Here is a 72,089-nt window from a genome sequence, read left to right on the forward strand (position 1 = left end):
ATGTAGCAGGGAGGAAAAGCCGACGGTCAATTGAAAATTTTGACCTTTCATATTGAAGATATGGATTTTTTTCCCAAAAAGACCTAAATTTTTTGGTGTTTTGGGAAAAAAAATCCATATCTTCAATACGAAAAGTCAAATTTTTCAATTGATCGTCGGCTTTTCATCCCACCTACATACACTTTAAGTATAAATCATCAGATTTATAAAGTTTACTTCAAGTAATGTTAAATATCAAAAATATCAATTTTTAATGATTTGCCATAAAATGTGTATTAAATTGCGAATTTCAAAAATCAAAATTATTTGATATCAGAATGACATTCTTCGTATTCAGAATGCAATTCGATATGTCTGATGTGCTCTAATGTCCCAAAATAAATACTGTCCAAACGTTCATACCCCAGCCCTTAAGGTCTTTTAGGGAAAAAATGTATATCTTCAATTATGAAAGATCACAATTTTCAATTGATGGTCGGCTTTTCATCCCAGCTACATTCACTTAAAGTATGTATCATAATAAGTTTACTTCGAGGACGGTTTTAATGTTAATCAAAAATATCAAATTTTAATAATAACCTAATGCACATCATCATGCGGCACGAACTGGCGAATGAATGGAAAAAGTATGGAATATCGCAATTTCTCTTTCTGCCACTACACTCAATAGCCCACTTCAATTTCACTCCAAATTGAACTCTTTTCCAAAAAACGGAGGTTTCACGAACCTCCGAACTTTCGTTCTTTCTTTCGTTTATTTAGTTCAGTTTAGTTAGATTTATTTATTAATCACATCTTCACATGAAACCAATTTATGAACAAAATGATAAATTACAATAATTGCACATATGATAGAATTTATAGTAATATACCGTAAAGTATTTTAGCAATGGACAAAATATAGAACTGACAATAGTAACAATTAAAACACTATAACCACGCACTACTACCACTACCATTGGCGTCAATACAGGCCCGGGGGGCAAGGGGGACACGCCTCCTCCACATTTTGGGATGGGGGGGGGGGGGACACAATGCCCCCTCCCCTCACGTTTCGGCAAAGTCTTCCCTGGTCTAAGTAGACTTATACTGGCTTGATATTTTTCACTGATGTTTAAGCACCTTTATCATTATGTCATGCAAGAAACTAGTTCCTGTCTTTTTCCAAGCACTCTCCATCTCTAGTTAGTGGTATTTTGCCTTGAACTGAAAGAGCCCAATACGTAACAAAATCCCAGTACGTATCAATTTGATACGTATTGGGCTCAACCTCTTCTACCTAGAACAAAAAGTGGCAAAAAATAATTCATCCCGCCCAATACGTAACAAAACTAAAATTTGATTGAAATTACTTTATTCATACTCCCTCCCTCTGTAGTGGTTTTTGTTACGTATTGGGCTCTATACATTTTTTTGTTACGTATTGGGCTCCGGTTGTTTTTCAAGCAAATTATGGATATTATGTGCATGTGTTTTTATAGAAGTACTTTATATTGACCCAGTAACTCATTTTGAGTCTTTCTAGAACAAAATATTTGACAGTGTTTTATCTCTAGACTTGGAATTTATTTGTTACGTATTGGCCTCTGGTTATTTTAAAAGGACATTATCATGATTAAATGCATGTTTTTGTTATAGAATTACTTTATATTGACTCAGTAAATCCTTTTGAGTCATTTTGAGTCTTTCTAGAAAAAAAAAAAAATTGACAGTGTTTTTTTCTCTAGACTTAGAATTTTTTTTTTTTTTTTTTGGGCTCTGGTTATTTTTAAAGCAAATTATAGGTTTTAGGTGCATGTTTTTGTTATAGAATTACTTTATATTGACTCAGTAAATCCTTTTGAGTCATTTTGATTCTTTCTAGAAAAAAAATTTTGACAGTGTTTTTCTCTAGACTTAGAATTTTTTTTGTTACGTATTGGGCTCTGGTTATTTTTAAAGCAAAGTATGGGTTTTAGGTGCATGTTTTTGTTATAGAATTACTTTATATTGACTCAGTAAATCCTTTTGAGTCATTTTGAGTCTTTCTAGAAAATTATTTTTACAGTGTTTTTCTCTAGACTTAGAATTGTTTTGTTACGTATTGGTCTCTGGTTATTGTGGTGATTAGTTGCATTTTTTGTTTGCTATAAACTTACTTTATATTGACCCGGTAACTCATTTTGAGTCATTTTGAATAATTCTAGAACAAAGCTGATTATGGTTATTAGGTGCATGTTTTTGTTATAGAATTACTTTATATTGACTCAGTAACTCATTTTGAGTCATTTTGAGTCTTCTAGAAAAAATTTTGACAGTGTTTTTTCTTTAGACATTGGGCTCTATACATTTTTTATGCGTTTTGAAGGTTACACTGTCGGAAAAGTTCTTTTATCCGGATTTTTTCGCATATATGGACATGACTTGACCTCCGGTTAATATTTATCGAAGAAAGAAAACAATTCGAGTGGGTCTAGATTTTTGTTACGTATTGGGCTCTATACATTTTTTATGTGTTTTGGAGGTTACACTGTCAGTAAAGCTCTTTAATCCGGATTTTTTCGCATATATGGACATGAGCTGACCTCCAGTTAATATTTATCGAAGAAAGAAAAAAATTCGAATGGGTCTAATTTTTTGTTACGTATTGGGCTCTATACATTCTTTATGGGTTACACTGTCGGTAAAGCTCCTTTATCCGGATTTTTTCGCATATATGGACATGACCTGACCTCCAGTTAATATTTATCGAAGAAAGAAAAAAAAATCGAGTGGGTCTAATTTTTTGTTACGTATTGGGCTCTTTACATTTTTTATGCGTTTTGGAGGTTACACTGTCGGAAAAGCTCTTTAATCCGGATTTTACGCCTATATGGACATGACTTGACCTCCGGTTAATATTTATCGAAGAAAGAAAAAAATTCGAGTGGGTCTAATTTTTTGTTACGTATTGGGCTCTATACATTTTTTATGTGTTTTGGAGGTTACACTGTAGGTAAAGCTCTTTTATCCGGTTTTTTTTGGCATATATGGACATGAGCTGACCTCCAGTTAATATTTATCGAAGAAAGAAACAAATTCGAGTGGGTCTAATTTTTTGTTACGTATTGGGCTCTTTGCATTTTTTTATGCGTTTTGGAGGTTACACTGTCGGAAAACCTCTTTTAGGCCAAAAAAAAAAGTTGTTTGTTTGTCCTCCACCGCCCGCTCCTCAGATGAAGGCCTGACCAATATTTTTTTTTTCAATATTTTTTTTTTTATAAAAATAAGTAAAATTCAATTTTTTTTCCAGATTTGGAGTATCTCTGGACCTCTTTCATGGTTGAAAATAAAAAAAGTCCACCAAATCATTAAAAGACTATGACATGAACACAAATTATAACTTTATTGCATATTTTTTTAAGTCACCATGAATGATTGTAGCATTTAGCTCTAGCAAGGTCCAGAAATACGACAAATCCGAAAAAAAAATTTAAAAAAAAAAAAAAAATCCGCCCGCCCGCACGTCCTCTTTCAAAGCTGTGGAGGACAAACAAACAATTATTTTTTTTTGGCCTTATCCGGATTTTTATGCACATATGGACATGACTTGACCTCCGGTTAATATTTATCGAAGAAAGAAAACAAATTCGAGTGGGTCTAATTTTTTGTTACGTATTGGGCTCTATACATTCTTCATGCGTTACACGGTCGGTAAAGCTCTTTTATCCGGATTTTTCGCATATATGGACATGACCTGACCTCCAGTTAATATTTATCGAACAAAAGAAAAAAATTCGAGTGGGTCTAATTTTGGAGGTTACACTGTCGGAAAAGCTCTTTTGTCCGCATTTTTTCGCATATATGGAAATGACTTGACCTCCGGTTAATATTTATCGAAGAAAGAAAACAATTCGAGTGGGTCTAATTTTTTGTTACGTATTGGGCTCTATACATTTTTTATGCGTTTTGGAGGTTACACTGTCAGTAAAGCTCTTTTATCCGGATTTTTTCGCATATATGGACATGAGCTGACCTCCAGTTAATATTTATCGAAGAAAGAAAAAAAATTCGAGTGGGTCTAATTTTTTGTTACGTATTGGGCTCTATACATTTTTTATGTGTTTTGGAGGTTACACTGTCGGCAAAGCTCTGTTATCCGGATTTTTTCGCATATATGGACATGAGGTGACCTCCAGTTAATATTTATCGAAGAAAGAAAAAAATTCGAGTGGGTCTAATTTTTTGTTACGTATTGGGCTATATACATTTTTTATGTGTTTTGGAGGTTACACTGTCGGTAAAGCTCTTTTATCCGGATTTTTTCGCATATATGGACATGAGCTGACCTCCAGTTAATATTTATCGAAGAAAGAAAAAAATTCGAGTGGGTCTAATTTTTTGTTACGTATTGGGCTCTTTACATTTTTTATGCGTTTTGGAGGTCACACTGTCGGAAAAGCTCTTTTATCCGGATTTTTTCGCATATATGGACATGACCTGACCTGCATTTAATATTTATCGAAGAAAGAAAAAAATTCGAGTGGGTCTAATTTTTTGTTACGTATTGGTCTCTTTACATTTTTTATGTGTTTTGGAGGTTACACTGTCGGAAAAGCTCTTTTATCCGGATTTTTTCGCATATATGGAAATGACTTGACCTCCGGTTAATATTTATCGAAGAAAGAAAACAATTCGAGTGGGTCTAATTTTTTGTTACGTATTGGGCTCTATACTTTTTTATGTGTTTTGGAGATTACACTGTCGGAAAAGCTCTTTTATCCGGATTTTTTCGCATATATGGACATGACCTGACCTCCATTTAATATTTATCGAAGAAAGAAAACAATTCGAGTGTGTCTAACTTTTTGTTACGTATTGGGCTCTATACATTCTTTATGCGTTACACGGTCGGTAAAGCTCTTTTATCCGGATTTTCGCATATATGGACATGACCTGACCTCCAGTTAATATTTATCGAACAAAGAGAAAAAAATTCGACTGGGTCTAATTTTTTGTTACGTATTGGTCTCTTTACATTTTTTATGTGTTTTGGAGGTTACACTGTCGGAAAAGCTCTTTTATCCGGATTTTTTCGCATATATGGAAATGACTTGACCTCCGGTTAATATTTATCGAAGAAAGAAAACAATTCGAGTGGGTCTAATTTTTTGTTACGTATTGGGCTCTATACTTTTTTATGTGTTTTGGAGATTACACTGTCGGAAAAGCTCTTTTATCCGGATTTTTTCGCATATATGGACATGACCTGACCTCCAGTTAATATTTATCGAACAAAAGAAAAAAATTCGAGTGGGTCTAATTTTTTGTTACGTATTGGGCTCTTTACATTTTTTATGTGTTTTGGAGGTTACACTGTCGGAAAAGCTCTTTTATCCGGATTTTTTCGCATATATGGAAATGACTTGACCTACGGTTAATATTTATCGAAGAAAGAAAACAATTCGAGTGGGTCTAATTTTTTGTTACGTATTGCGCTCTATAAATTTTTTATGTGTTTTGGAGGTTACACTGTCGGAAAAGCTCTTTTGTCCGCATTTTTTCGCATATATGGAAATGACTTGACCTCCGGTTAATATTTATCGAAGAAAGAAAACAATTCGAGTGGGTCTAATTTTTTGTTACGTATTGGGCTCTATACATTTTTTATGTGTTTTGGAGGTTACACTGTCGGCAAAGCTCTGTTATCCGGATTTTTTCGCATACATGGACATGAGCTGACCTCCAGTTAATATTTATCGAAGAAAGAAAAAAATTCGAGTGGGTCTAATTTTTTGTTACGTATTGGGCTATATACATTTTTTATGTGTTTTGGAGGTTACACTGTCGGTAAAGCTCTTTTATCCGGATTTTTTCGCATATATGGACATGACCTGACCTCCATTTAATATTTATCGAAGAAAGAACAAAATTCGAGTGGGTCTAATTTTTTTGTTACGTATTGGGCTCTATACATTTTTATGCGTTACACGGTCGGTAAAGCTCTTTTATCCGGATTTTTCGCATATATGGACATGACCTGACCTCCAGTTAATATTTATCGAACAAAGAAAAAAATTCGAGTGGGTCTAATTTTTTGTTACGTATTGGGCTCTTTACATTTTTTATGTGTTTTGGAGGTTACACTGTCGGAAAAGCTCTTTTATCCGGATTTTTTCGCATATATGGAAATGACTTGACCTCCGGTTACTATTTATAGCAGAAAAAAACAATTCGAGTGGGTCTAATTTTTGTTACGTATTGGGCTCTATACATTTTTTATGTGTTTTGGAGGTTACACTGTCAGTAAAGCTCTTTTATCCGGATTTTTTCGCATATATGGACATGAGCTGACCTCCAGTTAATATTTATCGAAGAAAGAAAAAAATTCGAATGGGTCTAATTTTTTGTTACGTATTGGGCTCTATGCATTCTTTATGGGTTACACTGTCGGTAAAGCTCCTTTATCCGGATTTTTTCGCATATATGGACATGACCTGACCTCCAGTTAATATTTATCGAAGAAAGAAAGAAAAAAAAAATTCGAGTGGGTCTAATTTTTTGTTACGTATTGGGCTCTTTGCATTTTTTATGCGTTTTGGAGGTTACACTGACGGAAAACCTCTTTTATCCGGATTTTTATGCATATATGGACATGACTTGACCTCCGGTTAATATTTATCGAAGAAAGAAAACAATTCGAGTGGGTCTAATTTTTTGTTACGTATTGGGCTCTATACATTTTTTATGTGTTTTGGAGGTTACACTGTCGGCAAAGCTCTGTTATCCGGATTTTTTCGCATATATGGACATGAGCTGACCTCCAGTTAATATTTATCGAAGAAAGAAAAAAATTCGAGTGGGTCTAATTTTTTGTTACGTATTGGGCTATATACATTTTTTATGTGTTTTGGAGGTTACACTGTCGGTAAAGCTCTTTTATCCGGATTTTTTCGCATATATGGACATGACCTGACCTCCATTTAATATTTATCGAAGAAAGAACAAAATTCGAGTGGGTCTAATTTTTTGTTACGTATTGGGCTCTATACATTCTTTATGCGTTACACGGTCGGTAAAGCTCTTTTATCCGGATTTTTCGCATATATGGACATGACCTGACCTCCAGTTAATATTTATCGAACAAAGAAAAAAAATTCGAGTGGGTCTAATTTTTTGTTACGTATTGGGCTCTTTACATTTTTTTATGTGTTTTGGAGGTTACACTGTCGGAAAAGCTCTTTTATCCGGATTTTTTCGCATATATGGAAATGACTTGACCTACGGTTAATATTTATCGAAGAAAGAAAACAATTCGAGTGGGTCTAATTTTTTGTTACGTATTGCGCTCTATAAATTTTTTATGTGTTTTGGAGGTTACACTGTCGGAAAAGCTCTTTTATCCGCATTTTTTCGCATATATGGAAATGACTTGACCTCCGGTTAATATTTATCGAAGAAAGAAAACAATTCGAGTGGGTCTAATTTTTTGTTACGTATTGGGCTCTATACATTTTTTATGTGTTTTGGAGGTTACACTGTCGGCAAAGCTCTGTTATCCGGATTTTTTCGCATACATGGACATGAGCTGACCTCCAGTTAATATTTATCGAAGAAAGAAAAAAAAAATTCGAGTGGGTCTAATTTTTTGTTACGTATTGGGCTATACATATTTTTTATGTGTTTTGGAGGTTACACTGTCGGAAAAGCTCTTTTATCCGGATTTTTTCGCATATATGGACATGACCTGACCTCCATTTAATATTTATCGAAGAAAGAACAAAATTCGAGTGGGTCTAATTTTTTGTTACGTATTGGGCTCTATACATTCTTTATGCGTTACACGGTCGGTAAAGCTCTTTTATCCGGATTTTTCGCATATATGGACATGACCTGACCTCCAGTTAATATTTATCGAACAAAGAAAAAAAAAATTCGAGTGGGTCTAATTTTTTGTTACGTATTGGGCTCTTTACATTTTTTATGTGTTTTGGAGGTTACACTGTCGGAAAAGCTCTTTTATCCGGATTTTTTCGCATATATGGAAATGACTTGACCTCCGGTTACTATTTATAGCAGAAAGAAAACAATTCGAGTGGGTCTAATTTTTTGTTACGTATTGGGCTCTATACATTTTTTATGTGTTTTGGAGGTTACACTGTCAGTAAAGCTCTTTTATCCGGGTTTTTTCGCATATATGGACAAAAGCTAACCTCCAGTTAATATTTATCGAAGAAAAAAAAAAATTCGAATGGGTCTAATTTTTTTGTTACGTATTGGGCTCTATGCATTCTTTGTGGGTTACACTGTCGGTAAAGCTCCTTTATCCGGATTTTTTCGCATATATGGACATGACCTGACCTCCAGTTAATATTTATCGAAGAAAGAAAAAAAATTCGAGTGGGTCTAATTTTTTGTTACGTATTGGGCTCTTTGCATTTTTTATGCGTTTTGGAGGTTACACTGACGGAAAACCTCTTTTATCCGGATTTTTATGCATATATGGACATGACTTGACCTCCGGTTAATATTTATCGAAGAAAGAAAACAATTCGAGTGGGTCTAATTTTTTGTTACGTATTGGGCTCTATACATTTTTATGTGTTTTGGAGGTTACACTGTCGGCAAAGCTCTGTTATCCGGATTTTTTCGCATATATGGACATGAGCTGACCTCCAGTTAATATTTATCGAAGAAAGAAAAAAAATTCGAGTGGGTCTAATTTTTTGTTACGTATTGGGCTATATACATTTTTTATGTGTTTTGGAGGTTACACTGTCGGTAAAGCTCTTTTATCCGGCTTTGTTCGCATATATGGACGTGTGCTGATCTCGATTTAATATTTATCGAAGAAAGAAAAAAATTCGAGTGGGTCTAATTTTTTGTTACGTATTGGGCTCTATACATTCTTTATGCGTTACACGGTCGGTAAAGCTCTTTTATCCGGATTTTTCGCATATATGGACATGACCTGACCTCCAGTTAATATTTATCGAACAAAGAAAAAAATTCGAGTGGGTCTAATTTTTTGTTACGTATTGGGCTCTTTACATTTTTTATGTGTTTTGGAGGTTACACTGTCGGAAAAGCTCTTTTATCCGGATTTTTTCGCATATATGGAAATGACTTGACCTCCGGTTACTATTTATAGCAGAAAGAAAACAATTCGAGTGGGTCTAATTTTTTGTTACGTATTGGGCTCTATACATTTTTTATGTGTTTTGGAGGTTACACTGTCAGTAAAGCTCTTTTATCCGGATTTTTTCGCATATATGGACATGAGCTGACCTCCAGTTAATATTTATCGAAGAAAGAAAAAAAAATTCGAATGGGTCTAATTTTTGTTACGTATTGGGCTCTATGCATTCTTTATGGGTTACACTGTCGGTAAAGCTCCTTTATCCGGATTTTTTCGCATATATGGACATGACCTGACCTCCAGTTAATATTTATCGAAGAAAGAAAAAAAAAAATTCGAGTGGGTCTAATTTTTTGTTACGTATTGGGCTCTTTGCATTTTTTATGCGTTTTGGAGGTTACACTGACGGAAAACCTCTTTTATCCGGATTTTTATGCATATATGGACATGACTTGACCTCCGGTTAATATTTATCGAAGAAAGAAAACAATTCGAGTGGGTCTAATTTTTTGTTACGTATTGGGCTCTATACATTTTTAATGTGTTTTGGAGGTTACACTGTCGGAAAAGCTCTTTTATCCGGATTTTTTCGCATATATGGACATGACCTGACCTCCATTTAATATTTATCGAAGAAAGAAACAAATTCGAGTGGGTCTAATTTTTTGTTACGTATTGGGCTCTATACATTCTTTATGCGTTACACGGTCGGTAAAGCTCTTTTATCCGGATTTTTTCGCATATATGGACATGACCTGACCTCCAGTTAATATTTATCGAACAAAGAAAAAAAGAATTCGTGGGTGTTCTAATTTTTTGTTACGTATTGGGCTCTTTACATTTTTTTATGTATTTTGGAGGTTACACTGGCGAAAAAGCTCTTTTATCCGGATTTTTTCGCATATATGGAAATGACTTGACCTCCGGTTAATATTTATCGAAGAAAGAAAACAATTCGAGTGGGTCTAATTTTTTGTTACGTATTGGGCTCTATACATTTTTATGTGTTTTGGAGATTACACTGTCGGAAAAGCTCTTTTATCCGGATTTTTTCGCATATATGGACATGACCTGACCTCCATTTAATATTTATCGAAGAAAGAAAAAAAAAATTCGAGTGGGTCTAATTGTTTGTTACGTATTGGGCTCTATACATTCTTTATGCGTTACACGGTCGGTAAGCTCTTTTATCCGGATTTTTTCGCATATATGGACATGACCTGACCTCCAGTTAATATTTATCGAAGAAAGAAAAACAATTCGAGTGGGTCTAATTTTTTTGTTACGTATTGGGCTCTATACATTTTTTATGTGTTTTGTGGGTGTCACTGTCGGAAAAGCTCTTTTATTATGATTTTTTCGCATATATGGAAATGACTTGACCTCCGGTTAATATTTATCGAAGAAAGTAAACAATTCGAGTGGGTCTAATTTTTTGTTACGTATTGGGCTCTATACATTTTTTATGTGATTTGGAGATTACACTCTCGGAAAAGCTCTTTTATCCGACTTTTTTCGCATATATGGACAGGACCTGACCTCCAGTTAATATTTATCGAAGAAAGAAAAAAAAATCGAGAGGGTCTAATTTTTTGTTTCGTTATGCGTTTTGAGGTTACACTGTCGGAAAAGCTCTTTTATCCGGATTTGTTCGCATATTATGGACATGACTTGACCCACGGTTATTTTTTATCGAAGAAAACAAAATCGAGTGGGTCTAAATTTATTGGGCTCTTTACATTTTTTTATGCGTTTTGGAGGTTACACTGTCGGAAAAGCTCTTTTATCCGAATTTTTTCGCCTATATGGACATGACGTGACCTTCAGTTAATTTTTATCGAAGAAGTAAAAATATTCGTGTGGTTTAATTTTTTGTTACGTATTGGGCGCTATACATTTTTTATGCGTTTTGGAGGTTTACACTGTCGGAAAAGCTCTTTAATCCGGATTTTTTCGCATATATGGAAATGACTTGACCTCCGGTTAATATTTATCGAAGAAAGAAAACAATTCGAGTGGGTCTAATTTTTTGTTACGTATTGGGCTCTATACATTTTTTATGTGTTTTGGAGATTACACTGTCGGAAAAGCTCTTTTATCCGGATTTTTTCGCATATATGGACATGACCTGACCTCCATTTAATATTTATCGAAGAAAGAAAAAAAATCGAGTGGGTCTAATTGTTTGTTACGTATTGGGCTCTATACATTCTTTATGCGTTACACGGTCGGTAAGCTCTTTTATCCGGATTTTTCGCATATATGGACATGACCTGACCTCCAGTTAATATTTATCGAACAAAGAAAAAAAATTCGAGTGGGTCTAATTTTTTGTTACGTATTGGGCTCTATACATTTTTTATGTGTTTTGGAGGTTACACTGTCGGAAAAGCTCTTTTATTATGATTTTTTCGCATATATGGAAATGACTTGACCTCCGGTTAATATTTATCGAAGAAAGTAAACAATTCGAGTGGGTCTAATTTTTTGTTACGTATTGGGCTCTATACATTTTTTATGTGATTTGGAGATTACACTCTCGGAAAAGCTCTTTTATCCGACTTTTTTCGCATATATGGACAGGACCTGACCTCCAGTTAATATTTATCGAAGAAAGAAAAAAATCGAGAGGGTCTAATTTTTTGTTTCGTTATGCGTTTTGAGGTTACACTGTCGGAAAAGCTCTTTTATCCGGATTTGTTCGCATATTATGGACATGACTTGACCCACGGTTATTTTTTATCGAAGAAAACAAAATCGAGTGGGTCTAAATTTATTGGGCTCTTTACATTTTTTATGCGTTTTGGAGGTTACACTGTCGGAAAAGCTCTTTTATCCGAATTTTTTCGCCTATATGGACATGACGTGACCTTCAGTTAATTTTTATCGAAGAAGTAAAAATATTCGTGTTGTTTAATTTTTTGTTACGTATTGGGCGCTATACATTTTTTATGCGTTTTGGAGGTTTACACTGCCGGAAAAGCTCTTTAATCCGGATTTTTTCGCATATATGGACATGACTCGACCCACGGTTATTATTTATCGAAGAAAACAAAATCGAGTGGGTCTAAATTTTGTTATGTATTGGGCTCTTTACATTTTTTATGCGTTTTGGAGGTTACACTGTCGGAAAAGCTCTTTTATCCGGATTTTTTCGCCTATATGGACATGACGTGACCTTCAGTTAATTTTTATCGAAGAAATAAAAAAATTCGAGTGGTTTTAATTTTTTGTTACGTATTGGGCGCTTTTTGGCTCCGACACTGTCCGAAAAGTTCTTTTATCCGGATTTTTTCGCATTTTGTTTTGACCTCCAACATTTATCGAACAAAGAAAAAAAATCGAGTGAGGATTTTTTTAAATTTGTACAGATATAGAAACTAAATGTTTTTTTTTTTTAATTTAATTATTTAATTGATTATCTAACAAGTATCCAGTAGTAAAAATTGACAATGTCCCTAATGGATGAACCAGTATTTAATACTTGAATGTTAGGAATTTTTTAAAAGCTGAAGGTTTAAAAAAAAATAGACTGGACCGACCGGCCCATTTTTCCCATTTTGAACATAGAATAGCTTGTTATTTAGAGGGCGAATTCGTACGGGATGAGAGTGTGCTGGGATGAAAGTGTGCGGGCCGCGTGGAAATATACGTGGTGGGGGTGTGCCTGGTGAAGTGTCCAGTATATCACATACTCACAATTTATTATGAATCGGATATTCATATTGGTATCGGTACCTTGCGAAAAAGTTATATTCGATCATCGATTTTTATTACTCAAGATAATAATTATCTAGCTCTGTTCAGTAAGCCAATGGGCGAATATCGTGAGTAATTATACGAAAAATATGTCCAATATACGATATTTGTTAATGTCACTGATATAATTTGATATCAAGCTATTTACAGGTGTGTGCAAATCCTATTGGGTGACGCACGTTATAAAAATGGAGACATTATGAAAAAAATATAATTTATTATCCTGGTGGGCCAGAAAAGGTGTTATTTTAATGCTTACATTCTTAAGAGGGTTGACCGTGTGTTGTATTCTTTCTTTTTAGTTTTTTAAAATTGTTTTATTATTATTATTTTCCTCTCAAACCTTGCCCCTTCTCTAGATCGTGGCCACATTTACTCCCATTTTTATTTTACCGATTTGCTCAATTTTACTGGGAGAATTTGCTTTAAAATGAGTATATATGGCCGTTGCCATGGAAACTGCCTTCACTTTGAATGCTCCTAATAGCTTAAAATTAAAGCTTGTATATCAATACAAACTTTTGTAATGCAAGAAACTGCTCAAGATTATAAAAGAGGCTCCATCACTGAAAACACGCATTAGTGCCTACTTTTAATTTCAAGAGTTCATAGGTCAAAAATCAGAGGTCTCAGAAAAATGTTTGTATTGACTTTTGATCCAAATATCCATCGCAACTTGATATACTTTCCATTTTGCAAACATTTACCATGTAAAAATTACATTTTTGGGACAAAGCTGCAAAAAAAAAAAAACAAATGTCTTGAATGAACACAAAAAATTTGAAGTTACTACCCCATGCATATCCGATGACCCCTTTCTTATTGCTTTAACCTAAAATTTCAAAAATAATTAGTCAATTTTTTTGAAGTTGCTAATATCGCCAAAAATGACTAAATTGGTCTATATTTTTGTTAGCTCATTCCAAAAAAGACAATAGGCTACTTTGGTGAAACCGGCACCAAATGATAAACATTTTCACTCCCCACAAACACTTTTGTGGGTCAACCAGGAATCAAATTTAAAAGAAGATAATCCATCTTTCTGGAATCCGTCACCCCCCCCCCTTCTAGCCTCCTGTTATGCACCAGAATGCATCTAATTAGTTCAAAATAGTCGAATGTCAATTTTCCGGGGGGGGGGCTTTCCCACTCAGGCTCTGGACCCCGATAGAGGCCTAGCATTGAGCCTCCTGACCCCCTGTCCATGTCTTTGGGCACGCCCATGATATTCTTGCAGCAATTTCATGTTCAAAGGGAAGCAAGAAACGTCATTCCCTCCATAATAATTTCCAACTTGTTTTTATACTTTTGTAGGCCTACATCGCGGCATCACATGATCAGTTGTACAGTGACTTGTTAACTCTAAAAAGTAAATCTATGATTTTAGTGCTGTAACATTCTGACTGGATAATGTGAGAACCAGTACCCCGGACCAGTACAAGTGTCAACCGAAAGCATTCGATAAAAACAAATCAAAAAAAAAAAGACCAAGGACTTGTTTTTAGTTAGGAGAGGAGAACATCAATTTTTTTACCTGATTGGTGGGGAACATGAAAGGGGGAACGTAAAAAATCGAGAAAAAATATGGAAATCATCCACCCCCCTTGCTGGCGTTAATAATGACCGCGCCCTAAATACTGCAAAAATCTGAAATGTGTGAAAATCATAGATTTTCTATTATGTTGTCCTGCAATCGCACCAAATTTGTCTGAAACCAATTAACACGAGTTTAGTGTAAATTTGGCACATGTGTAAACATGTATACAACAAATTTGCAAAAAAGGTTTTTTTAAAATCTGTAACAAAATCGTGCATTAATTGTGGCTTTAAGGGGGTACTACACGGGGGTACTACACCCATTGCATTTTTTTTTTGCATTTTTTTTGTGCATTTTGTGAAGAAATGAGAAAAACAATTGGACAAAGTGGTATGCAAAATGAAGGGGCAAATCTTCTGTTTCTATTCGTGGCATCGGTATCAATGTAACTTACATGCTTTTAAAGGTAGAAGCCAAAAGGTGGTACATCACTGGTTTTTAAATTCACTTCATTTGGAAAGCTTACTATCAACGGATTTCGTTAAAATTTTGGATATGTGTTGCTAACACATTAGGGAAATAATATTGATATGTAAAATGGGAATAGCCGGTTCCTGATTTCTTTTATGACTTCATGAACTTGGTGCTCCACACCTATCAAAAAACAAACTGGTTAAAATGCTTCTATTTTCAATTTTGAGCTATATTTTTAACTTGCGACATTATTTCAATGAAACTTAATTAAGCCATAGGTAACAGGTTACCACAACCACACTACAGCAATGTTGAAAAAATTGTATTTCTTGTCACCTATACCACCATTAGGTAGTTTTTCGTAAGCTTCACTTTTGTGATTTTGGTAACTATATTATATTTATGTGTCCAATCCATCTCAACTAGGCAATCTAAATTGTACTCACCATTTACATCGCAAGGTATTTTAGTATATCCACCTCACACCTTTTCAATATTATATTCAGTAAAAGACAAAATATCAAAATTGATGCCTCATTATGATATCACAGACTATCACAAGTTTTCAAAATGGATGCCTAAATTTGACCTGAACCAAGTGACCTATAACCTGACCTATGATGACATATAGCCCTTTTAAATCTCTTTTCCTAACAACACATTAAGGTATATAGTATTAAATTGACTATGCATCCATTGTGGAAAAGTTTATTTAATTTATTCAGTGTTATTTAGCATGCTTTGCTGAATAAGTTTTCTATAGATAGTATAACAAAGGATTTAATGTATTCTATTGATGTACTCTATTTAAAGAGAATACATTATGGTTTGTTATGAAACATGTACTTCATAAATTTGCAACAACAAAAAGAAGAGAGATACTGATCAAAATCATGGTATTATACCCCCTTAAGCAGAATCCATATTACCTTCCCTGAGTCCTCGACCATACCCGTCCTGAGGGCCAGGTCGATTCGCACCCAAAACAATTCGGTCCCACGCCATATCGGCCACAAACCATTTTGAGCACATGCGATTTCTATTCCAAACAAAATCGGTCATTTATGAAAGAGGACGCCTTAAAAGGACAAAAACATGAAACTATATAGACTATGCCATAGTCGAATTTTATTAAAATATGTTATTATTGTTAAAAATATGCTCTTCTCCTCTTCTGCCGAGAGGCAGAAGAGGAGAAGAGACTGGCTACAGCAGTAGGTCAAGCTAAGCAAGGCGCTTGGACACGGTGGGAGAATGTTGAACAACGCAACATGTCTTGGAGCGTGCTCTGGCAGATGGAACCTCTTCGCATCTCATTTCTGTGCAGGTCAACATATGACCTATTACCAACACCAGCCAACCTGAGCGTCTGGTATGAGGACAAGACGGATTGTTGCATTGCGTGTGGAAAGAAGGGAACTTTGCAGCATATTCTGAGTGCATGTACACCTGCTCTTGCGAGTGGTATGTACACCTGGAGGCACAATAACGTCCTCGGAGTGTTAGTAGAGGCAGTCAAGCTGCAAGTTGAACAAAATAATGTTTCACAAGCTCCAACCAATACCAAGCGTTACATATCATTTGTGAAGGAGGGCTCTCAGTCCAGGTCATATAGTTCCAGTTCAAGATCGAGCATCCTTTCTTCAGCAGATGACTGGTGTATTAGAGCTGATCTGGATGGCAAAGGAGGATTTCAAGAGAGATATTGATCACCACACTCCGTCCAGATATTGTCATATGGTCAGAGGCTGGAAAAGAAGTGATCATTGGAGAGCTGACTGTTCCATGGGAAGACAACATTGATGAAGCTCATGAGAGAAAATTGACCAAGTATTCAGAATTGAGAGCAGAATGCAAGGATAGAGGTTGGAAGGCTTCTTGCTACCCCTTCGAAGTCGGCTGCCGTGGTTTTGTTGCACACTCTTTGCAGAAGTGGCTGCGAGATTTGGGCTTCAACAGGAGAGAGCTAAAGTCAGTTAGCAGGGCAGCGTCAGAGGCTGCAGAATCAGGATCGTCGTGGGTGTGGTCCAAGTACATTCAGAGGAGTAGATAATCTGGAAGTGAAGTACATCATCAGTATCCTCAGCCAGAGCAGGCAGACCAGCTAGCCATATCTTTTACTTGTTCTCATTCCTTCATATCAACTCCAGTTAGCTAGGGTTAAGTGATTCCAGCTGCATGGTAGGGTTAGAGGCGCCTTATCCCGTCTGCTTACTACAGACTAGTTTGGTCCTCTGGGGGTACATATACACAGATCCCCCTTTTGACGGTGATGGCGTATCCCCATATGGGCAAAGCGTCTTGCTTTGTCATGCTGACATAGTATGGGTGCTAACTGGTGCTTGATCTTCTATTTTGGTTAGCTGGCCTGTGCCGGTTTCATTTTCTGAGAAGCAGATTGTTTATTTAGCAACAGATGCTAGAAGCAGAGTTTTAGTTTTATTTAGTAGCTCACCAGCGGGAGGTGGTGTTTCTTTCACTGCCGGCCCCCACCTCGAGGGAGTCTTGATTATAAGAGGGCCGAAACTCCCCAAGACAGGTGGCAATCAACTGATGATCTCGCTGGTGAAAGCACAAGACATTTTCCATCTGGTCTTTGTGTATATTTAACTTGTTTTTTCTGGACACCAGTGACTGTCAGGAATAGTCTGGCTGGCAAACCAGGAATAGACTGGTGACAGCTTGGAAAGACAGCGGACAACTAGGAAAGACTAGCAACAGGGGGTGCCGGGATTGGCGGTTCGGGCACCAGCTCTGATAATCAGAGCACCCATTTCATATTGCTTGTAGTAACTATAAGGAACCATACCCCAGGGTCTTCCGAGAGGAGGGGAGGATGATAGACCCGAAGGGACGGACAACAAGGATAACTACCGGAAACGGCTTCGACCACGAACTAGCGTTTCTGAGTGTCCCATCTGTTGGTGTGGCAGAATATTTAGCAGCGTCAGAGGCATACGAATTCACCAAGCAAGAATGAAGTGTTATGCTGTTTCTGAAGCAGCAGAGGAGAGTTCTTCACCTTCATCAAGCACAGATAATTTGCTATCCGAAGCGGATCGCTCTGGAGGAAGTCAACAGTCTCCAGGTCAGACGAGAGATAACCAAGGTCAGGTTTCAGACCACAGTACCCAGGTAGATCCCCCGCAAGGAAGTAGCGAGGAAGTGGTTGAGAGGAAGAAGAAGGTCAAGTGGCCAACAATGGCAGATGAGAAAGCTTGGCGTGAATTTGATGAAGATATCAGCATGATGCTGGAAAATACTCTGAAAGGAACATCAAAGAGGAAGTTAGAAGTGATGGGCGATCTGATTTATGACTTTGGAAAGGTGAGATTTGGAACAGTGGAATCGCGGCAGCAGCGTCCTGAACCAACACCGAACAGGCGCCAAAAGGAGATCAGTAGGCTGAGGAAGGAGTTACGAGCACTTAAGCATCAATGGAATAAAGCTGGGCCAGAAGAAAAACCAGGACTGGCACAACTCCGTGAGCAAGCAAGAACCAAACTCATGTCACTCCGGCGTGCAGAATCACAAAGGAAGAAGAGGAAGAAAAGAGAACAGTCCAGGAGATCTTTCTTCATGAATCCTCACCATTTTACGAAGAAGCTCTTCGAGCAAAGCAAGAGTGGAGAGCTTAGTGTCCCACAGGAAGAGCTAGAGGACCATTTGAAGGAAACCTATTCGGACCAGCAACGTCAGGTACCAATGCCTAACATCGCAGGTTTAGTGAAGCCAACTCAACCAGGCGTGCAGTTTGAACTTGCGCAACCAAAACTTGCTGAAGTTGAGAAGTTCGTCAACAAAGCTAGATCGGCTTCTGCACCTGGCCCAAATGGAGTTCCATACAAAGTCTATAAGAAGTGTGGTGAGCTAAGGAAATTCCTGTGGCGGTTGCTGAGAGTTGTATGGAGGCAGGATGTGGTCCCTCTGCCATGGAGTACAGCGGAAGGCGTATACATCCCAAAGGAGGAATGCTCTAATACATTGAGCCAGTTCCGTCCTATTTCGCTGCTGAATGTCGAAGGAAAGATCATGTTTGGAATCCTAGCAGAGAGAATTTCATCATTTGTGCTTGAGAACGGTTTCGTCAATACATCTGTGCAAAAGGCTGGAATACCAGGGTTCCCAGGGTGCCTAGAACACACCAGTATGATATGGCATACCATACAGGAATCGAAGAAGATGAGAAAGGATCTGAGTGTTGTATGGCTCGATCTGGCAAATGCTTATGGTTCTGTTCCACATGCACTGATTGAGTTTGCCATGGAATTCATGTGGATTCCTGAGAAGGTGAGAAGCTTCATCATGCAGTATTACAGTGATTTCCGTATGCGGTTTTCAACAACACAGTACACAACCACGTGGCAGAGGCTGGAAGTTGGAATACCAATGGGCTGTGCAATTTCTCCAATCCTGTTTGTACTAGCAATGGAAGTCGTCATTAGAGCTGCGGAAAAAGCAGGACCAGGTGTAGAATTCGTCGGCTGTATTCCATAGTGGCGTATAGTGATTTTTGGTCATTTTCTTGAAAATTGGCACATATGTTTTTAATGATGTTCTCTTTCATTTTTTCTAAGTCTCATCAGTCATAATTAGCTAATTAATTAGTAATTAATTAATTAAATGTGGCGTATAGCTACAAAGTGACATTTTTTGTATTCCATAGTGGCGTATCGACCATACGCCACTTTTTATACACATTTTATAATTATGAAATATTGGCAAAAATGAAAAACATCGTATGTCATAGTGGCGTACGCGTATCGGACCTATACGCCACTATGGAATACGAACGACGAAAAGTAACGCCATAGGGATTACACGACGACCGAGGTGGCGTACGGTTAACGTTAGGTTAGGGTATTGCGTTTTGTTCGTTTTCCATAGTGACGTATAGTTTTATTTTCAGTTTGCCAGCAATAGTATGTATTTATTTCTTTTGAAAAATATATAACAATAAAATCTATTTAGTTTACTACAGAAATTTCACATCATTTACAAAATATAATGAATGTCTGATTTTACACAACTCGATTTTAAATTGGCATTTCTTCAAACCCGATTTTCTCGAAAAGTTGTTTATTCGCGGCGCCCCACTATACGCCACTATGGAATACGGACGACGAATTGGGAGGTGCAGAGGAATTACCACCAATACGAGCTTTCATGGATGACCTTACCCTCCTTAATCCAAGTACAGAGGCAGTTGAAGGAATTCTATGTAAGCTTGAACAGTTGATGGAGTGGGGTAGGATGAAGTTTAAGACCAAGAAGTCAAGGAGTCTTGTACTCAGACGAGGAAAGTTGACAGACTTTCACTTCACCCTTTGTGGAGAGGAAATCCCAACTATTCAGGAACAACCAGTGAAGAGTCTCGGGCGCTGGTACACAGAGGATCTGAAGGATACAAGAAGAGTCAAGGAGACAGCACGGCAAGTCAACGAAGGTCTTGAAGCCATTGATCAGTGCGGCTTGCCTGGGAAGTTGAAGCTGTGGTGCTTGCAATATGGTCTCATGCCACGGATTATGTGGCCACTCACAGTCTATGAGGTAGCAATAACCCATGTAGAGGCAATGGAGCGGAAGATCAACAACTTTGTCAAAAAGTGGCTTGGAGCTCCACGCAGCTTAACAAACATCGCAATCCATAGCAGCCGGACTAAGTTGACTTTTCCAGTGCGTTCCCTTGTTGAAGAGTTCAAGGTGGCCAAGGCAAGATCATTTATGACCCTGAGAGACTCAAAGGACCCGGTAATCAAGAACACCCAGCCGGATGTTAGGTCAGGGAGAAAGTGGACAGCGAACTTGGCAGTGGAGGAGGCAGAATCAAGACTGAAGCACAAGGAGATGGTTGGCGCTACCCAGCTAGGCCGTCAGGGGCTTGGTTGGACTACGCACAAATGGTGGTCATCTTCTTCTGACAAGGAACGTCGCAAGCTGGTTTCGCAGGAGATCCGAGAGGCAGAAGAGGAGAAGAGACTGGCTACAGCAGTAGGTCAAGCTAAGCAAGGCGCTTGGACACGGTGGGAGAATGTTGAACAACGCAACATGTCTTGGAGCGTGCTCTGGCAGATGGAACCTCTTCGCATCTCATTTCTGTGCAGGTCAACATATGACCTATTACCAAGACGGATTGTTGCATTGCGTGTGGAAAGAAGGGAACTTTGCAGCATATTCTGAGTGCATGTACACCTGCTCTTGCGAGTGGTATGTACACCTGGAGGCACAATAACGTCCTCGGAGTGTTAGTAGAGGCAGTCAAGCTGCAAGTTGAACAAAATAATGTTTCACAAGCTCCAACCAATACCAAGCGTTACATATCATTTGTGAAGGAGGGCTCTCAGTCCAGGTCATATAGTTCCAGTTCAAGATCGAGCATCCTTTCTTCAGCAGATGACTGGTGTATTAGAGCTGATCTGGATGGCAAAGGAGGATTTCCAAGAGAGATATTGATCACCACACTCCGTCCAGATATTGTCATATGGTCAGAGGCTGGAAAAGAAGTGATCATTGGAGAGCTGACTGTTCCATGGGAAGACAACATTGATGAAGCTCATGAGAGAAAATTGACCAAGTATTCAGAATTGAGAGCAGAATGCAAGGATAGAGGTTGGAAGGCTTCTTGCTACCCCTTCGAAGTCGGCTGCCGTGGTTTTGTTGCACACTCTTTGCAGAAGTGGCTGCGAGATTTGGGCTTCAACAGGAGAGAGCTAAAGTCAGTTAGCAGGGCAGCGTCAGAGGCTGCAGAATCAGGATCGTCGTGGGTGTGGTCCAAGTACATTCAGAGGAGTAGATAATCTGGAAGTGAAGTACATCATCAGTATCCTCAGCCAGAGCAGGCAGACCAGCTAGCCATATCTTTTACTTGTTCTCATTCCTTCATATCAACTCCAGTTAGCTAGGGTTAAGTGATTCCAGCTGCATGGTAGGGTTAGAGGCGCCTTATCCCGTCTGCTTACTACAGACTAGTTTGGTCATCTGGGGGTACATATACACAGATCCCCCTTTTGACGGTGATGGCGTATCCCCATATGGGCAAATCGTCTTGCTTTGTCATGCTGACATAGTATGGGTGCTAACTGGTGCTTGATCTTCTATTTTGGTTAGCTGGCCTGTGCCGGTTTCATTTTCTGAGAAGCAGATTGTTTATTTAGCAACAGATGCTAGAAGCAGAGTTTTAGTTTTATTTAGTAGCTCACCAGCGGGAGGTGGTGTTTCTTTCACTGCCGGCCCCCCACCTCGAGGGAGTCTTGATTATAAGAGGGCCGAAACTCCCCAAGACAGGTGGCAATCAACTGATGATCTCGCTGGTGAAAGCACAAGACATTTTCCATCTGGTCTTTGTGTATATTTAACTTATTAGTCATGATGAACCCATTTCGTTGAACTCAAAATTATACTGATGTTTATTAAAATTAAAATATTCAATAGTAAAATGGTCATAAAGAGTTAAAAATATCAGACGATTAGTGACAATAAAAGTAATTGAATGCAACATTATCTTGCATAATTATAACGTCTCACTTTAATACTGAACAATTCTGATTTTGGAATCTCCGAAATTTCGACTATGAACTTTGAATTGTAAGCAGAACATTACCCCCTGGACTTTGCTCTCTAAAAACACACTGTCAAGCATACTTGTTTATCAGTTCATTAACCACAAGTACTAAGCATGGACGCGCTAGATGTTTGATGAGAGATTAACTTTCGCGTCAGCACAAAAGCGCCGCAAATACCACAGACAGTTGTTTGCGGTGTAGTTAATGGTAATGGCGCGGGTCCAGACGATTTAAACCATAGCGAGGTATGGGCGACCAATCACAAGGCCGATCCATTTAAAGATGCATTACATCATGGACAATTTTAGTTAGGCCAGAAATTGGCCTAACTCTCCATAGAGTCCCGTGTTAAAAATCTTAACCGCAAGGCAATGTCAGTAGTCCACTTGGGAAGCTAACAAACAGAGGGAGTAGGGTGACTGATCAGATGTGAAAATCTATCAATTGTGCACACATTAAAGGTCCGTAACCCGATCGACAGCATCATCCCCCCGATTTTTTTCATTGTTGATGAGGTTTTGGTATCACATAATAGATACTATTTTTCTCATTATTATCCTGAAATTTGACGCTCCAAGTCGATGTATTTCCGGAGAAATCATGAAACACAGCGGTTTTTACAGGTTACCAGTTGTTCGCATTTTACACGACACGGGAGTTTTGGGTAGTCATAGAATGAAATCGGAATAGATTTGGAAGACTTCACCCCAGTACCAATTCGTCCGCAAAAATACATCAAATAGGCCCCCTAATGTCAAACTATAGATGGCGCTATAATGATATAAAACAAAAAACAAAAATAAAGAAATACATAAGAGGCGAAATAAATAAGGAAACATGACCTATATTGTCAAGCATGATACGAGGAATATGAAAAAAATTATGAGAGCACCTCCCCCCCCATTAAAAAATTAGTCAAAAAATAAAACAAAGAAAAATCATAAATATGTGAAAATGTGTATCATATAGCTAAAAATCAAGAAATAATTAAGCGAAGTAAATACAGCATGGGCTATCTTGTCAAGAATGATAATGAGCGCAGTGATATGTAATGTTTTTTAAGATTAATCAGTATGAATAGAGGGTATAAAAGTGAACAGGGGCGAGCCGGTTTTCAGTGCCAAGGCGAACACTTCCTGTTTCCACCGGGACATGCGCTCGGCCGTTGGTTTCGGGCTGCCTGACCAGAATGCAATTCACGCGTAACAGTGTATTGGCTTGCTAATATGCTAATTATTCACATTTATGCTGAAATTGTTCCTGTTTTCTCACATAGATGGATAAAGGGGACAATATTTGACATTGTATGTAAGTTTGAAGAGAATCCATATCCTAAACCGATAGGGTTACCCCCCTTTAATTAAATCAGAGTTTTAAGCTTAAATACAATATCCAGAGTATGCACAATGGGCAAGTGGACTACGGGGTAGTCTAGAAACTATAGGAAGGAAGGAATATATGTGACGTGTCATATCAAAAGGAGACACTTTTGGGCAGATTATCAATTTTAAGGTTTTTACATATCTTTTATAGAGATATTTTGCTCCACGACGCCGTTTTTCTCAATGAAATCGGACATTCCTAAGCGAAGATATTGAGTTCGTAAGTTATTATAAAATTGGAAATTGAGATACCGGTCTCAAAAAATACAAATTACCAGTTATATTCCGGTCTGAAACTATCAGACAATATTTTTAACATTAATAACATCACAAATTCGGAACAAACCCAAATTGTGAAAATATCACCCCAGGCAGATTTTTGGCTATTTCTCCATTTACGATCCTGCCCAAAAGTGTCTCCTTTTGACATGACACGTCACATATGCTAGTATGGTGCCCAGTCATTCCTTTTTGATTGCGGTGACGTAACTTTGCGGGCTGCCGCTAGAACGGGGTGGTGGTGGTATGGGGTGAGACACCACTCCTCCAATTCTTAATGTTGTCGGTAAAAGTGACGGTTGTCGGCAAAACATATAGGATTGTTGGCAGATTACAAAAGCCAATGTGCGGAAGTTGTTGTTATACAATATTGTTATTGTAAAAAGTAGTTAATAATGAAAAAAAAATATTGAGGAAAATTTTGATAATCACCCCCCCCCCCCTCCACCCAGGCTCTCTATTCCGAAAACAAAAGGTTCTCTATTCCGAATATGAAAAAAGTTCTCTATTCCGAATATGAAAAAATGGGTTCTCTATTCCGAAATCGAATGAAGGTTCTTTATTTCGAAACAAGTCACCGTGTTCTCTAATCCGAATATGAAAAAAAGTTCTCTATTCGGAATATGAAAAAAAATCTTCATTCCGAAATCTAAATTGGGTTCTTTATTCCGAAATGAGTCACCGTGATCTCTATTCCGAATTATAAAAAGGGTTCATTTTTCCGAATCTGTCGATGTTGAATCATGTTTGCGCCCTCTAGAAAAGTCCTTTGAAGTTGACCAAAGCACCACTAAACTAATGTGTCATGTGTGGAAGAACCGTAATAAATGTTTGTTTTTTTATAATTCGATAGAGGTATCTGGAGTTCCTCTGATTTCTTGTGAAGGTAGAGAATAGTTTGAAGTTTGTAACTGTGGAGTCTGCAATGTTTTGCACGTGAAGAACAATTATAGAAAATTAGCTAATTTGCATACAATTTGCATGGTCACCTCACCGTCATCATGCATGGTCACCGAGTATATTGCTAATCAGACAATCTGAAAATTCAACAAACTCTAACCATTATGTAGGCCTACATCACATAATCACATACTTGGAATGAAGCAAATTTTAAACATTGCTGTTCCTTATCTACATAAATTTGCATACATTTTAACAAATTTGGGCAATTTTACAATCTTGTAAATTTGCGTTGTTAGGTAAAATATAATTAATATTTCTTTTATTGAGTATAGCTATAATCAAGGAAAAAATTATTTTCAAAAGAAGGTTGGGGTCCGGGTGTGAGCGTATTCGTGGGGACTCTACTGAAGATTGCTGATGGCGATGTGATGTCCTTGCTAGTTACTGCTATCTATTCAAGATAGCTGCTGGCTCTATGAAGTCATTGTTATCTACTGAAGTTAAGTAATGTATATGTGATGTCATTATTATATCTACTGAAGATAGCTGATGGCTATGATAAGTCATTAATATCTACTGAATGTAGCTGATGACTATATTAAGTCATTGCTATCTACTGAAGATAGCTGATGACTATGTGAAGTCGATGCTATCTACTGATGTTAGCTGATGGCTCTCTGAAATCATTGCTATCTACTGATTATAGCTGATGACTAAGTTAAGTCTTTGATATCTACTGATGTTAGCTGATGGCTCTGTGGAGTCATTGCTATCTACTGAGGATAGCTGGCTGCTCTGTGAAGTCATTGATATCTACTTAAGACACTGATGGCTATGGGAAGTCGGTGCTATTAAATGAAGATAGTTGACTGCTTTCTGAAGTCATTACTATCTACCATGTCTACTGAAGATAACAGATATGGCAATGTGAAGTCAGTGCTATAAAATAAATATCTGCGAAATAGTATTATCTAACTTAGTGAAGATAGCTGTTGGCTATAATGTCAGTGCTATCTGCTGAAGATAGCCAGTGCTATCTACTGAAGATAGCCGATTGCCCTTGTAGCTGCTTGTTCTGTGAAGTCTTTGTTATCTACAGAGGTTACCTGATGGCTATGTCAATTCATTTCATTACCGAAGATAGCTGATAGGTCTGTGAAGTCATTGCTATATCTGGTGAAGATAGCTGATTACTGTGTGAAGCTATCTACTAAAGATAACTGATGGCTATGTGATGTCATTGCTATCTACTGAAGATAGCTGATGTCTAATATGGAGTAATTGCCAGCTACTAAAGAAAACCGATGGCTATTATGAAGTCATTGCTATCTTTTTAAGATAGCTGGTTGCTCTGTGAGGTCATTGTTATCTACTGAGGTTAGCTGATTGCTATGTGAAGTAATTTCTATCTTCTGAAGAAAGCTGATGGCTATATGTGATGTCAGTGCTACCTATTAGCGGATGGCTATGTGAAGTCTTTGCTATCTGCTGAAGATAGCTAATGGCTATGTAAGGTTAATGCTATATACCGGGGTTAGCTGATGGCTCTGTGAAGTTATTCTCACCTACTAAAGGGAAACAGGACATTTCGCATCCCTACCATTTCACCCCCTACAAGCTGAACTGCTGAATATAGTGCCTACACACCACGTATCTACTAAAGGGAAACAGGACACTTCGCCTACCTGACATTTCGCCCCCTATATGCTGAACTGCTAAATACAGTGCCAACCCACTGAATTAGTTATGGTTAGGGTTTCGGGCTTGGACTTAGGGTAATGGTTTAGGGTTTAGGATATTCGGGTTAAGGTTTTCAGAGCGTAAGGGTAAGGGCGCTGCTTGTGGTTAGGGTTTTGGTTTGGGACTGGGTTAAGATTTATAGTTATAGGGCTTAGGGTTAGGATTAAAGGTTAGGGTGAGGGTTACGGCCCTATATCAATTGTCAAATTGATACAGTATTTGCCAATTTAGAAATGGTCATATAAAGTCATTGTTATCTATTGATATAAGCTGATGGCTATGTAAAGTCATATTTATTTACTGAGGTTGCTGATGGCTATGTGAAGTAATTGCTATCTACTGAAGATAGCTGATGGTTATGTAAAGACAGTGCTATCAAATGATAGCAGATTGTTCTGTGAAGTCATTGCTATCTACTGAAGATTATATTTCATATTTTATTTCATTGTGGCATTTTTCCCAGGGTGTGTTGCACCTCCTTGATATACGAGGGTCATTCAAAAAGTTCTACCTCCACTCTTATAACTTCTGTCCTGTATAAAATGACAGCTTCTTCAAGCTTAGCATAATTGTACATTTAAATGTTACCTACACTGCATTTTGATACGTTTTACATATTTTTGTAGGTGAACTCATAACTCATAAGTAAGATTTTATATGCCGGAAACGATAAAAAGTCGTAAACATTTAAATGAAAATATGTGTGTATTCCTCTTAGGAGATTAGATCGATATACAAGTGTTATGATTAGGTAAAAAAGAAGTTGTTGTGTTGCTCTAATCGGCCGGGTCAAAATCGCGAAAATAATTATGGGCCCAGTTTTTTGGGTTAAAAAAAATTTAAAAAATTTAAAAAAATTTAATCAGTAAACTAAGAGTTAATTGTGAAGGGCCTTGATATTATTTACTTCAATAAAATATTCAACATCGGGTACAAAATACAGGCGATATTATGCATTTGCCTCTCTTCACTCATGTTACTGTGAAATAGTAGGTAGCAAATGGTCGAGTTGGTAAAAAAATCCGGCCGGCTGTACCACCAGATTTTAGGCTTGGGAGGGCAAGACAACAAATGTGCGTGTCCGATTTACCCCTCCGCACCACACCCTAAATCAGCACCAATGGAGTATCGCCCTGGGGCAGAGTGGCAAGTTCCCTTTTCACAGAAATGTGAAAAAAAAAACAGTTTGCAATTTCCTTTTGGTTTATTTTAGACTTAAAATTAACCCCATTTTAGGCCATGTCAATGTCTTTTTTTTCAAAAAGGACTGTACGCTAAACATTAAATTGGCCTCATGTGCTTTTCATATTTGTCAACAATATAGGCCTAAATAACTATACCCAAATTTTCTCAAAATACAGTCCGAAATTGAATCAAGCGCCGATAAAATTTCGGAAGCGGTGGTCTCACGGGGCTCTCATTTTCTTCTTCCATTTTCTTTACGGCCGCCCTGTCTCTCTCCGTTTTCTCTTTTTCTCCTTCCCCCTCTTCTTTATACGTTAACCATCACGTTCTTTCTTTGTTTAGGCCTATACATGTATCTCTACGTTTTCACTCCTTTTACTCGTGCAATTTATGCAATTTATTCCCGCGTTTCATCACAGTCCACCGGCTTTCGTTTAGACCCTCCTACCCTCGGATCCGTGGATAATGACTGGTAATGAAGACTATGTAACATTATTAATCAGTTCAATGTTTGGTTACTGGTTACTGGGTTTTCGATTACAATTTTTTTTCATTAAAAGAAATAATAGTGTATGTTAATCATTACACTACAGCTCAACTGATCATACTTTTCCTACATTCGACCTTGCATGATTTTTGAGTTGACACAGTCATGAAAATAACTATAGATACTTGACAGACCATTAGTAGCCCAGTTCTGAACTTTTCATTGATCATTCATAACAATAGGTATCTGATGGATCAGTGAAGATAAGAAGGATTATAATATATCCGTAACCTTGATATTATAGTACATCTCGAGGAAAAGTGCAATGGACATGTTTTCATTTTATGTTTCAAATATCCCGCGCATGAAAATTGAGTATTAACAGATTTTTTTGACATCTTTTTCTGCACTGTATTATACCTAATTTAAGAAATTTGATAAATATTCAAAGAAAATATAGGTCATCCAAAAAATTTTGATTTTTACACATTTTGGGGCAAAAAGGAAAAATAAGGAAAAATATCAAAATCTGTTTCAACAGCTTCATTCATCAAGTCATAACAAACGGCCTACATGCTTAATTTCTAATAAAATATTGAAATTGTGAAAAATATAGGTATTTATTGATTTTAATGTTTTTTCTTGCAAATATGCTAATAATATGCAAATTAGCATACATCTTTCAAGTGTGATGTTCAAAATGACAGACATCAAAAGAGATTCGATGAAATGTAAAGGTGTAGTAACAATTTTGGCATGGACTGTCTGGTTAGGAAAAGTACGGTAAGTTGAGCTGTACAATTTTTATTTATAGGGCTCTTTGATTTCTTCAAATAAAGTAAATCCCCTGGCCCTCTATAATTACGCACAAAAGATCGCCGCATGATCCTACAGTGTGTGTAATCATTGACATTGATTTGTGGAGAAAGAAGAATGGATTTTTGGCACGGAGTAGGCCTATTTTAGAAGCGGAATTTGAAACTGGGGCGGGTTAATGGGGTTACAGAACTTTTTGTTCATAGGTCGTATGTAATTATGTATCATTCCATTATCCAAAAACGGAACCGAACCAAGATTGTGGGACAGTCCAGGACAGTCTGTGTGGGACTGCACACATCTCAAACAACACTCATCTCAAAGTTTGCTCGGTGCATCATGCAGTTATTGTTGCCTACATGTATGCACACAACACAGGGGCACTCACAATAGGCAATTGACCCCTACTGGTAGCGCTGTGTTGTAGCTATAGGAGATGAACTAGTTAGCGTCATATATCAAAAAGTATAAAAGCTATGATACGGTACTTGCTCTATATTTCAATTACTTATTCTTTTCAAAATTTCTGAATTTTCAACCCGGTACATGCTTCAATAACGAGGGACCATACATTTGTATGAGAAAGAAATCCTACCATCTATATATATCCAAACTCCCGTGTTATTCCAATGCACATTTTGCTTCACCGGACCGCCCTGGCTTGGTCGTATTTGAAAGAGGGGTGTCACGAAACCGTAATAGGTACAAACTTAGTACTTTCTGTCAATCAAGTATGGTTTATTCTCTACATGACAATATTTAAATCATTAGCATAGTCCTTATAATAACGGGGGACCACCTTGATGAGTAAATGACAGCAAACCATTGCAAAATACCCCAAAACTCGGTCAGTGGAGCTCCGCTCGTACATGTCAATAGCGTCATTATCGATTGGATTAGTCGACCGTAGAGGACAATTCGATCGCTCATTAGATTTATATTATCACGTGGTAATAAATTTGCATTGGACAATCGATTATAATAATAGTTTAGTACTGCATATCTCGGTTTAATCTTTACTAAGCGGGTTTATGGTTGGAAAGGTCACGGTGGACATAACTGCACTATGGTTTTAAAGAGCGATTTGTTACACGGGTATTGCTTCAGCTGGCTTCGCCGCTAAAAATATCAGAATAAAACCATTTTTTTACATTAACACCTACAAATGGAATAACCTATCAAAAATAACACTTTTTTGTCTATGATTAGTATTAATGGGATATCAAATGAAGTCGAACCATGAAACCAAAAAATTCTATAAACCCCATTTTTTGACATGCAAACCTACAAACGCATAACATAACAAAATCTGTGAACTTGTAGTCCTACTGTATATGGCATATTGGATGGCCCATATTTACAAGACTATCCTTGCCTTCAAGGTAAAACAAACATACTCATGTTACCCTCGGGCCATGAGCTAGCCTGGTGTCAGATCTTACCCAGGGAAATATGCGCCTTTAAAAGAAAAGAAAGAAATAGTCGGTACTTCCTGTTTCTTCAATAAATAAATATTAATTGGAGATCAAATCAAGTAAATCCTTGCGAAAAAATCCGGATAAAAGAACTTTTCCGACAGTGTAACCTCCAAAACGCATAACGTAACAAAACATTAGACCCCCACTCGCCTTTTTTTCTTTATTCGATAAATATTAACTGGAGGTCAAGTCATGTCCATATATACGAAAAAAAATCCGGATAAATGAGCTTTTCGACAGTGTAATCTCCAAAACGCATAAAAAATGTATAAAGCCCAATACGTAACAAAAAATTAGACCCACTCGAGTTTTTTTTTCTTTCTTCGATAAATATTACCTGCAGGTCAGGTCATGTCCATATATGCGAAAAAATCCGGATAAAAGAGCTTTTCCGACAGTGTAACCTCCAAAACGCATAAAAATGTATAGAGCCCAATATGTAACAAAATATTAGACCCACTCGAATTTTTTTCTTTCTTCGATAAATATTAACCAGAGGTCAAGTCATGTCCATATATGAGAAAACATCCGGAAAAAAGAGCTTTTCCGACAGTGTTACCTCAAAAACGCATTAAAAAAGATACAGAGCCCAATACGTAACAAAAAATTAGACCCACTCGAATTTTTTTTCTTTCTTCGATAAATATTAACTGGAGGTCAAGTCATGTCCATATATGCGAAAACATCCGGAAAAAAGAGCTTTTCCGACAGTGTTACCTCAAAAACGCATTAAAAAAGATACAGAGCCCAATACGTAACAAAAATTAGACCCACTCGAATTTTTTCTTTCTTCAATAAATATTAACTGGAGGTCAAGTCATGTCCATATATGAGAAAAAATCCGGATAAAAGAGCTTTTCCGACAGTGTAACCTCAAAAACGCATAAAAAAATATACAGAGCCCAATACGTAACAAAAAATTAGACCCACTCGAATGTTTTTCTTTCTTCGATAAATATTAACTGGAGGTCAAGTCATGTCCATATATGAGAAAAATCCGGATAAAAGAGCTTTTCCGACAGTGTAACCTCAAAAACGCATAAAAAAATATACAGAGCCCAATACGTAACAAAAAATTAGACCCACTCGAATGTTTTTCTTTCTTCGATAAATATTAACTGGAGGTCAAGTCATGTCCATATATGAGAAAAAATCCGGATAAAAGAGCTTTTCCGACAGTGTAACCTCAAAAACGCATAAACAAATGTATAGAGCCCAATACGTAACAAAAAATTAGACCCACTCGAATTTTTTTCTTTCTTCGATAAATATTAACTGGAGGTCAGGTCATGTCCATATATGCGAAAAAAATCCGGATAAGAGCTTTTCCGACAATGTAACCTCCAAAACGCATTACAATGTAGAGAGCCCAATACGTAACAAAAAATTAGACCCACTCGAATTTTTTTCTTTCTTCGATAAATATTAACCGGAGGTCAAGTCATGTCCATATATGCGAAAAAATAAGGATAAAAGAGCTTTTCCGACAGTGTAACCTCCAAAACACATAAAAAATGTATAGAGCCCAATACGTAACAAAAAATTAGACCCACTCGAATTTTTTTCTTTCTTCGATAAATATTAACTGGAGGTCAGGTCCTGTCCATATATGCGAAAAAATCCGGATAAAAGAGCTTTTCCGACAGTGTTACCTCAAAAACGCATTAAAAAGATACAGAGCCCAATACGTAACAAAAAATTAGACCCACTCGAATTTTTTTCTTTCTTCGATAAATATTAACTGGAGGTCAGGTTCTGTCCATATATGCGAAAAAATCCGGATAAAAGAGCTTTTCCGACAGTGTTACCTCAAAAACGCATAAAAAATATACAGAGCCCAATACGTAACAAAAAAATAGACCCACTCGATTTTTTTTCTTTCTTCGATAAAAATTAACTGGAGGTCATGTGCGAAAAAATCCGGATAAAAGAGCTTTTTCCGACAGTGTTACCTCAAAAACGCATAAAAAAATATACAGAGCCCAATACGTAACAAAAAATTAGACCCACTCGAATTTGTTTTTCTTCGATAATATATTAACTGGAGGTCAAGTCATGTCCATATATGAGAAAAAATCCGGATAAAAGAGCTTTTCCGACAGTGTAACCTCTAAAACGCATAAAAAATGTATAGAGCCAAAAACATAACAAAAAATTAGACAGACTCGAATTATTTTCTTTCTTCGATAAATATTAACTGGAGGTCAGCTCATGTCCATATATGCGAAAAAATCCGGATAAAAGAGCTTTACCGACAGTGTAACCTCCAAAACACATAAAAAATGTATAGAGCCCAATACGTAACAAAGAATTAGACCCACTCGAATTTTTTTCTTTCTTCGATAAATATTAACTGGAGGTCAGGTTCTGTCCATATATGCGAAAAAATCCGGATAAAAGAGCTTTTCCGACAGTGTTACCTCAAAAACGCATAAAAATATATAGAGCCCAATACGTAACAAAAAATTAGACCCACTCGAATTTTTTTTTCTTTCTTCGATAAATATTAACTGGAGGTCAAGTCATGTCCATATATGAGAAAAAATCCGGATAAAAGAGCTTTTCCGACAGTGTAACCTCTAAAACGCATAAAAAAATGTATAGAGCCAAAAACATAACAAAAAATTAGACAGACTCGAATTATTTTCTTTCTTCGATAAATATTAACTGGAGGTCAGGTCCTGTCCATATATGCGAAAAAATCCTGATAAAAGAGCTTTTCCGACAGTGTTACCTCAAAAACGCATAAAAAAATATACAGAGCCCAATACGTAACAAAAATTAGACCCACTCGAATTTTTTCTTTCTTCGATAAATATTAACTGGAGGTCAAGTCATGTCCATATATGAGAAAAAATCCGGATAAAAGAGCTTTTCCGACAGTATAACCTCCAAAACACATAAAAAATGTATAGAGCCCAATACGTAACAAAAAATTAGACCCACTCGAATTTTTTTCTTTCTTCGATAAATATTTACTGGAGGTCAGGTCATGTCCATATATGCGAAAAAAATCCGGATAAGAGCTTTTCCGACAATGTAACCTCCAAAACGCATTACAATGTAGAGAGCCCAATACGTAACAAAAAATTAGACCCACTCGATTTTTTTTTTCTTTCTTCGATAAATATTAACCGGAGGTCAAGTCATTTCCATATATGCGAAAAAATCCGGATGAAAGAGCTTTTCCGACAGTGTAACCTCCAAAACACATAAAAAATGTAAAGAGCCCAATACGTAACAAAATATTAGACCCACTCGAATTTTTTTCTTTGTTCGATAAATATTAACTGGAGGTCAGGTCATGTCCATATATGCGAAAAAATCCGGATAAAAGAGCTTTACCGACAGTGTAACGTCCAAAACACATAAAAATGTATAGAGCCCAATACGTAACAAAAAATTAGACCCACTCGAATTTTTTTCTTTCTTCGATAAATATTAACCGGAGGTCAAGTCATTTCCATATATGCGAAAAAATCCGGATAAAAGAGCTTTTCCGACAGTGTAACCTCAAAAACGCATAAAAAATATACAGAGCCCAATACGTAACAAAAACTAGACCCACTCGAATGTTTTTTTTTCTTCGATAAATATTAACTGGAGGTCAAGTCATGTCCATATATGAGAAAAAATCCGGATAAAAGAGCTTTTCCGACAGTGTAACCTCAAAAACGCATAAAAAAATGTATAGAGCCCAATACGTAACAAAAAATTAGACCCACTCGAATTTTTTTCTTTCTTCGATAAATATTTACTGGAGGTCAGGTCATGTCCATATATGCGAAAAAATCCGGATAAGAGCTTTTCCGACAATGTAACCTCCAAAACGCATTACAATGTAGAGAGCCCAATACGTAACAAAAAATTAGACCCACTCGATTTTTTTTTCTTTCTTCGATAAATATTAACCGGAGGTCAAGTCATTTCCATATATGCGAAAAAATCCGGATGAAAGAGCTTTTCCGACAGTGTAACCTCCAAAACACATAAAAATGTAAAGAGCCCAATACGTAACAAAATATTAGACCCACTCGAATTTTTTTTCTTTGTTCGATAAATATTAACTGGAGGTCAGGTCATGTCCATATATGCGAAAAAATCCGGATAAAAGAGCTTTACCGACAGTGTAACGTCCAAAACACATAAAAAATGTATAGAGCCCAATACGTAACAAAAAATTAGACCCACTCGAATTTTTTTCTTTCTTCGATAAATATTAACCGGAGGTCAAGTCATTTCCATATATGCGAAAAAATCCGGATAAAAGAGCTTTTCCGACAGTGTAACCTCCAAAACACATAAAAATGTAAAAAGCCCAATACGTAACAAAAAATTAGACCCACTCGAATTTTTTTTTTTGTTCGATAAATATTAACCGGAGGTCAAGTCATTTCCATATATGCGAAAAAATCCGGATAAAAGAGCTTTTCCGACAGTGTAACCTCCAAAACGCATAAAAATGTAAAGAGCCCAATACGTAACAAAAAATTAGACCCACTCGAATTTTTTTCTTTGTTCGATAAATATTAACTGGAGGTCAGGTCATGTCCATATATGCGAAAAATCCGGATAAAAGAGCTTTTCCGACAGTGTAACCTCCAAAACACATAAAAAATGTAAAAAGCCCAATACGTAACAAAAAATTAGACCCACTCGAATTTTTTTTCTTTGTTCGATAAATATTAACTGGAGGTCAGGTCATGTCCATATATGCGAAAAAATCCGGATAAAAGAGCTTTACCGACCGTGTAACGCATAAAGAATGCATAGAGCCCAATACGTAACAAAAAATTAGACCCACTCGAATTTTTTTTTTCTTTCTTCGATAAATATTAAATGGAGGTCAGGTCATGTCCATATATGCGAAAAAATCCGGATAAAAGAGCTTTTCCGACAGTGTAACCTCCAAAACGCATAAAAATGTAAAGAGCCCAATAAGTAACAAAAAATTAGACCCACTCGAATTTTTTTCTTTCTTCGATAAATATTAACCGGAGGTCAAGTCATTTCCATATATGCGAAAAAATCCGGATAAAAGAGCTTTTCCGACAGTGTAACCTCCAAAACGCATAAAAATGTAAAGAGCCCAATACGTAACAAAAAATTAGACCCACTCGATTTTTTTTCTTTCTTCGATAAATATTAACCGGAGGTCAAGTCATGTCCATATATGCGAAAAAATCCGGATAAAAGAGCTTTACCGACCGTGTTACGCATAAAGAATGTATAGAGCCCAATACGTAACAAAAAATTAGACCCACTCGAATTTTTTTTCTTTCTTCGATAAATATTAAATGGAGGTCATGTCATGTGCATATATGCGAAAAAATCCGGATAAAAGAGCTTTTCCGACAGTGTAATCTCCAAAACACATAACAAATGTATAGAGCCCAATACGTAACAAAAGTTACACCCACTCGAATTGTTTTCTTTCTTCGATAAATATTAACCGGAGGTCAAGTCATTTCCATGTATGCGAAAAAATCCGGATGAAAGAGCTTTTCCGACAGTGTAACCTCCAAAACACATAAAAAATGAAAAGAGCCCAATACGTAACAAAATATTAGACCCACTCGATTTTTTTTCTTTGTTCGATAAATATTAACTGGAGGTCAGGTCATGTCCATATATGCGAAGAATCCGGATAAAAGAGCTTTACCGACCGTGTAACGCATAAAGAATGCATAGAGCCCAATACGTAACAAAAAATTAGACCCACTCGAATTTTTTTCTTTCTTCGATAAATATTAAATGGAGGTCAGGTCATGGTCATATATGCGAAAAAAAATCCGGATAAAAGAGCTTTTCCAACAGGGTAACCTCCAAAACGCATAAAAATGTAAAGAGCCCAATACGTAACAAAAAATTAGACCCACTCGAATTTTTTTTTTCTTTCTTCGATAAATATTAACTGGAGGTCAGCTCATGTCCATATAGAAAAATCCGGATAAAAGAGCTTTACCGACAGTGTAACCTCCAAAACACATAAAAAATGCATATAGCCCAATACGTAACAAAACATTAGACCCACTCGAATTTTTTTTTCTTTCTTCGATAAATATTAACTGGAGGTCAGCTCATGTCCATATATGCGAAAAAATCCAGATAAAAGAGCTTTACCGACAGTGTAACGTCCAAAACACATAAAAATGTATAGAGCCCAATACGTAAAAAAAAAAAAAATTAGACCCACTCGAATTGTTTTCTTTCTTCGATAAATATTAACCGGAGGTCAAGTCATTTCCATATATGCGAACAAATCCGGTTTAAAGAGCTTTTCCGACAGTGTAACCTCCAAAACACATAAAAAATGTAAAGAGCCCACCAAATACGTAACAAAAAATTTGACCCACTCGAATTTTTTTCTTTCTTCGATAAATATTAAATGGAGGTCAGGTCATGTCCATATATGCGAAAAAATCCGGATAAAAGAGCTTTTCCGACAGTGTAACCTCCAAAACGCATAAAAAATGTAAAGAGCCCAATACGTAACAAAAAATTAGACCCACTCGAATTTTTTTCTTTCTTCGATAAATATTAACTGGAGGTCAGCTCATGTCCATATATGAGAAAAAATCCGGATAAAAGAGCTTTACCGACGGTGTAACCTCAAAAACACATAAAAAATGTATAGAGCCCAATACGTAACAAAACATTAGACCCACTCGAATTTTTTCCTTTCTTCGATAAATATTAACTGGAGGTCAGCTCATGTCCATATATGCGAAAAAATCCGGATAAAAGAGCTTTACCGACAGTGTAACCGCCAAAACACATAAAAAATGTATAGAGCCCAATACGTAACAAAAAATTAGACCCACTCGAATTGTTTTCTTTCTTCGATAAATATTAACCGGAGGTCAAGTCATTTCCATATATGCGAAAAAATCCGGATAAAAGAGCTTTTCCGACCGTGTTACGCATAAAGAATGTATAGAGCCCAATACGTAACAAAAAATTAGACCCACTCGAATTTTTTTCTTTCTTCGATAAATATTAAATGGAGGTCATGTCATGTGCATATATGCGAAAAAATCCGGATAAAAGAGCTTTTCCGACAGTGTAATCTCCAAAACACATAACAAATGTATAGAGCCCAATACGTAACAAAAAGTTACACCCACTCGAATTGTTTTCTTTCTTCGATAAATATTAACCGGAGGTCAAGTCATTTCCATGTATGCGAAAAAATCCGGATGAAAGAGCTTTTCCGACAGTGTAACCTCCAAAACACATAAAAAATGTAAAGAGCCCAATACGTAACAAAATATTAGACCCACTCGATTTTTTTTTTCTTTGTTCGATAAATATTAACTGGAGGTCAGGTCATGTCCATATATGCGAAGGATCCGGATAAAAGAGCTTTACCGACCGTGTAACGCATAAAGAATGCATAGAGCCCAATACGTAACAAAAAATTAGACCCACTCGAATTTTTTTCTTTCTTCGATAAATATTAAATGGAGGTCAGGTCATGGTCATATATGCGAAAAAAATCCGGATAAAAGAGCTTTTCCGACAGTGTAACCTCCAAAACGCATAAAAAATGTAAAGAGCCCAATACGTAACAAAAAATTAGACCCACTCGAATTTTTTTCTTTCTTCGATAAATATTAACTGGAGGTCAGCTCATGTCCATATAGAAAAAATCCGGATAAAAGAGCTTTACCGACAGTGTAACCTCCAAAACACATAAAAAATGTATAGAGCCCAATACGTAACAAAACATTAGACCCACTCGAATTTTTTTTTCTTTTTTCGATAAATATTAACTGGAGGTCAGCTCATGTCCATATATGCGAAAAAATCCAGATAAAAGAGCTTTACCGACAGTGTAACGTCCAAAACACATAAAAAATGTATAGAGCCCAATACGTAAAAAAAAATTAGACCCACTCGAATTGTTTTCTTTCTTCGATAAATATTAACCGGAGGTCAAGTCATTTCCATATATGCGAACAAATCCGGTTTAAAGAGCTTTTCCGACAGTGTAACCTCCAAAACACATAAAAAATGTAAAGAGCCCACCAAATACGTAACAAAAAATTTGACCCACTCGAATTTTTTTCTTTCTTCGATAAATATTAAATGGAGGTCAGGTCATGTCCATATATGCGAAAAAATCCGGATAAAAGAGCTTTTCCGACAGTGTAACCTCCAAAACGCATAAAAAATGTAAAGAGCCCAATACGTAACAAAAAATTAGACCCACTCGAATTTTTTTCTTTCTTCGATAAATATTAACTGGAGGTCAGCTCATGTCCATATATGCGAAAAAATCCGGATAAAAGAGCTTTACCGACAGTGTAACGTCCAAAACACATAAAAATGTATAGAGCCCAATACGTAAAAAAAAATTAGACCCACTCGAATTGTTTTCTTTCTTCGATAAATATTAACCGGAGGTCAAGTCATTTCCATATGCGAAAAAATCCGGATAAAAGAGCTTTTCCGACAGTGTAACCTCCAAAACACATAAAAAAAGTATAGAGCCCAATACGTAACTAAAAATTAGACCCACTCGAATTGTTTTCTTTCTTCGATAAATATTAACCGGAGGTCAAGTCATTTCCATATATGAGAACAAATCCGGTTTAAAGAGCTTTTCCGACAGTGTAACCTCCAAAACACATAAAAAATGTAAAGAGCCCACCAATACGTAACAAAAAATTTGACCCACTCGAATTTTTTTTTTTCTTTCTTCGATAAATATTAAATGGAGGTCAGGTCATGTCCATATATGCGAAAAAATCCGGATAAAAGAGCTTTTCCGACAGTGTAACCTCCAAAACGCATAAAAAATGTAAAGAGCCCAATACGTAACAAAAAATTAGACCCACTCGAATTTTTTTCTTTCTTCGATAAATATTAACTGGAGGTCAGCTCATGTCCATATATGCGAAAAAATCCGGATAAAAGAGCTTTACCGACAGTGTAACGTCCAAAACACATAAAAAATGTATAGAGCCCAATACGTAAAAAAAATTAGACCCACTCGAATTGTTTTCTTTCTTCGATAAATATTAACCGGAGGTCAAGTCATTTCCATATGCGAAAAAATCCGGATAAAAGAGCTTTTCCGACAGTGTAACCTCCAAAACACATAAAAATGTATAGAGCCCAATACGTAACTAAAAATTAGACCCACTCGAATTGTTTTCTTTCTTCGATAAATATTAACCGGAGGTCAAGTCATTTCCATATATGAGAACAAATCCGGTTTAAAGAGCTTTTCCGACAGTGTAACCTCCAAAACACATAAAAAATGTAAAGAGCCCACCCAATACGTAACAAAAAATTTGACCCACTCGAATTTTTTTTTCTTTCTTCGATAAATATTAAATGGAGGTCAGGTCATGTCCATATATGCGAAAAAATCCGGATAAAAGAGCTTTTCCGACAGTGTAACCTCCAAAACGCATAAAAAATGTAAAGAGCCCAATACGTAACAAAAAATTAGACCCACTCGAATTTTTTTCTTTCTTCGATAAATATTAACTGGAGGTCAGCTCATGTCCATATATGAGAAAAAATCCGGATAAAAGAGCTTTACCGACAGTGTAACCTCCAAAACACATAAAAAATGTATAGAGCCCAATACGTAACAAAAAATTAGACCCACTCGATTTTTTTTCTTTCTTCGATAAATATTAACTGGAGGTCAGCTCATGTCCATATATGCGAAAAAATCCAGATAAAAGAGCTTTACCGACAGTGTAACGTCCAAAACACATAAAAAATGTATAGAGCCCAATACGTAAAAAAAAATTAGACCCACTCGAATTGTTTTCTTTCTTCGATAAATATTAACCGGAGGTCAAGTCATTTCCATATATGCGAACAAATCCGGTTTAAAGAGCTTTTCCGACAGTGTAACCTCCAAAACACATAAAAAATGTAAAGAGCCCACCAAATACGTAACAAAAAATTTGACCCACTCGAATTTTTTTCTTTCTTCGATAAATATTAAATGGAGGTCAGGTCATGTCCATATATGCGAAAAAATCCGGATAAAAGAGCTTTTCCGACAGTGTAACCTCCAAAACGCATAAAAAATGTAAAGAGCCCAATACGTAACAAAAAATTAGACCCACTCGAATTTTTTTCTTTCTTCGATAAATATTAACTGGAGGTCAGCTCATGTCCATATATGCGAAAAAATCCGGATAAAAGAGCTTTACCGACAGTGTAACGTCCAAAACACATAAAAATGTATAGAGCCCAATACGTAAAAAAAAATTAGACCCACTCGATTTGTTCTCTTTCTTATATTAATAAAATCCAGAGCAAAAGTCATTTCCATATGCGAAAAAATCCGGATAAAAGAGCTTTTCCGACAGTGTAACCTCCAAAACACATAAAAAAGTATAGAGCCCAATACGTAACTAAAAATTAGACCCACTCGAATTGTTTTCTTTCTTCGATAAATATTAACCGGAGGTCAAGTCATTTCCATATATGAGAACAAATCCGGTTTAAAGAGCTTTTCCGACAGTGTAAACTCCAAAACACATAAAAAATGTAAAGAGCCCACCCAATACGTAACAAAAAATTTGACCCACTCGAATTTTTTTTCTTTCTTCGATAAATATTAAATGGAGGTCAGGTCATGTCCATATATGCGAAAAAATCCGGATAAAAGAGCTTTTCCGACAGTGTAACCTCCAAAACGCATAAAAAATGTAAAGAGCCCAATACGTAACAAAAAATTAGACCCACTCGAATTTTTTTTTTTCTTTCTTCGATAAATATTAACTGGAGGTCAGCTCATGTCCATATATGCGAAAAAAATCCGGATAAAAGAGCTTTACCGACAGTGTAACGTCCAAAACACATAAAAAATGTATAGAGCCCAATACGTAAAAAAATTAGACCCACTCGAATTGTTTTCTTTCTTCGATAAATATTAACCGGAGGTCAAGTCATTTCCATATGCGAAAAATCCGGATAAAAGAGCTTTTCCGACAGTGTAACCTCCAAAACACATAAAAATGTATAGAGCCCAATACGTAACTAAAAATTAGACCCACTCGAATTGTTTTCTTTCTTCGATAAATATTAACCGGAGGTCAAGTCATTTCCATATATGAGAACAAATCCGGTTTAAAGAGCTTTTCCGACAGTGTAACCTCCAAAACACATAAAAAAATGTAAAGAGCCCACCCAATACGTAACAAAAAATTTGACCCACTCGAATTTTTTTTCTTTCTTCGATAAATATTAAATGGAGGTCAGGTCATGTCCATATATGCGAAAAAATCCGGATAAAAGAGCTTTTCCGACAGTGTAACCTCCAAAACGCATAAAAAATGTAAAGAGCCCAATACGTAACAAAAAATTAGACCCACTCGAATTTTTTTCTTTCTTCGATAAATATTAACTGGAGGTCAGCTCATGTCCATATATGAGAAAAAATCCGGATAAAAGAGCTTTACCGACAGTGTAACCTCCAAAACACATAAAAAATGTATAGAGCCCAATACGTAACAAAACATTAGACCCACTGGAATTTTTTCCTTTCTTCGATAAATATTAACTGGAGGTCAGCTCATGTCCATATATGCGAAAAAATCCGGATAAAAGAGCTTTACCGACAGTGTAACCGCCAAAACACATAAAAAATGTATAGAGCCCAATACGTAACAAAAAATTAGACCCACTCGAATTGTTTTCTTTCTTCGATAAATGTTAACCGGAGGTCAAGTCATTTCCATATATGCGAAAAAATCCGGATAAAAGAGCTTTTCCGACAGTGTAACCTCCAAAACACATAAAAATGTATAGAGCCCAATACGTAACTAAAAATTAGACCCACTCGAATTGTTTTCTTTCTTCGATAAATATTAACCGGAGGTCAAGTCATTTCCATATATGCGAACAAATCCGGATAAAAGAGCTTTTCCGACAGTGTAACCTCCAAAACACATAAAAAATGTAAAGAGCCCACCCAATACGTAACAAAAAATTAGACCCACTCGAATTTTTTCTTTGTTCAATAAATATTAACTGGAGGTCAGGTCATGTCCATATATGCGAAAAATCCGGATAAAAGAGCTTTACCGACCGTGTAACGCATAAAGAATGTATAGAGCCCAATACGTAACAAAAAATTAGACCCACTCGAATTTTTTCTTTCTTCGATAAATATTAAATGGAGGTCAGGTCATGTCCATATATGCGTAAAAATCCGGATAAAAGAGCTTTTCCGACAGTGTAACCTCCAAAACGCATAAAAAATGTAAAGAGCCCAATACGTAACAAAAAATTAGACCCACTCGAATTTTTTTTCTTTCTTCGATAAATATTAACTGGAGGTCAGCTCATGTCCATATATGCGAAAAAATCCGGATAAAAGAGCTTTACCGACAGTGTAACGTCCAAAACACATAAAAAATGTATAGAGCCCAATACGTAAAAAAAATTAGACCCACTCGAATTGTTTTCTTTCTTCGATTAATATTAACCGGAGGTCAAGTCATTTCCATATGCGAAAAAATCCGGATAAAAGAGCTTTTCCGACAGTGTAACCTCCAAAACACATAAAAATGTATAGAGCCCAATACGTAACTAAAAATTAGACCCACTCGAATTGTTTTCTTTCTTCGATAAATATTAACCGGAGGTCAAGTCATTTCCATATATGAGAACAAATCCGGTTTAAAGAGCTTTTCCGACAGTGTAACCTCCAAAACACATAAAAAAATGTAAAGAGCCCACCCAATACGTAACAAAAAATTTGACCCACTCAAATTTTTTTTTCTTTCTTCGATAAATATTAAATGGAGGTCAGGTCATGTCCATATATGCGAAAAAATCCGGATAAAAGAGCTTTTCCGACAGTGTAACCTCCAAAACGCATAAAAAATGTAAAGAGCCCAATACGTAACAAAAAATTAGACCCACTCGAATTTTTTTCTTTCTTCGATAAATATTAACTGGAGGTCAGCTCATGTCCATATATGAGAAAAAATCCGGATAAAAGAGCTTTACCGACAGTGTAACCTCCAAAACACATAAAAAATGTATAGAGCCCAATACGTAACAAAACATTAGACCCACTGGAATTTTTTCCTTTCTTCGATAAATATTAACTGGAGGTCAGCTCATGTCCATATATGCGAAAAAATCCGGATAAAAGAGCTTTACCGACAGTGTAACCGCCAAAACACATAAAAAATGTATAGAGCCCAATACGTAACAAAAAATTAGACCCACTCGAATTGTTTTCTTTCTTCGATAAATATTAACCGGAGGTCAAGTCATTTCCATATATGCGAAAAAATCCGGATAAAAGAGCTTTTCCGACAGTGTAACCTCCAAAACACATAAAAAATGTATAGAGCCCAATACGTAACTAAAAATTAGACCCACTCGAATTGTTTTCTTTCTTCGATAAATATTAACCGGAGGTCAAGTCATTTCCATATATGCGAACAAATCCGGATAAAAGAGCTTTTCCGACAGTGTAACCTCCAAAACACATAAAAAATGTAAAGAGCCCACCCAATACGTAACAAAAAATTAGACCCACTCGAATTTTTTCTTTGTTCAATAAATATTAACTGGAGGTCAGGTCATGTCCATATATGCGAAAAATCCGGATAAAAGAGCTTTACCGACCGTGTAACGCATAAAGAATGTATAGAGCCCAATACGTAACAAAAAATTAGACCCACTCGAATTTTTTTCTTTCTTCGATAAATATTAACTGGAGGTCAGCTCATGTCCATATATGAGAAAAAATCCGGATAAAAGAGCTTTACCGACAGTGTAACCTCCAAAACACATAAAAATGTATAGAGCCCAATACGTAACAAAGAATTAGACCCACTCGAATTGTTTTCTTTCTTCGATAAATATTAACCGGAGGTCAAGTCATGTCCATATATGCGAAAAAATCCGGATAAAAGAACTTTTCCGACAGTGTAACCTCCAAAACGCATAAAAAATGTATAGAGCCCAACACGTAACAAAAAAAAATCCAGCCGAAAAACACTGACAAATATTTTGTTCTAAAAATACTCAAAATGACTCTAGAAAGAGTCACAAATGACTCAAAATGAGTTACTGGGTCAATATAAAGTAATTCTATAACAAAAACACGCACTAATAACCATAATTTGCTTTAAAAATAACCAGAGCCCAATACGTAAGAAGAAAAATTCTATGTCTAAAGAAAAACACTGTCAATTTTTTTTCTAGAAGACTCAAAATGACTCAAAATGAGTTACTGAGTCAATATAAAGTAATTCTATAACAAAAACATGCACCTAATAACCATAATCAACTTTGTTCTAGAATTATTCAAAATGACTCAAAATGAGTTACCGGGTCAATATAAAGTAAGTTTATAGCAAACAAAAAATGCAACTAATCACCACAATAACCAGAGACCAATACGTAACAAAAAAATTCTAAGTCTAGAGAAAAAACACTGTAAAAAATAATTTTCTAGAAGGACTCAAAATGACTCAAAAGGATTTACTGAGTCAATATAAAGTAATTCTATAACAAAAACATGCACCTAAAACCCATAATTTGCTTTAAAAATAACCAGAGCCCAATACGTAACAAAAAAAGTCAAAGTCTAGAGAAAAAAACTGTCAATTTTTTTTTTTTTTTTCTAGAAAGACTCAAAATGACTCAAAAGGATTTACTGAGTCAATATAAAGTAATTCTATAACAAAAACATGCATTTAATCATGATAATGTCCTTTTAAAATAACCAGAGGCCAATACGTAAAAAATAAATTCCAAGTCTAGAGATAAAACACTGTCAAATATTTTGTTCTAGAAAGACTCAAAATGAGTTACTGGGTCAATATAAAGTACTTCTATAAAAACACATGCACATAATATCCATAATTTGCTTGAAAAACAACCGGAGCCCAATACGTAACAAAAAATGTATAGAGCCCAATACGTAACAAAACCACTACAGAGGGAGGGAGTATGAATAAAGTAATTTTAATCAAATTTTAGTTTTGTTACGTATTGGGCGGGATGAATTATTTTTTGCCACTTTTTGTTCTAGGTAGAAGAGGTTGAGCCCAATACGTATCAAATTGATACGTACTGGGATTTTGTTACGTATTGGGCTCTTACAGACGACTATGAACATATATTTATTTCAGGCATGTATGTTAAAAACCTGTGGCCAAAAATAAAAGTGAACTTGTTGAAATTTGTTTTTGAAAATACAGTAATACAGTTGTTGAAGTTCAAAGACGGCCCATTTCCACCCAGGGTTAATCTCAGATTTTACCAAAAGCAGGCCCAAGATCTGATGTTTATTTCTGACCAAAATTAGCCATATGCACCATGTACTTTTGATGCGTAAAACACATGCCTTTGCTGTTTAAAAGGCCCGCCTTTTTGTGTGATTTGGCAGTTCCCTAGTCTATTGATTTTATACTAAGGCCAAAAAAATCATTTGTTGTGTTGCCCTCAAGTAAAGTGGGAAAGTTGGGTCGGACGGTTGAATTTCTTTTTTTTTTAAACCTTCAGTTTTAAAAAATCCCCTCAAATATTAAATAATGCTTCTTCACAATTGCGTTTCACAATTTTGACTTCTGGATACCTGTTAGACATCAATTAAAGACTAGTCTTTCAATAAATATTAATTTTAATTGAAAAACATTGATTTTTTGAACAAATCTGTAAAAATCATCATTGAATTTTTTTTTTCTTTTGCCTAATGCTGTTACGTAATTAAGCATATGATATTATTTACATGATGTGATTTGAAAGACAAAGGTACAGTCTTTAAGGTATCATAAAGAAATTCCATCCAAATATTCAATATGGGGTGAAATGTCAACTCTCATTACATACTGACCCACCCTCGTACTTCAAAAGTCAGCTCAAAACACATTTCTTCAAACATAACATAAAGAATTTTATCTGATCAAGACTAATCAAATTAACTTGCGTTTATTTCTGGACGTTTTATCAAAATTCAAAATTGTTTTTACTGATTCATGGGAGCCTTGAAATCTTTATTTAACTCTATGAACAGCCGTTGCTTTTCGAATTTTAATTATCTTTGCTCCCGCAGTTTGGCTCCCTGCGTTTTCATATTGCTTTTTACTTGTTTAATTTTTTTGTATTCTTAAAATGATATTGCTTAAGCTTTATCTTGCACATTATTTGGTTTGCCTGATTTTGCTTGTTTCACAGTATCTGCGTTTTCATATTGCTTTTTTCTAGTTAAATTTTGTTGTATTTTGAAATCTACCAAGCTGCGATTCAGGACTTCTCGCTTCCAAAATAGTCCCAGACATGGGCTATTTTAAGGTGTGTGTGTGTGGGGGGGGGGGGGAGACACTGCACACCGGCAAATGGAAAGTTTCCGGACGGACGTATTTGTCGCTGTTGTTAGTCAAACGCAGATCTAGCCCAGTCAGGGGCCCGGGACTACATACGGATCACCAAATCACTGATTTTTTACATTTTTGAAGACTCATAATTATTTTCTGAATGCACGCAGATACTAGGCTCAACATTAATAGTACTCTGGGTAACTTTTACACATATTTTCAGAATCTACGATCAAAAACACATATTGTGTTCTCAAGTTCTACATTCGCACACATGATTGAATGATTAAGAGACTCTTTAGTTAAAAGAACTTTCGAGATTTTGTTACTTACTACACCCATTGCATTGTTTGTTTGCGTTTTTTGCATTTTGTGAAGAAATGAGAAGCAAGAATGGACAATGTTTTCTACCTTTAAAAGCATATAACCTACATTGATACCGATGCCATAAATAGAACGAACAGATTTGGCCCTTCATTTTGCATAGCACTTTGTCCAATTTTTTTCTCATTTCTTCCCCAAATGCAAATAAATAAATAAATAAATAAATATAAATAAATAAATAAATAAATAAATAAATAAATAAATAAATAAATAAATAAATAAATAAATAAAATAAAATGCAATGGGTGTAGTACCCTTAAGTAAGGTGAACCAAACTATGAGACAAAAAATAAAAGCCCATTGACCCCGACGTGATTCGAACACGCAACCTTCTGATCTGGAGTCAGACGCGCTACCGTTGCGCCACGGAGTCAGATGCTGACAACTGAATAATTTCCCTAATCATATACCACTTGTATATTACACTGAATTACATCATGCACAATCATTATCTTATTGATGCATGCATAAAGTGGATGTCGTATAGCAATAATTCGCTGTCGAAGTGACGTAATTAATCGGAATAACTACCATAGCAATACGATCGCCCTGCACTACATCGTTCACGCGGTACCTATGCTTACAGCAGTGGCCGCGATTCACCATGTGTTTCTAAAAGGCTGCTAGAATTAAAATGTAATGCTAATTTATTGCATATGCTGAGGAAGCCTGATTACCTTTTAAAAATGTGTAAAAACTGAAGCATCATATGTATTAAAGAATATTTGAATATTAACTGTACATCATATATATAACGATTCAGTGGTGATGCCCAATCGTGCTACAGTTTATGTGGTTTAGGTGACAGATTTCAATTTTATATACGCCAAAATATTTTCTGAATTTAGTGATAATAATGGCCGAAAAGATTATGAAAAATCTATGTAAAAATTACATAGATTACTGTTTCGTCTTTATGGCAATCTAATATTTTAATATCTGAAAGAAACTTTGGGGATCTTTGTGGACTTTTACTATAATTTGTAAAGATCCAGACCGTATTACAAGAAAAATGATAGGCTGACTAGGCTCCCTAGTACCTTGCAAACCGACGCGATGACTTGTGATATGAAAATTCATATTGAGTTTAAGCTTCCATTTTGTTCGAAATACGTATTTTTTATGCACATAAATTGTGATCAAGGTTCTTTTAAAACAATTATATATGGTTGAATCCAACCAAAAGTGTTCACGGGCCAAAAATAAATGTCCAAAATAAAAATATCTCCACAATTTTTTCCTTTTGCCCATTGATTGATGGCATGTTGGCCTTATAGGAACCAAAAGTGCCATCACTAATCTTGAAAAATAAATCCAGGACGTGTGATAGTAAATGTGACATCAAAACCCAATGTTACCTACGAATACCACTAGGATGCTTTCACTATCGCAATACTAATCAACCTAAATAAAATGGAATATTCCCATTAACACTTTTTTCGTGTAATGTAGACCCCGGGGTGTCAGGAAAATGCTAACTCAACCAGAAAATATTTGTTTTTATTTTTATAACGCGATCAATATGATCTCAGTCAATTTATGCTAGTTTATTTTTGAAAATGAAGTTTAGGTCAGTTTCTGTATTATTTTTATTTATCAAATGAGTATGAATCAATTTACATATTGTATAAGAAAGAGTAGGATGTCTGTTTTCAGGAATATTACTTTATTAGAAATTATACGCATATACCTAACCCTTTACAAAATGATAGGTGAAGAAACCCGGGTATTCGTAGGTAACATGAGCGATTTAACAATATCTATATTAAGTTTAGAGGTTCAAATTTTGATATTATGATAATGAATGAATAAAATAGTAATTTTTAGATCTCTTTCAGATGGTACGTCCAAATGAATAAGTGCTTTAACTTTAGATCAAAAATTTTTTGATGCTTTTAGCAAGATTTTGAACACTTCATTTTGATATACAAGTAGTTAAACAGCAAATTTACATAATAAATAATTGTTGAATGAATCCGTATATGGGTAATAATATTGTCCGGGGGTACCGCTTAAAGTTTTTGACAATTAATTTCTATTGGTAGGGACACTTCATTACACATGTCATGTATTATGCTGTATTCGAAGGTAACATTTCAGTATTTTGTAGGTAAGAATTAGACTTTTGGTGGATATCGCAATCAAATCTTCATTTTATAAAGCACTTTGAATGTATTATTTTCTTTATGTGCGTTTATTGATACTTGAGACCCTCCCATGTATATTTAATGTCGGTTCACAGTGGTTGAAAGAGGATTGAAGTAAGAAACAAAGGCACTAAAGTGACTTTAATTTGCTTAATTGCACACAAATCGCCTAAAACCGTTATTGCAGACTTGTGAAGTCCATCTTGGAGTCAGTTACGTCTTGTGGCCTTTCGTTTGAGAGCAACTATAATTAGCTTTATACTAGGGTCCACCACTGTGTTGTCTAGATCATGAGACAATGAGAAAAGTCGTTTTTGTCCATGGTATTCGTAGGTAAACTTAGCGAAAACGTCAAAAGTTACCTTCGAATAAACCAATTTGGACACAAATTACTCAGAAACCAGAAGGTCGGTAAACCTTTTAAAATGAAACACACATGACAGCTGACAAATCCAAGTATTTATCCCCTTCTGATCTTCTTCAAATCTGATTTTTCTTTCAAATGAGCAGACCGTCGTCTATTTCAGTACATATTTTTCAACAATTAAGCCGTATTCAGTTTTGCATGGTGGGCATGTATGTGAATTCGCAACTTTCATTGACAAATGATTTGATAGCAAACATACGGGCCTTCGATATGTACCAATATGGGCATTGGCATGAATGGCGGTGTTTCACAATACTGTCATGATGTCAAATTGTATTCGTAGGTAACATTCGGTTACCGAAATTTACCTACGAATACTTGCTTTTATTGTTGACATTTCAGAAATATTTAAACTCAGGCTATTGAAACTGGGTAGAAATAAAGAGTGTATAACCCTGCACCTATTGCTTAACTATTGTTTACTATTCTCTATGACACAGCTTTTAACATGTATTCGGAGGTAATGCATATTTTTTACCAAACCTACCTTTGTGCTATTTAGAATTTCGGAAGGCTAAACACAATAATAAAGATGTCCGAATGCAATGCATTTCAGTATTGGACATATCAAAGCTTGTATCAATTGCGCATTTATTAGTGATTTCCATTTTTAAAGATATATCTAGTGCTATGAAAAATTGTATTCGTAGGTAATGTAAAAAAATACCACTCAAAAAAGTATCACAAAAAAATCATAATTATGTACAAATATGTGAAAAATTGAACAGGCAATCTTTGAATACACACCTTTCAGGAAATCAATTTAGATTCAATCCAATGATTTCTTTTCATAACTGATTTAGATGTTTTTAAAAATACTTTAAGAAATATTTTGAAAAAATGGGTAAAAATAGCATGTTTTGGGGTCTCTGTGTCTAAGTTTTTCACAGAAGGGGTCTTATTATATATGGCGCGAAGCGTATGATCAAGGCGAATAAACACAATACAAAAACAAATGCCAATTGATTAATACTTTTAAGTTATGGCCCTGAACATGCCGTGTACACTTTTCGTTGGATTCGACCATATGTGTACGTTTTTAATATTGACACTTGTACGTGACATTAGTGCGTTTTTCATTAAAGAAGGAACCCAGCTCAAAAAAGCTTTATCTATAAGATAACAAACAAACAATAGATAGATACTAAGATGTGCTCTGAACTGGACTTAATTGCACATAACATAAGGTCAAACTTAGGGTTTTTGTACTTGCTTTTTATTACAGAAGGAATAAAATTCTAAAAGCTTTTATCTGTAGTACATTTGTATAACAATAGTAAAGTTGATATACCGTATAATTTTGTATCTACTTTTTAATTGCGTCGTACGATGTTCTCTGAACTTGTCTTATTATTAATTTCCAGTAAAATAAGCCAAAACGTAAGATTCTTGTACTTGCTTTTTGTAAAAGCTTTTACTAGGATCTGTAGTGTAACAATAGTAATACTAAAATTTATATTTGATTTCTTAGTTACCTGTGTTGTGAGATGTGCTCTGAACTGGAATTAATTACCAGATAAATATAAAGCAAAATAATCCCCCCCCCCTTCACGAGACTTGCCACTATAATTATAATCTTTTGACCAACTCTTGACTTGATGAATTCTAAAAGCAAAATACATATGCTGATAATAGCCCTACTATAGAATGTGGCAAACCAAAAACCGCGCTGTATTATAGACCCTGGCTATATCCAGAGAACTGCTAAACCATGTAAACCAAAACCATGTGACCAGAATCAATCTGGGGGCGCTGATTCGGCACCCCGTTAGGACGGCCCCAGGGCATGTGCCCTCTATTGCCCCTTAGCCACGCCACTGGCTGAAAAAGACCCTACTAAGCATCTCAACTGCATATTTTAAGTACGAATCTTTAATCTAGTTGCTATATCAATATCATTTGTACATAATGATTTGCGCCTTGATCTTACTTTGCGGAAGAAATTAAATTCATGGTCACTTGACGAGTTGAAACTTGAATGTATAGAAATATTTAAGCACGGATTTTTAATTCTTACTGCATGGATTTGTAATCTCACTGCACGAACGTACCAAAGGAGGCACGTGAAAATAGCCCCTGCTTGTGACTATATTTTTTTGCGCGCTACGTGGACAATCTTTACCTCTTCATAGCTATAATCAAACATTCTGAAGAAAATGACCGCCCCTTAGACTAGTGTAAATATTCCATTCAGGTATAAGCAGCTTACGGAATAAAGCTGTATAAGTCTTCAAAGAAAATTCTGTGCTTGGTTAATTCCGTGTAGTTTTACACGAATATTCATTTCCCAAATTCTCTTACAAAGAAAACGAAATTACGTCATCGTCAATGCGCATATTTTCAATGCGCACGATTGACGTACTTTCATATGTTTCATATGCGAAGGATTTCGGGAATTATCTAAATTGGCAAGGTCTATTACTTTTACTATTATTAAATTTCGCTGCAGAGACGCCGTTACAGTAAATTAAGCATATACCGTAGAATTCCGTCTACAAGCATGATGACTCTAAATGAGTGTTTATTTTGATGAAAAATTTGAAAGGCAGACACCCTCCACAAAACATTGCAACAGATTGGACTTACGATTCAGTAAAAGTTGCTCAAACTCCAATAAATGTTTTGTGTAGAGTGTCTGCCTTTTGTCTCTCTGTCAAAAAATACCCATTTTGAGGCATACCGTATGCTTGTAGATTGGACCTGCCTCCCTTGGCTGGCATCGCTTAACTGTAATAGCTTCTGAGCACTAAAAGCCGAATGTAGATGTATATAATTCTACAGTAGTGTATTAAAGTTGTAGTTTTTAAGATCCTAGTGCTCAGATCCCCCAGCAAAACGCATTTGTGATGTAGCAACACTGCTCTGGCGTTCAAATGACGATCTCAGGTTCATGTCTTGCACTGCACTAGGAAAGTGAATTGCGTAGATCTTGGGAAGGTATAAACAGAACAGGGATGTATATGTATTTACAAGTAAAGGTGCATTTAAAGCACCAATCTTCTGAGAAATATTATTGGCTGTGCTGTAGACTGGTAAAGCAGCAAGGCAAACAATCAATGTCGAATACACGCTGATAGCGATGAACTTGGATTCGTTGAAATTATCAGGGACACGACGTGCTCTAAAAGCGTAGTAACAACACACAATGATTACGAGCGAATTGTAAAAGCAAGCTGTTAAGAAACCGTACCCAAATCGACAAAAGATTTCTAGATGTGGTTTTCGTCCAGACGGAGTTAACAAATCTGGTACTGATGGAGCGAAGACCATCGTGATGCTTGCTATTAAAACCTTTAAAAGGAAACAAAACAAAGTGAAGTATTATTGCACGTATAACTTTGCGAACAAAACACAAAAAATCCACAATAAATAGATTAACTTTCCTAAATGTTAAAAATACCATGATTAGCACATGTAATCGGGGAAACCCTCAACCAAATTACTTCAATGTGACATATTTCGGAAGGATCTAGTTAGCATGAGATAATGTAACGACAAGAGTAATTGTATTTAAGATAAAATTTAAGATAAAAACAAACTCGAGGCTTTCTGTAGATATAACTTATGCTGTGGAAAAACAAGTCATAAAAGCCATCAAGTTATAGCCTTTAGAAACCAGATATATTGAATGTGTAGCGAAGATGTTACATGCACATTCGACCACTGAAAGAGGAAATTTGAGTATTACGCCACAGGTGCGCAGTTATCCCAAAATGGGATTCTGGTTGGTTTTCGTCGTTGTTTGGTTTGAAAGAGTCTACAGTCTGTCAAGTGGAACAGGGCGGATAAGCTGTCCATGACGAGTGAACATAACATCATTTATTGCTAAAGGAAATATGTCGTCAAGTCTGCAGCCGACTTTGTCGGACACAAGTTTGGACATTACTTCAGGGAGTCATCCGAAACTTTGAGTTCAACGGAACATTGTATCAAGAACAAGAAGCTGGTAAAAATTAATGGGTTGAAGCAAGATTATCACATGTGAGAGTGATATATGGTCAGTTTGATCAACCACTATATTAACATAATCACGATAATAAAACCGACTGACTCACCTCCAGAATGATGACAGAAGTAGTTAGGATAACTTGACTTTTTGGGCTTGTAAAACGGAGCATCTCGCCAGGCTTAAGGCTGAAAATCCTCCAGATTCGATTGACCTTTAAGAGTACTGGCGCAAAGGAGATGCAAAATGCCGTCGATATGCTGAGATCAATGACCACACATGTAGCACCCGTTGGTCTGAGAATATTCAAGATGACAACGACACAGATCAATGCCAAACCTGTCAGGTTGATGGAGCAGAGTTCCTTGCTGCTAGCTTTGATGAGGGAATGTTCTGAATAGTAGCAGAGTCCACTTGCAGCTAGAATTGTGAGAACAAGTCCAAACCCAGCGCCGAGAATTGAGAGCACAAAGATTGCATCGCTATAGTCGAGAAAAGACGGTGTTATCGGCACACATGTGGTGAAGTTCCTATCAGGCCATTCTGTAAGAGGACAGTCCAGACATTGTGCACTGTCATTGGCCTTCACAACAATGGCATAGTCATTGCACTTCTGACAACCCCAGCAACATTTTCTTTCTAGTGGAACCTCGATGTATCCAGGATGGCATTCTTCAATACATAGCGAAGTCGGCACTTTCCCATCGGCTGTTGCCCATTGCATTTTATCTTCATCTAGAAGCAGGTATGTTTCTTGAAGTGTGTCCCATTTGCCAATGTCATCAAGGTGATACTCTCCGTGTTTAAATTGCCAGTTCTTAATTTGATATTTTCCAGGAACTTCCCCGTTTCCATCAAATCGAAGATAATTATTAGCACCCTCAGATGGCACTGAAATGTCAAGAAGACTCTCTCGTAGGAGCCTACCGTCAATTGGTTGGACATTGAAACTGTTCTGCTGTGGAGCTACCTGTAAACTTGCGTTTAATGCATAGGCTACAGCATATACTGCACTTATCACTTGTTGCGTGTTCCAATGGACATTTGGAACGGAACAAGTAGCCCAATCAGTACAGTTTTCAGATTCCGCTATTTCGTGAAGCTTATCTTTGTACCATTGACTGGCATACCGTTGGTTGTAAGGTAATTGATGGTAATATTCCTGAAATGTTGACGGTAACTCACTGTAGAATTCAACGAATATCCCACCCACTAAGAGATCAGTAAATTCTGCCAATTTGTCACTTTCTGGTCCCCAAGAATCACTCCCAATAAAAGTGAAGGTTCGTGGTCTTTTTAAGTTCCTTATAGCTTGGAGAATAGCCCTTGCTCCATCTGTTACGGAAAATGCCACAATCACCGATACTTTATCATACTGTTCAAGTTTTTCCGCAATGTCTTCGACTTCACTTTTAGAAGGCGGTATTGTCACAGGCATAATGGTTGCTATACAAATGTCGAATATCTCGGCTTGTCTGATGATTTGTCGGGCTCCATGAATTCCGTATGAATCCAAAGAATAAAACAACGCAATATACTTCCAATTGAAATGTTGTAAGATATCAACAATTACTTTTACCTGGAATTTATCGGGAGGAACAGTGCGAAAAAAGAAAGGAAATCGTTCAGAATCGCTCAGTTCATCGCTTGTGGCATAGTATGAAACAACGGGAACTGAAAACACGCTTCCAACTTTTGCAGCAAGTATACTGGTAGAACTTCTGCCTGTTCCAACAACAGCTGTGACTTTATTGCTGACGAAAGTCAGCATAGTCCATAGAGATTTATCTTCATTTCCACAATCGATTCTTATCTCATAGCCCAAATCAATGTAGGGTAGCAAGTCACTTCGATTATTGATAGACTCAATAACGAAAGTCATAGCTTCGATAAAGCTTAACTTGTCCGACCGTATTCCTCCACTACAAGGAGGCTTGGAGCTTGCATAAATGTTGAAGATTCCACCTATGATATAGTGACCGTCCTTTCTATAATATTCATACTGTGACATATTTGTGAGAGCATCATGTGTCGTAACCACTTGAAGTATTACAGTTGTAATTACATACGGTATCCACACTTGCGATTTCATTATGCTGAGCTGTTGAAAAGATTATACATAAAGCATTACGTTAATGAAATCGTTCTGTGAAATGATGGAGCTTTTGATCACCAAACTTTGCATGCAATAAGATATTATAGTGAAAGTAACGAAATGACGCCCTTCCCAAGCTTGTAATTTATAGTTTGGCGTGCCGGATTAACAACTAAGCACATATCAACGCTTTAGCGTTTGTTCAACTATACGCTTGTTCGATAGCCAATCAACAACTAAGATGGGATTACTTATGACTTCCAATACGATTATGGTTGGGTTACGCTAGCCGCTCCGAATCTGTAGAGATTTTTCCTTTCACTTCCCATAAAGTCATGGGAACGTTTAGTCCGATTCCCTCTGTGTAAGCGACTAATTAGCCAGACTGCATCCGACAAAGCAATGCAGCTCGCCCGGGCAGCTCGCGGCTGCGCAGTGAGATTTGAAAGGCTCCTCTGCCAACATTATTCAGTTCTTCTTGCAAACCACACACGCAATGTGCACGTGACAATATCACTATCATATTTGAATTGAAATAGCATTGCGAAGTTAGTACGCAGTACTTACCCTTGTCTCCATAAGCAAGTTTAATATATGATATTATCATGGTCACTAGTCCTACAATGATCCACACCCAACTGCAGCTTCCCTTCGATTTACCCGTTTCTGTTATTTTCCTCTTAGCAAGTTTTGTTTTAAATTAGCAAGAAATCCTATTAACAGTTTAAAATTCCAAGAACAAATACTACTGATATCTTCTTTAATCCGCTGGAGATGAAATCGTGTTTGTCAATTCCAACAGCCTAGTCAGAATTGATACCCACATTGCCTATTCTATCTCCGATCAGAGACTGGGCTTGTTTGTTTGTTTCCGTGGTGATAGGGCAACCTTATGCACTACCATTTTAAGTTACATGCTTTTATCATATACTATATTTTGAAACTAACAAGTGTAAGATCACAATGATTTTACCATGGAAACAGATGATTATCATGATTAAGTTAAGTGGTTTTCCCTGGGTGCACATTGTTTTCCAGCAAACTATTAGAAGATCACAATTACTTTTAGTATCTTTTCAATGGTTATATTATTATTTTACTTTCAATTAACTGTCTTTCCAGCTTATGGCAGAGCCGACTGAAAAAAAAAATTAAAAAAAGGAATATACTATCCCGAAAATGTGGCACACAGTGTCATCGCCCCGATATCTTCATGGCAGAAATCGCCACGGTAGGTTGAATCCACAGCCACGCATGGCCATTTTGTTCCGACCTGTTTAATAGTTTTGAGACCCATAATGGGCCGAGGGACATCCGACAAAGGCTATTGACAATATCCTGATGTCAGTGAGCATGGTAAACGCCATGAGGTCATCTGCTTTTAGACTGCATCCACCAGTGGCCTACGCTGCGCTATAGTTCGGTACATATAAAATCAATACATATAAAAGCTCAATACGCACGGTTCTTTCTCAATACGCAAGCTAACGACTATCATATCCTTTCAACACATATATTCAAGTGCAAGCATCAAAAGCGGCTTCTTTAGAATAACATAATTACGGGAGATATTCATCGTCTGAATATCAAATCGAGCATAGCACATTCACGTGTATCGATCCCGGGTATTGATATTAGTGTCTCTGCTGTACAATGTAATTATTAACCAGGCGATGTCGCTGTGTGGCATCTGCAGAGAGGGAGTGTGGTTGATGATATCTCAAACACAAATATATTTACAGCCAGCTTATTGGGCTCCAGTGTCGGATTTATAAAGCTGTCAGCAAGTCAGCTGTTGCTGACAAGGCCCCTCAGTGGCGGCGTCAGGAATTTTTTCGGGGGGGGGGGGATGGGGAGGGGCAAAGTGAATTTCAGGGGGCAAAATTGGCAAATTTTGCGCAAAATTGCCGCAAAAAGTGGAAATTTTCGTGATTTTGGGGGTTTTGCCTCAAAAGTAGGGGGACAAACTGGGGGACAAGAAAAATATTTGCAAATGCCCCCTGCCCCCCCCCGTAGCGCCGCCACTGGGCCCCCTTGCTATTTTGATTTCGGGCCCCTGCTTTTTTTAACTTTTATTTCCTACAAAGTACAAGGTTCTTAATAAAAAAAAACTCAACTTCTTATTGATAAGTAAAAGCAAAAGTGACCTTTGCCAATTTTGGCCCAGATATTCAAAGTCAATCTGGCTCCCACCGCCCAAGAAATCGACTGACCTACTTTACAAGCAGATATAGCTAGAAATTAACTGATATATGATTGCATTCTAACAAGAAAACTATAAGAAGATGTATTTAGACTTTATAAATCAATTCCAGGTCATAGCTCATCTAATGCTTAAGATTCAGGTAATCAGGTTGCTATACAATTAGATATCAGTGTTACACCGGGTTTTACTAGAAGATGCATTATACGCTATAGAAAAATGCTTTTAGAGTTTGGTTCCATTTTTAGGTATATCCTATTGTTATGTGAGACTGACAATGAAATGCATTATTTGTATTTTTTACATTAGTTAGCCTAGAAACCAAGGCCAATATTTAATTGTCTCCTCTTTTTAAGTAAAATTATAGTTTCTCGTAATTATGCGACCCTGTGTAATTTGAAAATAATTATTAGCAATTTGCCGCGCATTATAGTTAACACGCGTATTTAATACCTTTCAAGGTCAAGAAATTAACCGTTATAAATTTTAATCAAAAGCGTGAACCGCCTCTTGCACTACGCAGCTGCCAAGTCCTTACATCCATTAGAGCCCAGCTGTTGCGAATTAACAAGAAAATTTAAACTTGCGAATTAACAAGAAAATTCAAACTATTTGATATCTTGTACATCTTGTTCTATCCCGTATACCTTAGGCTGTGCATAATACGTAGAACTAAACAAGTCATATGCAAAGAACGCCCAATATTAAGATGACGCTGGCCGATAACTTTGTAATCATTTTCAAAACTGGCACTGATTAGCAATTAGCAAATGTAATATGTACATTTTCGCAGCTGCTCTGGGCTTCTATACATGAAATTGAAATACTGTATTGTCACCATGGTCAGCATAAAAGAAAACATGTGTCAAAATATTACAACAAAACTAATTTAGCTATTGGCCGCAACGCAGTAATCTCAAGATCAGGTAATATAATCAGGGATAATCATTGAAATATTTGCCATTATCAATACTAAAAAGCTGTTAAAAATATGTAGCAATCAATCTTAGGCCAAAAAACCCCCCAAGTTTGTTTCCTGTAGCAGGTCAAAAAAGTCAAATGCGAATTTTTTTATTTTTTTATATAATCCATGTCTTCAAATGAAAAAAAAACAAAAACCTTTTTTGCTGCAAATTGGAATGAAAATTTACAGTGGGTCTCTCCGACACACAAAAAAAATCACATTTCTTCATATTCAAGAATATGTATGATCCCCTGCAGATTAAAAATGTGTGATATTTTCTCCAGTAGTTTTTCACTAAGCTCGTTTGTTGTGTGATGTGTAAATGCTTACTCCAATAGTGTTTTATATTATTTTTTGCGATATTTTCCAGGTTTTTTTTTTCAAAGGTGAAAAAAAAATCTAAATGCGCAAAAATGCTGTCAAAAACGAAATGCGCGCGTGCTACAGGAAACAAACTTGTTTTTTTTTTGCCTTACATCACTTTTATTCAATAAAAAGGAACACAAAGATATACATGTCTAGATCAGTGCCCCATGTTGATGGTGGCACGCAAGACATAAGTATAAACACACACAATACAAGATATTTTATACAAAAAGGCATATAATATAAAATTACAATCAGAAGAGTAAAAAGAGCAGCCTAAAAACAGATCAGACACCCAGATTAAAAATGTAAAAATATTAGATTTCTAAAAACGGTGGACAAATCCAGGAAGGCTCTTGTTTTGAATGAAAAATACTGAAAGATGAAACAATTGCCAGTTTTGAAAGATTATCCCTGAATATTTTGAAGGATGTCGGGTTATTACACAGTTTCAAGATTTCAAGATGAATATTGTCTGGTGTAATGTATCCTCTTGAACCTACTTCTAAACAAATAAGACTAACTTCGTAACCAGCGTCTTCAATGTCAGCGACCAGGGGGCATATTTATTGCACTTTCGAACATGAGCTCTAGCAAAGTTGAATTCAAAAGGGACAGTGAGCTCAATGATGACAAATATTTTAATGTTTTTCCAAAAAATACAAATGTCAGGAACCAGGTTTGTAGTTGAACATTCAAAAAGGAATTGTTGTGTGGGAAGGAATGTTAGTTGCTCTGGTTACCAAGTCGGACAAAATTTGAGGAGAATTAACATCATTAATATGACTTATTTTTCAGTCCTCGCATATGTTTTACAATATATAGCGTACATATTACGTATTGTTTGTAATACAGTAAACAAATGAGGAAATAAAATCTTAAACACATTACTTACAAACAAGAAAGCATAATGTTATAATCACTTACACTATTTGGTATGTATATCCTCCGAACATGCCGAATAGAAATATGTCTTACGTCTTATCCATCATACAGTGCTGTGCATCTACTTGCAAAAATATATATACACAAACTGATGCAAACCGTAAGAAAACCTCCTGAATGATAAAGCATTAAAGCGAAAATGAAATATACAGGGTGTCCCATAAAAACGGGTTCCCGCGAATGGGGTGATATTTTAAAATGTATTTTCAACCATCATTCAGTACTTACATATATAAAAGCCACATCCTTTAGCTACAATTTGCAGAAAACTAGAACTCATTTGATGAAACTGTTTTGAAGATATGATCTCTGGTGTATAAATGGTTGATGGATAAATTTTCTGTTGACTCAAAGTCGTACCGTACTAGTTGACTGAACACGCACAATGCTCACTCAATATGCCTTTTTGAAGTATGGCGGGCACAAAAGGAGAGGGCGTACTTTGATGTGGTTAATCTTTTGTCAGAGAAGATTACAAAAGATTACCCAAATCAAAGTACGCTCTCTCCTTTTGTGCCCGCCATACTCCAGGAGACATCAATTTGTAAGCGCTCTTTAGCAAAGTCATAGTTCATTGAATTTATAACCGTATGACAAAACAGGCGAACATTTTTGAACAAGATTTGCAATTTAAAGAGAATTGGCCATTGCTCATTCTAGTGACGCTAGTATATGGACAATATAAGTGTGCTTTTTCATTTAATGACATAAAATTTGAAAAATATTGTAAGGAATACTTGAGGTTTTGACTTTTAAAATCTACATTTTGGTCAAAAAATGTGCTTGGATAGGTAGTTTTCAACAGATTTTCCACATTCGCCTTGCTATAACATTGAATTGCGTTATCTGTTGAGTGACGAAAAGTCAGTATTTTTCAGCTAAGCTCCACAGCTCTTACATTGCTATACACTCAACCGTGTAGTGTAATCAAAGACTGTGCGGAGACAATTCTCTACTTGCTTGAGAGCCCTTGGACGAACATATGTGCTCAGGTGTATCGAGGTGGAAACTGTGCGCATGGTGTTTTATAAGAGATCGTTTTTGTATAGAAACCTTTCCATGTGGTTCTTTTAAACTTACGTCCATCCGTTGTAGCTCAATTGTTCTAAAGTTGCTCAAAAATCAATTCCTTTTTGTAAAAAGTGACACATCGAGGGTTCAGAGCCAGAAAGCCGTAACTTATTATGACCATCTCTCACAAAATGAACATAAAGTTGGCTCCTTGCTTTGGTCTTCAAAAATCAATATTTCCTCCATAATGTATTTTGTTTTCTATTGAATTTTGTCATGCTTAAGGGGTGGGGTATGAACGTTTGGACAGTATTTATTGTGGGACATTAGAGCACATCAGACATATACATGTCCTTCTAATATCAAATAATTTTGATTTTTTGAAATTTGCAATGTAATACACATTTTATGGCAAATGATTAAAAATTGATATTTTTGATATTTAACAGTACTTGAAGTAAACTTTATAAATCTGATGATTTATACTTAAAGTGTATGTAGGTGGGATGAAAAGCCGACGATCAAATGAAAATTTTGACCTTTCGTATTGAAGATATGGATTTTTTTCTTTTGGGAAAAAAAATCCATATCTTCAGCTTTTCCTCCCAGCTACATACACTTTAAGTATAAATCATCAGATTTATAAAAATTTACTTTGAGGACTGTTATATATCAAAAATGTGAAAAATATCAAATTTTAATAATTGTCATGAAATTTGTATTGTATCGTGAATTTCAAAAAATGAAAAATATTTGAAATCAGAAAGACATTCTTCGTATTCAGAATGCAATTCGATATGTCTGATGTGCTCTCATGTCGCACAAAAAATACTGTCGAAACGCTCAAAACGCTCATTCCAGATCCCTTAATGGACTGTGTAGTTCACTGGCGACTTTCTGCTCCCGTGAATGGGCAGGTGATTGTGAGTTGAGGCTCTCAACCCTCGACATGTCTCCTGAAAATAAATTGTCAGAGCATGTCAAAAATGACATTTGAAATTTAGTAGGTTTTACCATTTTTGAGTTATATGTAGGTAAAAAAAGTTCTCTATATATTTTGGCCAACAACTCAGAACTAACAGAACTATCATAATTGGAAGTTTAAAATTTCCTATACAATTAACATATTATATCACTTTTAACAAAATGTTCTGAGTTTTGATAAAAAAAAACACCCTGAATTTCATCCACAGATTCAAAATTGGTCATGCAACCAGTTTTACATATTCGAAGTCATATCTTTAAAACAAATTATAGCTAAAAGTTGGGGCTTTCATTATGTAAACACTGAATGTTTGAAAACACAGTTTAAAAATCGCTACATTCGTTGGAAGCTGCTTTTTAAGAGATACCCTGTACATCGACCATCAAGTAAGTTGTAATAACAAAACGAAGGTCTTTATATTACTGTTTTAATACGATTATAGTGTGTAGTTATATAACCATATAATTAAGCACCTGCATGACATACGTTGTTATTTCTAAACAGAAATATCACTCAGAATTGTGTTTTACATTTGTTTAAGGGGGAATAATACCCTGATTTTCATCAATACCCCTCTTCTTTTTTTGCTTGCAAATTTATGAAGTACATAAACATGTTCATCATCTCATGTCCTGAACTTAAAAAATATCTTTACCTACAAAGTGCTTTTAAACCATTTTAGTATATCATTTTTGCCCTATATACTTTTTTGTTTACCTGTTACTATGGGATTATAGTAACTCAGTATGTGTGCCTCACTCATAACAAAACATAATTTATTCTATTCAAGTAGTATTTGAATAGAATAAATTATATCCTTTGTTATACCATCTTCAGACTGTGATCAACTAGGCATGCTAGAATATCTCTTCCTCAATGAATGGTATAGCAAATTTAATACAATTTAGCCTCTATCATGTGTTGTTTGGAAAAGAGATTTCTATAAGGTTATAGGTCATCATATGTCAGGTCATAATCACCTGGTCGAGGTCAAATTTAGGCAACCATTTTGAAATACATATCAACATAGCTATAATGAGGCATCAATTTTGATATTTGGTCTAGTTTGTCTTTTTACTGGATATATAATGCTATGATGGACAGAATAACATTTCTTGGGAATGGATGTAAATGGTGAGTACAATTTAAATTTAAATAGTTGAAATGGATTGCGCAAACAAAAGGTAAAATTGGTACCAAAATCACAAAAATGAAGCTTACGAAAAACTACCTAATCTGATGGTATAGGTGAAGAGAAATGCAATTTTTTTCAACACAACTGTAGTTTGGTTGTGGAAACTTTTTTACCTATGGCTTAATTAGGTTTCAGTGAAATAATGTCGCTAGTTAAAAATACAAAATATAGCTTATCATTGAAAATAGAAGCATTTTAACCAGTTCGTTTGTTGATAGGTGTGGAGCACTGGAAATCACCAAGTTCATGAAGTCATCAAGAACCACTTATTTCCATTTTACATATCAACATTATTTCTCTAATGCGTTAGCAACATGTATCCAAAATGAAGTGAATTTAAAACATCGGTGATGTACCACCTTTTGGCATCTACCTGTAAAAGCATGTAAGCTACATTGATACCGATGCCACCAATAGAACGAGGAGATTTGCCCCTTCATTTTGCATACTACTTTGTCCAATTTTTTCTCATTTCTTCAAAAAATGCAAAAAAAAAATGCAATGGGTGTAGTATCCCCTTAACGCATATAATATCGATACCAAGGTTATACTATCTTTAGAGATCTTCTCTGTTATTTTTTCTTTAGATTTGTCCGTTTATTACAGAGTGTCAGTTTCTTTTACAAAATGTCCGCTTTTTACAGAATGTTTCTGGATTTTTTACAATGTCTGATTTCAGAGTTACAGGACGTGTCTGTTTTTTCCACAGAATACTATTGTTTCTCTGTTTTAAAACAGAAAAACAACGGTTATGAAAGGTGAAAAACACGAATGTCCGTTAAAAACAGGACATTACTTGCAGTCCATAATGTAGCCTCATAATGTTGATGCTTAGAAGAGAAATTATTTATTATAATAAAGGGAATATTATATCTTTTCCTATCCCTTTGTGCACAAACTGATATGTCATGAGTAAGATGAGTATAACAGATGGCTATATAATGAAAACAAAAACACACAACAAAAACAAAACAAAACAAAACAAAACAAAACAACAACAACAGTATAGTTCAGTATAGATATTGTGATGTGTAATTTAATTTGATCATTTAACTATGTTTATATTTTAAAACTATTTCATGAAAGATGAGAACCCACTTTCAAGTAATTATGCAAGAGTTTGTGTGTAATGACATTTCAGGGGAAATCCCCTTTGATCATTAGAATAACAAATTCAACAATATCTATATATTTATTGATTGGCGAATATATTCCATTACATCGTACCAAAACCAAACCTTTTGCTCAGGCGGTGATGGAAGCGATATCGCCAATTTTGAGGTCGCCATTGGATTAACACATAATCATGAAATCTTCCCAAACAATTCTAAATTTGTTATGTGGTGTCAAAGCAAAATTATCTTACTCTAAAACCGTCGGGGTTCTGCAAAGTACCCCACTGCAAGTATGTTAATTTTCCATTTGTAATTGCTAACCGTGTATTTTGAATGGGGCTGTCAGCCCTGTATCTTCGCCAGCCTCGTACGTCACGTGTTGCGCTTCCTACGCCGCCTGTTTTGCTAAGATAAGGTGAATCTGACAGACAGACAGACGGAGCATGTGATTTTGAGAAAACTAAAAAAAGCTGTGTATCATTTTAATCACTTCAGTTATATTTACCTGGTAAATAGGGCTTGTTTTACATGCATATGAGTGGGTTAAACTGTATTAGGTATGACGATTAGCATTTCGGGGATTTCGTGGGGGATCATTTTGTATGCCGGACTTTGGTTGTTTTTTGAATCACATAGTTAGTGTATTTTAGTCTGTTTTTCTTGTCCTGTGCCCATTCACCTTCATTTCTGCTTTTTACCACTTATTCCGTCATCAATGTTGCTATCACCTCAATTTAGTACGTCAGCCATCTTGCCCTGCTTGGCACTAATAATTTCCCATGCTTAACTCAATATGGCCAAAGTATGGACTTGGGTGGGTTTTGTATTCAGGTATTCAAATGTAAACATGTTTTCATCTTTGATACAGATCTTTGATATTATGAAGTGAGCTGGGGTAAAAATTGTATCACTGAAAATGAGCGTAAAGGATGGATCTACGATTAGCTTAGGTCGTTTGGTGCGGGGTTTTTTTTTTTATGACGGATGAAAAATCTTTGGGGAAAAGTATCAGCTTGCTCACGGAGAGAGTTACCTAAATCAGGCAATTAAAGTCATCATCTTTATTTCTTATGACCAGTAATGTTTCTGCTATTTTTATGCCCTTACACATGCCCCTTATTGGATAATCACATGATAAAACCCATCAAAATAGATTTCTCAGCTATTTTAAGCTTAATCCCCTACAGCCATACTCACTGTTCTTACCATATCTCTGATTGGCTCAATACAAGATACAGCCCTCTTTGTAACCAATCAAATAGTTCTTTTAAAAGATGCCCAAAATTCTGCCGGTAGTGCCCATGTGGTTAACAATGGTTAAGACAATACCTTCGAAACTCTCCAATCTACACCACATTGAAATAAAAGCTGAGATCCAGGTCTTTATCCTTGTTCTTTGACATCTATGGTTAACCCTATATTTTGCTTTTATGGCATATAAACAATTGTGTAACAATTATGATTAATGATCAATGGAAAATAATAAACAAAAATGAACTTACCACCATTAGGGCCTACCACTGGCAATTCGTGAATGAAATTACATTTCCCTGATCGTGCTCTCACTGAATCTAGCTCTTTTCGGATTATTTAATTAAATTTTTCTAATAAAATTTTTTAAATATAATTAAATTATTTTTTTTGCATGCGATCAAGCGCCACTTGGCTTGCATCGATGCGCCGCAAATGGCGCGTGCGCCGCCAATTGAGAATTCCTGTTGTAGACACACAAGTTCCAGGCATGACACATTTTACGCGATCACGCGTAACTTGCGTTCGCGTATACGCTACTGGAAAAGTGTGGATTCATCATAGATTAATAACGTTTGACTGCTGTACAAATGTATAGAAAGATTTGTTGAAACCCTAATCAACGCTGGGGAGTGGGGGGGAGGTATAAATGGGACATAACAATGCAATGCAAAGTTGATTAAAAAGGTAACGATATCCTCATTTATTAAATTAAACATCATACCCTATTCCCATCTTATACTTTGAATACTAATTTTATGCACAAAAAACATTACCAACACTTTATTTTATTCCCGAATTTTATTGTCAATCACAAACTGCAACGTACTTGTACTTTTGACATAAATAATTGAGTACAGTACTATATACTATCCAACTTCCATTATAATACAATATTTAAGCTACAATAAAAGGCAAAGAACCACGTCCTTTTATTTTTTATGGAGGCATCATTTAATATTTAATGGAACAGAATAATTAAATGATTTCATTAAGACAGTGATTCTAATAATGGATGCCAATATGATCGCTTGATACTAGCATATACCGCTATTTGCACATTTCTCATAAGGTTTGAATAGTTTGGCCGTCGTAATATTTTTAAACGGTTGAAACATAATAAGTGACCCCGCCTGGGAATCGAACCCAGAACCTCAGGTTGCGAGACAAGTGCCGTACAAGGTAATTAAGCTAGTGCTCTATGTCATTACGCCTCCAGTTTTTAGGCACTGCTGAACCAGCAATCAGAAAAACCAATATTGGCTGCAAGCAAGAATATTTGCCAATTTACACAATCTAATCCCAGATTCCAGGCTTCGAAGATCGGTCTGGGGTCCATTTTACTAAACACCTCAAGTAACCATTCGAAAAGTTAATACCCAATACCCAATACTAGACGTAACTTTACGAAGGGTCCCTGTAGTAAATCCATATTACTTACGAATGGTACTGCTCATAATTAAGTTGAGTGAAATGGAACTTACGCCTCATCGAAAGACTTACGGAGCTTCATAAAGTTTAGTGAAATGGACCCTCCCGTAACATTGCGAGATCAAACCTAGTCCACCACCAAAGACCTTACTTGTCATCTTGAGCCCTCATATGAAATGCTGTTCCAGCGCATATCCCCGATTTTGCGGATCACCTGCTCGCTTCTGCAATGAGTTTAATCGCTATATTGGTGGTCACCATGGTCACTGTCAGCTTCTGCAAGACACTAGTATAGTTCCTTGCGGTTAATGCCTTGATTAAGATTCTCTTGACGTTAGAAGCAAATTATTAAGAAAAAGTTTCCCTATCATTCTCATTATACTCATTCCTTGTGTTGTGTGCCTGGATTAATTGGCACTTACCGGGTTATGCAGATTACCATTTGCACATTTTGCAATACCTATATCATATTACAATACGGGAGACATGGCAGATAAATATACTTAGTCTTCTTATTTTTTTCAGTTCAGGTTTCTATTTTGTTCTCGGTTTCAGATCTCATTCTTATTTCAAAGTGTTAGCACGGTACGTGTGAACAATCCTTTAATTCTAGTCTTTTGTTGCTCACTAAAACGTTGAAGGAAGTGAATTTGTGTTTTCGGTTTGTTGAGTTATGTTAATTTCTGACATGAAAACTTGAGGTGAGAGGGTTGGTGCTAATCCAGACAAAAGAGGTGTTTAAATTTACGATCTTAAATTCGCGATTAGCTGTACGGCTTCAATTGCTAATTGAAAGTAGTCTAGCATCGAAATAAATTTACATACTAACCATGTTGCCAAGTTCAAAGCAAATGTCGGTCATATTGGCGATGAAACGATATACTGAAATGACCAAATTTCTCTCAAAGGTGCGTACAAGTGATATTGATATGCAATACAAAAGAATTGCATTCGAACGAAGATAATTTATTCTATTCATTTTTTAAAATCTTTTCCTTATCCAGCCTTTATTGACATCAGGCAACAAGTTTATCTCTCATTCGAAGAGAATAATTATTACATTACAAGTTGACACTCGTTGCAATTTTTTTATGCGTATTTCTCCTGAAAAAGAAGAAATTGTGTGGGTAAAGTTCAGCCTCGTACGTGTTCTTCCCCCGTTTGAAGCGTACGTGTTCTTCCCCCGTTTGGGCGATGACGTAGGTAAATGAAGCGGACACTATATCATGCTCTTATTTTTCAAGTTTGACATTAACAACAATAAGTTGTACTATTATTTACCATAATAATGCTGCATAACAATATGCAGACTACTGTTCTCATTTCGAAAACAAAGCTTGTTCGTTTATATGCTAGTCTCAGATGATCATGATGAAATTCTAAGCTCAAATTATTTATTTATTTTTTAGGCCTAATATTTCTCATGATATTGATATACATATGAATTGTAATATCACAATTTACTATAAAAAAGAAGCGGTTGATTTTATCCATATGTTTAAAAACCATTAAATTTGTAATACTTAATTTAGAGGTTTTTTTCTGTGAACAACAACAGTATACGTTCTGTCCATTGAGAACGTTTATAGTCCCCTTTCTCACAGCGGGCACATCTCATTTCATGACGTCACCGTTTTTCTAGGCCAAATCTGTCTCGTTCGAAGGAATTCACAGCTTAAGTTGGTTTTTGCGGAATATCAATTTTAAACGTCTTATTTTCTCAAAAAAGGAGTCATTTTCATTGTCCTTATAATATTAGCTTGCCAATGATATGATGTTGTTTTTGCAATAGACATGCCCTTTAAATAAGCTGATTGGTACTTCAAACTTAACAATGAATTCCAATTACAGATTAACTCACATAATCCCTTGGATTTTCGATCCTGAACAATAGACTTGCTGTAACTGAAAAGATAATAAAAATTCCTCTGAAAGGAATAGGGCGGGCAAATGAAAAATTGTCAAGAGAAATGAAAGAATGAGTAACTCTTCACAATTAAAAACAGGGAAAATATGACAAAACATCGATTTCCAATGGGGGAATAACACAAACCGTATAAACAAAGTTAAAAGAGTTTTTAACTTTATACGACACGTTTGTTATTCCCCCATTGGAGGTTGTGTCAAATTTTCCCTGATTTTAATCTTATCTATTGCTTATCCTTTGGTTCCCTGCTGGTCAGTTGGAACAGATTTTCCCTCTTTTTATATTAACCCTTCACATCATAGCAGAAGACGTTTTATGTTAACATTTTATATAAAACATTGTTATAAAACTTTTGTAGATAATAGTTATTTAAAACATTTTCGTAATCATACCTAGAGTTTGTTTTTATCATCAGATAGAAAGACTTCTGCTCGTCTTCTCTGGTGAGACAACAGGGCTGGGGTATCTTTCCATATCAAAGTGTAAAAATCTGTCATATCAATTTCCTCAATATGTTGTTTTGATACAACTTATGAGGGGAAAAGTTTGATTTTACAATATTTCGATATTATTTTTTTAACCTTGTAACTTTATTATGATTAACATAACTGTATTTCAAAGCGTCAAACTATATCATTATTTTGTCCTAACAAATATAATCCAGGGAATAAAATATTCATTCATATGTTTATTTATTTTATTCAACCTGGGCCATTTCTACTGGTGCACATGCATTCTAATAATTTGTCTATAATACAAGCATCAGCAAGCACAATTTGTCACAAGATTTGAAAAGTAAATAGCCTATGTACACATTGAACACAATGCACATACAAGCTGTAAAGTACATACCGAAGCTATCAGTATAAAATGATATATATGACCTTCACGATACTATTAATTTAGCCCAAAGATTAGGAAAACTAGCAAAACTGGTGAACTGGTACTGTTCAAATAAAAACATCTGCAAATCTTGCTGCAATTTCCAAATAGTATTTCTATTACTTAAATGATTATTTTTGTTATTTCTTTTAATACAAACACATTACTGCCTATGACGACTTTATCGTATTACTTACATATCAAAATCAAGTAATAATTACAAAACTCGCCGTAAACTATCACCTCTGTGGGTGTTTGGGTATATAACCGGCACGAATATTTTCTCAACACTGCGGCATGTGAAAAAGTAGGTCAATAGTCAGACAAATATAGGGCGGGTGCGGCACGCCGCACCCGCCCAAAAAGACCCTCAGTTAACATGGTTAAGAAAGTCCAGTTTTAGATAAACTCGTCTGCTGAACCGGGACCACCGTGGTGCAGAGTAAGGACAGAACCGAATCCTTGCTTGTTCATAAGATGTATTTCTTTTGAATCATTGGTACCTTTTTAAGCTTTTTTAAGTACTGAAATGTCACATCATTTACATAAAATTAAATTTGCGATAATCATAGATATTATATTATATACACGTATTCATACGATAGATATACTAACATCTGTTTTATTATTAATATACTATGCAGGGTATGCAATCCGGTATGCAATACCAAATGTTGTATTGTATAACACGTAATATAATGTTATCCAACATTTCACCTTACAACATATACAACATATTTTAATATAACTATAAAGACCATTCCTCTAATTAGACATGTATTCATGTTGGCATCAATGTGCCTAGTCTCCTCCGCAGCCAGTTTGGTTACGCTCCCTCCACACAAACAGTCTGCCAATTGCCACTTATAACGCCGTTTCTGATTAGCTACACGATTGTAGCCGTAGAGCTGTACATACGGGAACTTGATTGACCTCAATCAGCTGGCGAGAATGCCGCGAGATGGCGGGTCAAACTTGCTCATGAATAATAAAGTAGCCGTCTAGCCGATCGACCAATTGAAAGCTTTGTTTGACGTCAAGCTGGATGACGTCGGCAGAAAACCGTTAGCGAATCAAAAAGGACCAGTTCGTGATCATTGGCAGACTGTTTGTGTGGAGGGAGCGGAACCAAACTGGCTGCTGTGGAGACTACAATGTGCCCGACCAGAACGAAAATGAACAATTTAGCCTTTTAAACCTACGTTATTTTCCCCACAAAATACAAATATTAAACACCATCAACAATTAAAATAACTTATTTCAATCACTTTACTCCTATATACCAAACATTAGCAAGATACACCATTTTCAATTTTAACATTGACACAAGAAAACTATCAAATATCGTGGCCAAATGGCCAAATTACATGTAAAATTACAAAGCAATTATACATATTAAAACATTAAAAAGATTGAACACTTAAAGAATTTTAAAAGGCATCAAAAACAAATTGCACGCAAAATATTAACTTTTACCATATATTGCACATCTTTTGGAAAACATCAAAATAAACTAAATTTCAAAACAATTATAATAATATTGACATTAAAGAATTACAAATATTATAGTAGCTGCACCAGACCATAAAAACAGCATTCATGGCACTGAAGAACAATCCTAAGGGGAGATTACTGATTTAAAAGATCAACAAAATATGGGATAAGACTTAGCCGAAAGCGCTCGGTCCTGGCACGGAAAAATTGTGAGAATTACGCAAATTGCGACCATGACTCTGAAATCTGGTAGGAGGGATTAACGACTGTGTTCGTTCATTGTTAGGCAGCACTTCATGA

At 36.0% G+C, this 72,089-nt stretch overlaps 3 protein-coding genes and 1 non-coding gene across 4 annotated transcripts; 3 read left to right on the forward strand and 1 right to left on the reverse strand.

The window, feature by feature from the left end:
- The first annotated feature begins 16,138 nt into the window (after nucleotides 1-16,138).
- On the forward strand, nucleotides 16,139-16,576 carry LOC140172779 (uncharacterized). Its single transcript, XM_072195906.1, has one exon. It carries the CDS (start codon nucleotides 16,139-16,141, stop codon nucleotides 16,574-16,576), a length of 438 nt encoding a protein of 145 aa, XP_072052007.1.
- A 1,267-nt stretch (nucleotides 16,577-17,843) lies between these two features.
- LOC140172780 (uncharacterized) lies at nucleotides 17,844-19,364 on the forward strand. Its single transcript, XM_072195907.1, has one exon. It carries the CDS (start codon nucleotides 17,844-17,846, stop codon nucleotides 19,362-19,364), a length of 1,521 nt encoding a protein of 506 aa, XP_072052008.1.
- A 1,712-nt stretch (nucleotides 19,365-21,076) lies between these two features.
- LOC140172781 (uncharacterized) lies at nucleotides 21,077-21,664 on the forward strand. Its single transcript, XM_072195908.1, has one exon. It carries the CDS (start codon nucleotides 21,077-21,079, stop codon nucleotides 21,662-21,664), a length of 588 nt encoding a protein of 195 aa, XP_072052009.1.
- A 26,042-nt stretch (nucleotides 21,665-47,706) lies between these two features.
- Nucleotides 47,707-47,778, reverse strand: Trnaw-cca (transfer RNA tryptophan (anticodon CCA)). Its single transcript has one exon. It is a non-coding gene; the product is annotated as a tRNA-Trp (tRNA).
- Nucleotides 47,779-72,089: the final 24,311 nt, after the last annotated feature.

Source organism: Amphiura filiformis, chromosome 16 (genome assembly GCF_039555335.1).
Source record: "Amphiura filiformis chromosome 16, Afil_fr2py, whole genome shotgun sequence".
Lineage (NCBI taxonomy): Eukaryota > Metazoa > Echinodermata > Ophiuroidea > Amphilepidida > Amphiuridae > Amphiura > Amphiura filiformis.

What these genes read in the sequence shown, in the direction of transcription:
- LOC140172779 (XM_072195906.1), top strand. Translation starts at nt 16,139, where the DNA reads ATGTCTTGGAGCGTGCTCTGGCAGATGGAACCTCTTCGCATCTCATTT.
- LOC140172780 (XM_072195907.1), top strand. Translation starts at nt 17,844, where the DNA reads ATGAAGTGTTATGCTGTTTCTGAAGCAGCAGAGGAGAGTTCTTCACCT.
- LOC140172781 (XM_072195908.1), top strand. Translation starts at nt 21,077, where the DNA reads ATGTACACCTGGAGGCACAATAACGTCCTCGGAGTGTTAGTAGAGGCA.